A 72,089-nucleotide genomic window follows, 5' to 3' on the forward strand; every position below is an offset into this window, starting at 1 on the left:
TGTTAGCGTTGCAAAACACTGCTACAGCTTGCAATAATTAAAGTCTGTTACAGTTAAGAATTTTATGATTACCCCTATTATGGCTCAGTGAGCTTAAGTTTTGAAATTTTGTACTGAATCCAAGATTAAAATGTTTCTTAATCATAAGATGCATTTTAAAGATTAACTTGGACATTTTCCAGAGTTTTCTTGTGTGTTTTCCTGATTCTTGGTACATTGCAATGTCCTTTCATGGCAAGTTTATGGCTACTGCTGAGAGTTCAAGGCCAGTGTGAGCAAATTAGCATGTCTCTTTCATGGCGGTCACCCTGCCCACTACAGGTATTCCTAGGAAAGGGACATCTTTACAAAAGAGCCCCACACGGATCCCAACTACCAAAGCAATAGTCATACACGAAGGGATGTCCAATGCCAGAAATCCGCTCCTTGAAGACACTGAAAGAGAATTAAGCTAAGTTATACTGTACTCCAGAGAAAACAGAACAGAATTTATTCAGCCAGCCATATTGACACCTGCCTACAGTCCCAGCACTCTGCAAAGCTGAAGCAGGAGGATCACAAGTTCTAGCCCAGGCTTGGCAACTTGGAGGCTTAGCAAGACTCCAATTCAAAACAAAAATAGTAGACAGGACTAGAGAGATAGCTCAGTGCAAAGGCCCTGGGTTCAGTTCCCCATAGGGGGTGGGGAGCGGATATATTTAATCAAAGACAGTGCACAGCATAAAAAGACTTGATTTTTAAAAATTTCTTTCTCACTTATTTTAAATTAGATTTCTATAATTCTACATAAACTAAAAGCAATTTGTGGATTTATAGAAGTATGTATTCAAAAGGTGAAGTAGTTTAGCCAGGGATTTAGCTCAGTGGCATAAGTGCCTGCAAGTGTGTGGTCCTGAGTTCGATCCCCAGTACAAAAAAAAAAAAAAAAAAAGAATGAAGTAGTTTCATCACGGCTGCCTGGCCTGTGCCTGTGTTTTCCTGACACTGAAGCTAGTCTGTCACCAACTCTTCCCCATCCTTGCTCGCTCCAGGTTCATCCCCTCCAGAATCTTGGTCCTCACAGGGAGAGGTCTTTCTAAGGCTGAACTCTGAAAATCTTATTCCTCTGACTTGACACTCCTGAATTAAGAATGTAAGTGAAGCACTTGTGTTGATTCTGTAGACCTAATTAAAAGTTAATACTGAACAAATAGTACACACCAACAGAAACTAGAGAGGGGCCTTAGGCAGACATGAAATGTCCACATGATCATCATCTGAATGATGGAAACAGGTCACAGAGCAGGAACAGATAACAGCCCTGAGTATTAACAAAGTTACCTTGTCAGGCCCAGCCCAGGGGACTGAGAATTGGGTTTTATAATGAATATACACGTTTCTCATTTGTAAATAAATTCATGTAACTACAGGTGACTTTATTATCATAAAGATGAGACATGAGAGATCAACATTTTCCCTATTGTTAAAGAAAAAACCAAAATGAAAGCCACAGTTTAATATATACTCCAAAGCTAACAAACCATAACCATCAAACCATAAACTAAGTTACCCTGATTTTCCCTGAATGCTGTCATCATGAATCAAACACATAATGTAAGCTGTATTCCTTGGCAGTGATTCAGGGAAATTAAACGAATTAGCTATAGAGATATTAGCCTTCAGCTGTGTTAGCCTTAAAACCAATGTGAACATATAGCAGCCAATCACATAAAAGGTTGGACCGCTCCCTTCCTGGAGCTTTAAAAACTGCCCTATAACTACACTAAGCTGACCTGGTTTGAAGTATTCCGGATCATGACCTATGCTTTCTCAAAATTTCAAAATTGATCTTATTTCATAATTGACACTAGGATAGCCTGAAGTCTAAAGATTTCAAAATTTACCAAAGAAGAAATGCCAGTAGTTAGAGGAACAGGGGGAAATACCAAAATAGTAACAACGACTAAACACAAGCGGCACTGCAAGGTGGTAAGAGATGTTCAATTTTTATTCTAATCCTTCAATATTGCTAGATTTTAAAAACCTACACATTATTACTTTTAAAAAAATTAAAAGCTCAGAAAATAAAAAGCAAGCTCGAGTTCCTGGGTGTTAAACCAGATCCCCAAGAGAAAAGCAGGTCTCACATGAAAGCCTGTTTGTCTGGGTTTCCTCTCATTCTGGTCACTTTCACATGTGCGTTCAATATGCCAGAAACAGAAAACTAATATTCAGACACAAAATGCAAAAGCTCAACTTGCTATGAGTTTCTCTTTCTCCCTTTTGAGTTGTGGCAACATATGAGGAGATACCAGCACCCCCTAAACACCCCCACACACCCCGAAAGTAAACAAGCTACTTTGTGTGAGTGGATAGACATCCATCTACACTCATTTGTCACATTTTCCCTCCTATCACGGTGTTAACATTTCAAGTAGAGTTTGCTAGAAGAGTTATAGCTGCGGAATCTGAAGGACAGGTGGGAAGGAAGGTGGAGAATAAAAACAAAGCCAGTTGGAAAGGAAACAGCCCCAGTAATGCACCACGAGGCAGGATAAGGGGAGGGGGAGCTGAGGAGCCAGAGAGAGCTCCGGGGCCCTCAAAGAATGAACAGGACTGTACAGCTGATGAAGTGCGTCACAAGAACAGGAAGAAATGGTGACAGAGACGGACAAAGAAAAGGGGAGAAAGGAAGAGAACAGAAGCAGGGGTCGCTCTTAATGTGAGCCATTTGACATGCACCCAGTTACACAACAGCTTTGCCCAGACAGCTGCACAAAGAGGGGAGCTCCGTGCAAGAGAGAGCACTGGAGCCTTTCAAAGTCACTTGCCACCCCATAAAGAATCACAGGAGTAGGGATGTGTGCCTCTCAGGAGGAAGTGAGACAGGAAGGTAGGGCTTGGCTAAAATTAGCTGAGAAATGATACGTAACAATCCCAAAATGCATGTGCAGAGTGGTTCTCAGAACCCCCCAAGTGGACTTCTCTGGAGAATTTGAGCAGAGGTTTGAGAGGATGACCTGGATGTGATGCCCCTGTGGTAAACACAGCAAAGGGGACAGGTCACATAAGTGCTCGCTACTGTGTCTCTTTACAATAACCCGCCCTGCAGGGTGGGGTGCATTTTCAATGCTTCCTCCCATTTTACTCAGCCCAAATTTGCTCAGTAGAGCCCATTTTTTCCCCTGACATTTTATAAATGTGAAACTTTGCCATTGCTAAAAAATAATCACTTGCCAAAGTCACTTTTATTTTGAATATTTATCACTATTTATACTTCATGAAACCAATTTCTGTATGTTTTCCTTTATGCATAAATTGACTAGATACTGAAAATAGCTTTCAGCATCTAAGAGCTTACATTCATGGTCTCCTCTAAATTTTAGTAAGACAACGAACCTCCTCAAAATGTAATGGTAGCTTTAATTTTTTTTGCTTTGTTCCCAAATCCATCCCAATGGTCCATGGGTCTTCATCAGGGAAACTGCTGCTTCCCTCTGGCTTGATCTTAAATCATCTCATTTCACTGCACAATCCCCATGCCTTCCTGTCCAGCTCCAGCCTTGTGCCTGTGTGAGGCTTACACCTACACTCTGGTCAGCTCTTCCTGTCCAGCAGGGCCAATGCATGGCCCACACTCTTTAGTCAGCTGGCTTCCAGGAACTCTGAGCAAGTGGAAAACACAAGTTTGAGAGGAAGGAGAATCCAAGGTGCTTTCTTCTCCCTAGCTCTTTCCTGGGCAGATGGTGGGCTCACAACAGCAGCTGCATCTTCCTGGGCAGTTCCTTCCTTCCTCCATGGCCAGCACTCTCTGGGCAGCCCTCAAGGGCATCAACTCCATCAATGGCTGCACTCCTTGGAACCCATCATCCCACTCCCTTCCGGCCTCAGTCTCCTGGTGGTGCTCTAGTGTTTCCTGTTGCCTCCCAATCTCATGTTTACCTTGCTAGTTCTTCTTCATGGAATCATTTCCCTCCATTAGATTCCTTCTGTTTGAGATACCTCTAATGGTTTCTGTTTTCCTGTGTCCTGCCTCACATACAGAGCTACATTCTCCTTCTTGGCTGTGAACTCTGGGAGGCCAATGCCTTTACTATGTTAATTCTGTCTTCAGTGTGACCTCCAACTAATCTGTTTTCACAGAGGTATCCATATTAGCCATCTAAAATACATATAATTGATACAGAACTCCTTTTGTAAACTTCAGTGGCTCCACATTGTCCTGATGCTGTAAAACTTGCTGTCTCTCAACCAGTTTGCAATCAATTAGAAGCTAACCAAATACTGTTAATGAGAAAAAATAGGAATATAAATTGAGCATCAATTTAGAAAAAAGAAAATAAATTAATCATACCTGGAGAAAAGTTGGGAAGGAAATATATAGTTATAGTATTTGGCTTTAAACATTTGCAATCAGAAAAAAGAAACAATCAATTACATGTTCTTTCCTAGCACTAACACAGTGCTCTTGGCCCTTGGATCTGATGGAAATTGCTCACCTTATTGGGAGTATAGGAAAGTCAACCAACCAGGACTTAAGATTTCATGTAAAGAAAGGCCTCAAGGTTACTTGAAAATTGAAGTTCATGAGTGTAAAAGAACTGCCTCTTATTCAAATAATCTTTCATAGTTATTAATTGTCTCCAGAGTTCGAATAACTGTAAACAGGATTGAGTTGACTTTGTGCATGCATATTCTCTAATGCTATTTAAAGCATTTGGTGTTTAAACATCAAATAAACAGAAGATAAAGCTGACTGACATTACTGGATGAAAACTGGGACAGCTACATATGACTCTGTCTCTTAAATATAAGGTCTCTTGATTTCTTCTCCCAGTGACCAAAGGAATACCTGCGGGCAAAACCAAGATACCACCAGAGAAATGAACAAATACAGCAGAAAAGCATCTTAGCCACGCTCCAGGCAAGAACAAATAATTAACCCAGTTCTCAAAATTTTCTTCCAAAATGATTAGCCCAGAAAACTATCTGAGTAGGATTTGCATATTTTCTACCAACTCCATTGAAAATGTCTCAGCTTTTACCCAACAAATATGTACTTCAGCAAATATGTTCCATAGTAAAATTCTAGAAAAAATAGGGGAAAACTTCTAAACAACAAAACTAAATAATTCACCATATAGAAGGTTGTTAAGCTGATTAAAACTTCAGAAACTTCTGCCAAACATAATACATTCACTTTGCAGATAATATATTTAAACCATTCATCCTAAAAATTATATTAAAACCAATTGTGTTTGGTCTACTTCTGGTTTAAAATATAAATAAAAGTATAAAATAATTTTAAATGATATCAAGTATTGGTATGTGTGTAAGAAAACTCCCTTACAAAAGCCAGTAGACATAAAAGGATTATTCATCAATGAACATCAAAAGTTTTAATATATTATATAAATTTGATTAAATAAGACTAGTTTTAGGAATTTATTCTGGGTAAATACTTATAGGAACATATAAAATTTTTAGATGTGTTCCCCTCATTGCTTGTAAAACTAAAAATTGGAAATTATATGAAGAAAATTTAACAAATAAATGGTCATATATTCCCATTATAGAACATCATGCAGACTTCCAAATTATATAACAGAATAAGTTGATCATATTGAAAGAAGTTTCCTGCTATTGTATTTCTACTTCCAGTAGAAAAAAAAAATGTCTGTAGCAGAATGAAAACATACATTTAGGTCCACATTTTCCTGAATCTCTAAAGTGAAATACAAGGATCTTTTTTAAAAGAACGATCCCAAAAACAAAGTAAGAGCAAACAACACTTCGGATGCTGGGAAGGACACGGGCAAGTGGCCACCTAAAGATCCAAGGATGCTGGGCGTACGGGAGCAAAGATGAGAACCCAGAGGCCGCTTGCTTCCGTTCTGCTCTAGAGCTCACCAAGCCTCAGAAATTAGTGTCCTCGGGGGCTGCAGAGAGTGGTTGTAAAGGTGGTAATAACATAAAGATTGAAAGTTGGATTGAGAGGCAGTTAGCAAAAAATTTGTTTAATGACTGAAAAATTTTTTAAAAAAGGAAAGCAACAAAAGCAAAACATCATACTCCACAGGGTTTAAGGATTTTCCTCAAAAATTCATTTTCTGCCCTTTATTTTTCTAGGTCTTTGACCCATTTTGAATTTTGCAGTATGGTATGAGGTTACACGCCAGAGTATGTATCAAGGAAGGAAGGAACGAAGGAAGGAAGGAAGGAAGGAAGGAAGGAAGGAAGGAAGGAAGGAAGAAAGTAAGGAAGGAAAAGAAAGAAAGAAAGAAAGAAAGAAAGAAAGAAAGAAAGAAAGAAAGAAAGAAAGAAAAAAGAGGAGAAAATTAGTTCCCTGGAAATTATCTCAGATGCACGCAGACTGGATTTGATTTACTTTTCCTCTGCTCAGTGGAGGATGGGCAGTTTATCCCCTGTAACACCGCATCCTTCAGCAGAGGCTGAGGTGAGTGAATTCTATTGAAAACAGATTAACTGAACATTTATACAATGAACACAAAATTAAAGGCCTGGGAGAGTCTGCTCCCACTTTTCCTCCCTTGGTCCCTCTCTCTGCTTCCTGCCTCAATGCCCTGAGCTATTTCTCCTCTGCCATCCTGCTCTACCCTGCTGCCCCACCATGGTCCTTGCCTTGGCCTGACTGTGGAAATGAGCCTCACCAAACAGGGAGCCAAACTAAACCTTCCCTCTTTTAAGCGTGGCTGTCAAGTATTGTGTCTCAGTGACAAGAAAGGAACTAAGACGACCCTGAAAATGGACCCATTCCAGATAGTCCTGATTGAATCAATAGTTTAACCATGATATGTGCCATGAAGTTATACTAAACAATAAAATAACTGGGCTATAAATGCATATAACAACTTTGCTGGTTCTCCAAATAATGTGTATTGAGTGGTGGGGGAAAAAAGCTAAACCTGAAAGTTACACACTGCCTGATTCTATATTCATGTAACAACTTTGAAACAACACAATTTTTAGAAATGGAGAGAAGATTAGTGGTTGTCAAGGGTTGGGGTGGAGACTGTAGAGGTCACGTGGGAAGGGGTAGAAGGGAGGGGATGTGGTTACCAAGGGTACCTACACAGCCCCAATTCTAGAAACATTAAAGTGATACAATCAAAATTAAAATATCCCTAAATTGAAAAGATGGAGACATACACAGTGTGACTGTTTGGTGTGCCTAACAACATAGGCAATAAGAGCTAAGTCTTTGGGGCTGGAGATTTGGCTCAGTGGCATAAGTGCCTGCCTGGCAAGTACAAGGTCATGAGTTCGATCCCCAATACCACAAAAAAAAAAAAAAAAGAACTAAGTCTTCAGATTTATTAGGGGTTAAAGATTTCTCTGATATTTGCCCACATTTGTCAATAAATGTTGAGCAATTCTCTTTTATGCAAGGGCCCTAGAGACATCAAGATAAATTATCCATGGCCTCTGACCATAAGAGACATATAGATACCTCCCAAATAAAGACTGTGTAGGTATTTTTAATGGAAGTCTTTTAAATTTATTTTATTAGTATATATTTGTAGTATCTAATATGTGCGTTGTGGGGAGTTGGTACATGTACACAATATTTCTTAATTCATTTTTCTATTCTCTTTCTCTTTCCACCCTCCTCCCTCCATCTGTCTCTTTTCAGTAAAGTCTTGAACCAACCTTGACATCATTACAAAATTGTTCTTCCCTGTAAGAAGAGAAACTACAAATGCCTCAAGGAATAAAGGATAAGATATATCTGTGTAATCAGTATCTGTGTTTAGTTGATATTCTTATAGATGAGGAGGTATCCAAGGTAGCAGAGGCATATACATTTGGATTTTAAAAGAAGACTATCTTTCTCTTCTTAGCAGCATAGAAACAATAAAATCAGACAACGCTGAGAATACATTACTTCTTGTCCATCATGGAAGCACTAAAACAAAGTCTTTAGGATTATATGTTAAATGAAAATGTGACATTCATCAATTTCAAAGAAGGTATCATGAATGAAAGTAGCCAAGAACTCAGCTAATGATCCCCTTTCAAATCAAAATGTAATATATGATGAATTTGCACATTAATAATTACCATATTACCAAGTATAATTAACAGTGATAAAGACATTTTAAAATTCTCTTCTCATTCAGATTCATTTGCTTTTTTTTCTCACAAAGTTTAAACCAACTTCTCATGAGTCAAAATCTGCCCCACTGTCAGATCAGAAACTTTAACTTAAACATAAAATTATATTAATTGCTTTGGTTGAGATCAAATATTACATTCTCCCATTTATATGATCTCCTTTGACTTCTTTGACAGTGATGATTTCAATGAATCCTTGTGGTGTGTAATAACAGGGCTTCCTCATCAGAGGACATAGTGTCTCCCAGATCTGTCTGACTGACAGATGGAAGTCTGGCATGTGCATAAGAGGAAATAGACACTTTAATTAGCACAGAGCCTCACCAGTGCCTTGGACACTGTGCCCCAAAGTTGACGACTATAAATAAACGTTGACAGGAGATTCCTGGTCTTTGACTGAAGACACACTTTGAGTGATTGCACTCTTATTCCAAATGGAGAAATCATTTTAAAGCCCTGCATACTTCAATCCAAAAAACCTCAAATCATAGTTTTTTAAGTTTTCATATCCACTCTGGTCTTGAGAAGTGTTAAACCATCAGGTGCGATAAGGGCAGTTTAGTAGAAAAGGAACAGCTCGTTCCAGAGATGGTGCAGAAACCATTGGAAAATGTTTTTGCACAAAAAGAGAAAAAAGGAAAATCAATACCTCACAACACATAGAAATTAACTCAAAATAGACCACAGATCAAAACAGAACACCCAATCTTCCATAAGAAACTGTGCTACTAGTTTAACCAAAGACCTCTTATATATGAAACTCACAATCTAAAAGAAATTAATGAATTGGACTTAACATTAAAAACTCCTATGCTTTAAAAATTGCTATTAAGAAACTGAAAAGCAAGTAACAGATGAGAAAAGGTTTTCAGAGCATCTTTTCAAAAGATTCATGTATAAGAATCACATGTAAGATTCATATACAAACTATGTAAGGAATACTGACCATTCAATAATAGGACTGAAACACTGAAATAACTATGGATAATGGACTCCAACACATACCTCTACAAATAGTATATGAAACATATAAGAAATTCTCAACACTATTAGAAGTTGGAGAAATGTAAATTAAAACTATAACAAAACTAAAACTAAATCTTTCACTAAAGTGGCTAACATTTAAGATTCACCATAAGAAGTTTCACCAAGATTATGGAGTGATTAGCAGCCTTATACATCATTGGAAGAAACATACAATGGTACAAGCATTTTAGAAAACAGTTTGACAGTATGACCGTTAAGCTAATTAGCCAGTTGTTTAAGAGAATCTTGGGGATGTGATTGGGTAACGGAGACACTATACTGTATATAGCCTAGTGTGCTATTAGGGAGTAGAGCCAGTTAGAGGAAGGGGGTCACTGTGGCCATCTTTGGAGGGTGTATGTCTAGCCGACACTCTTCCCTGTGCTTTGCTTTCCCGCTGTCATCAAGTGAGCAGCTTAATTCCATAGTGTTCCTTTACCATGGTTTTTGCCTTGGAGTAAAGAGACCATGGACTGGACCTCTTAAATCATGAGTCACAGTAAATACCTCCTTTTTAAGTTGCAAGTTTCAGATATTTTGCCCCAGAAATTGGAAAGCTGAATAACACAAAAAGTTTTTTAAATTAAATATATATCTACCATATAATCCAGCCACTCCATTCATGTATACTTACCTAAGAGAATGGAAAATTTATACACCCTTACAGGGACTTGTACCAAAAATTATATGCCTTTAATATTGACATAGTTATTATATGCCAGTTTTACCTCGACAAAGCTGTTTAAAAGAGATCAACTTCAACTCTTGCTTACTCTGTGCCAGAGTGTGTACTTTGTCTCTCTGAAATTTTCTTTACTGGTAAATCATGATAACAGAGTCCTATTCAACCTCGGTGCTACTGTAAGAATCCTATGAAATGATTTTTTACTTTTTGTTCAAATTATAAAGCTCTGTCTCTACAAAATAAAAGATGTCTGGCTGACATTACTATTAACTCCAAAAACTCTGTATGATTGGCAACAAATCAGTGGTTTGTGTGGGCAGAGAGGTACATAGAAAAGTGTAAAAAGATACAAGAAGAGCAGGATTTAATTTGCTGCACCAGTACCTGAAGACAGCCAGGAACCACAATCACCTTTGACTCATACTAGTAATTCTCTATCCTGAACTGCACACAGGAGTCCCAGGTATCTTCACTCATTCAGATTCAAACCTATGCTGCACCGGGTTTTATCTTCTTCCCTTTTTTTTTAGTTAGAATGTGTATAGCAAGTGGTCAGGACAGTCTTATCACATAAGCAATGTGTTAACTTTTGTTCTCTGAGACAACATTGTACCTGAGAAGAATAATTTGAAGAAAAGATACATTTTGGCTCATAGTTTGAGAAGATTCAGTCTGTGGTCAAATGTCTCCCTTCCTTTGGTCACATGATAAGAGAAATATGTCCCAAAATATGGTCATCTAATGCCAGCTAAGAAGCAGAGAGAGAGAGAGAGAGAGAGAGAGGCAGACAGACAGACACACAGACAGAGAGACAAAGGACCAGTTACCAGAGATAGTCCCAAGGTCATGTGCCACGATCCACCCCTTTCCAAAATTACCATCAAATTATGATCCCATCAGTATAAGAAACCCCTTGATAATGGTAGAATCTTCAAAATACAACTTTATATCAAAAGCCAATCAGTTTACAAGCAATGTAATGAACATTTTCAAGGATATTTTAAATAATAACCATAACAAGGAGAGAACACCAAATCACAGCAAGAGAGCACAGTATAAGCCAGAAAGGAAGGGATAGGGACAAGATATGGTCACCAAATCCACATGCCTATTACTCACTTCCCCATCTAGGACTCACATCCTTGTTTTCTCTCTGATGCAAGAAGCTTTAACTCATTACGTACATTTGTTCACCAATTCTCCAGTAGACACAAATTCAGAGAACAACTTAGTACTCATGCAGACTCTCTCAGGGCATCTATGTTCATGGTTTCCCCTGGCTTCTAGGTCTAGGCATGCTGAGGTGGTGTCAATTTACACTACATCACTGCAGAATTAAAAGTCCCATGCACTAAAAGGATGCCAATGCTCTGAGTTTAGCAGATATTACTAGCGAAGTGGAGCTCCGTAAGGGTGATTACACTGCAGATCACAAACTCTGCATCCTCTACTCTAGGCCATACTTTCTCTTTGCTCTGAAGTCCCAACAGCTCCCAAAACTTTTGTGGGCTGCATGATTTGATTTTCCCTTCAGAAACCAAGAGGCTCACCTATGCTTAGGTCACTGGGTCTTCCTTTATCATAGACATCAATCAAGGACTTTTCTAATAAAGAAAACTTTCTCCTGGGTGAATTCTAATTCCAGACATTAAGATAATAATTGTTTTAATTCTAGTTACTACTGTAAAATATCAAAGCATTTCAAAAATCATAAAAACACACTCCCTAGAAACATACTAAAGAATTACTGAATTTCAGTGTTTGAAGTTCACTGAACTTCAATGCAGATCTTTTTCTTTCTCTAGGTATACTTCTTTCCACATACATACTCTGTGTGTATTTTGTGATTCTTATTATTTTTCCAGAAAAACAATGTCTGAGATTTATAAGTTGCAGTCAAGGAGGCTAACAATTAGCTAAGGCATGACAGGCCCCATACATATTCTTAAAGGAAAATTGCGTAGGCTTAACTGGAGCACATTAGGTATTTGCATTGTCCAGGCTTCCTTTGCTGGGAAAATACCTGACATTTAAACTTAAAGGAGAAGCTTAATTGGGCTCACGATTGCAGAGGTTTCAGTCCATGACCAGCTGACTTTAAGAGAGAAACATCATGCCAGAGATGTTTATTAGAGGAAAGCTGCTTAATTCATGGCATCTGGGAAGCAGAGAGTGTGGTAAGAGCCATGAAGGAAGGGCAAGAAAGCAGTTAGAGTCCTGGTTCACGGCCCTGTGAACAAATTCTGACTGGGCTCCACTTCCTAATAGTCCATGCAACTGGGAACTCAAGAGTGGGTGAACCCACTGATGAAGGTGATGCCTCACAGTCCGTTCAGCTGCCTGGGAATCTCTGAGTCCTGTCAAGGTGGTGACGAACACTAACTGGCATGGTACTTTCTGGGTTAGGTACTAATCTCTCATGGGATCTAAGTATATGAATACGGCAAGTTGGTCCATTATAAATGTAGAAAACTGTATCTGAAGCATCAATTTATCAGAATTGTGAATAACCCAGATCCACTCAGTGATGATATGGAAATAGATGGTCAGAAAAAAGAGGCATTAGCATGCATACTAATTGTATTTAGATAACTGCAGTCACCTATCCTGCATTAGACTGTTTTGCAGAGGTATAATCTATTATTTGAATCTGAGTAACTTTATAAAAAAAAGAAACTTACTCAGCTCACACTTCCGGAGGCTCAAGGGTCCCTATATGCCAATGACCTCCTTGCAGGTCAACTGTCAAGTGATTCAAGGGATCACATAGCAAGAGACAAAGAGCTCTTTGTGTATATATGTGTGTGCTCTGGTCTCTCTCATCTTATAAAGCCACCATGATTCAATCATAGGGACTCTTCTCTGGTGGTCCTATCTAGTATCATCACCTCTCAAAGACCTCACCTCTAACACCATAGTAAATTAAATTTCCAGTCTCTTAGTAAATCGCAATTGGGATTAAATGGATGCACCTTTGGGAAAGAGGCCCAAACCATAAGCAAATGATAGTATGACCCCTGGCTAAAAATGAAATTTAATTAATTAATTAAAAACCTAATTGAAAAGACCATACTTTTCCCTAGGAACTAGTAGTCGAAGAAAGCTGAATTCAAAGTGGGTGAAGTTTGCATGTATAGGTATTTATTCAGACAAATATGATTTCGCATTTAAGACCACACAATGATTTCAGAGCAGAATCGTGGTCTATACTGTGAAGGGTGGCATTGAAACTGAGTTTGATCTCATATTGTTAAGTAAAATGCATTTATAATTTATCAATGTTACTTAATTCTATAATTGTCATATAAGTTTTATTTTCCAACTGAAGAAACAAAAGGTTTTATTTTATTTTAAAGAGAAAAAACAAAAGTCATGAAGCAAACAATTTAAAAAGAACAACAAAAGCAAAATAATGATAACAACAATGAAAATGTCAACATGGGATTTCAAAACAAGGTGATAGAAATTTAACAATGGTTGTTATATTGCATATTGTTATCCTTGAGGTAATTGTTCAGGCTACCAGATATGTTTTAGATTTACTAGAATTAGCTCATATTTGGTACTAGGCCAAAGAACCAAAATTTATAGATAACTTCCTAAAGCCATTTTTCTTTGAATTGTATCTGTATCCAATTTATTATACTATACCATGTACATAACTTTAAACATCCTTTCACGCATATTTTAAGTCTGCAGACTTCAACACTGTTATGGTTCAATAACTAAGTGGTCAACTTAACGCCAGCTGGATTACATCAGCATGCATTGAGAGAAGATGCTCCACCTGAGGAGGGCTGCCAGGATAAATAGGTGGAGAAGAAGAGAGGTGTGGAGAGGGATTGAGGCGTTATGGAGGCATTGTTAGTTCTCTTACAAGTTGCTGTCTGAGCTGTTGGTTCTCCTGGAGAAGCTTTGGTCTTCACATCGAGCATTGCTTCCTGGCTCTGGAGGGGAAGACATGCACTGCTGGGTCTCCAGGGTGAACTCGTCACGCTGCTTCCTGGCACGTACCCTACTGTGCTTGTCGTCGGAGGAGCTCGGGGCCTCCGTGTTGCTGAGGACAGCTGTAGTGCCTTTCAGGATAGCCTTGGTCTTTGTTGTGAGTGTGACTTCTCAGTTCCAGTGTAGAACCCTCATCCCACCAGCACAGCTCCTTCATCCTGCTGGCATGGACTTTCTGGCTTCCACCGCTAACCCTTGGGTCTTCCCGGCACGAATCCGTAAAAGAGACTGGCGTGAGTCCTTGTGGGCCCTGGACTTCCAGTTGGACTCGTGGAGGCATTGTCCTGAGCTCTGGGTTTTTATCTGGACTCATGTGGAACATTGCCATGGTGTTTAGGCTCTTGACTAAATAATCTATGTCATTGGTGTTGCGGATAGATTTCCTGCATTCTCCTGTGTTAACTTCTGGTGACCATTATAAAAATATTATAAACTCCATGTCCTGACCTGAATTGTTCTCTGTGTACAACCCCTGACTACAACAGAATTTGGTACCAAGGAGTGGGGTCGTTTGTTGTGACTATACCTGGCCATGTTTTTCAAGAGGTTTTGGAAATGGCTTGTGGGCAGAGTTTGGAAAGTTTGGACATGTCACCTGGATGCATAGAGCTGGAGCAGTTTAGACTGTTCTGTAGAGGAGATTCTGGTCAGAGCTCAGGAGACCAGAAGGCTGATGCTAGAAAGCCTCATGGTAAAGACCAGGTTTGGGAGGTTTCTGCTGGAAAGGACTGCATTGATTGTTGGACTCCACATGATGTGTGTTATGGCTTGGCAGAAAGTTTGTCTGCATTTTGCTCCTGCCCAGAGACTTTGCCTGAGACTGAGACAAAGGGCAATGACTGATTAATCTTGAAAAAGAAATTAAAAAGCAATCAAATGTTGAGGCTGTGGCATGGCTATTGTTGGTGGCTTTTAGCTAGCTTTATGTTTCCAATCAAGAGCAAAGAGCCCAGCAGGATAATTTCCAATGCTGTGAGTTTGGCTGGAAGGAAGATTCCAGGAAGGGTGTGGATTGTTAAAGACAGAGTTGAGATTTTTTTCCTGAGGAGAAACAGAGATAAGAAAGATGGCCCCGGGGCATCCCAGGAAGCAGGTCCCCATCCTGTGCAGCCTCACAGCAAACATGAAAAATTTTGCTCAGAGGAAAAAGGTACAGAGCGCCATGCTCCAGAATGGCGACTGAGGCCAAGTGAGGTTCCAGAAGGGCGACAGAGGCCATGTGAGGTTCCAGAATGGCGGCAACACTGAGAAGCTTTTTCTCACAATCAGGTAAACAGAGCCCTGCGATCCAGGCAACTGACCCCTACAGCCAAGAGAGAGAAAAGCCTGGCTACTGCTTCAGCTAGCAGCAAACCTTGGTGGCATCCACAAGGTGCTGATTTTAGGTGCAAGGAAAACGCACAAATTCTGAGGGTAAGACGGCTTCCACCTCGATTGCAAAGGGCCTGGCAGGCCATGCAGTGTGCCCCTGAGAGGGCAATTTGTGAAGATGTAAGGGTGAAGCCGATGGTGCAGTGGAGACCCCAGAAGTTTGGAAAAGCCAGGAATGTGGATGATCCAAGGGAAGCTGCAAAAAGTGAGCAGTTTGGACTTCAGGTATTTTGTCTCAGCAATGAGCATAAAGTAACTAAGACAAACACCTTCAAAGTCTAAATACACACTTGAGTTTCAGATTGCATGAGACAAGCACATCCCTTCGAAATCAGTGGCAGTCATATTTATGATCAGCTTTGCTCTTCTTGTTCCTAAATCAGCCCTCATGAATCATCACGGAGGTTATATTCTTTGCATCCTTATCCGCTGCACTCTCGCTCTGTGGAAACTGGTCCTTCCCTCTTGTTCCATCATAAATCATTCATCCTTACTCCAGGGTGCATGCCACATCCCTTCCTGGGCAGTACCAGCCTTGTGTCTCTCTGCAGTTCAGGTGCAAACTCCGTCCTTCCCCTACTCTGGCCAACGTACAGGCCCACTATACTCTCTTGCCATCTGGCCTCTAGGTGAGCTGAGCCAGTGGGAAACACTCAGATAGTGGGGTGGGTGGATACTCCATCACACAGCCCCACCTTCCCCGTAGGAGTGGTGATCCTGCTTCTTCCTGCCCCATCTGATCATGGGTGCAGCTCATCCAAGGTACCCAGTTTCTTGGTTCTGATATCCCAGTGACTAAATGAGTGAGAAAATGGTCCTGAACCCTATATGAATAAAAATCTCAAAAAGAAATGCTTAGATGGTGATGTTATCAGTGATAGTCCTGTTAATAGTTTAAGCCATTGATGGTGAACCTTTTAGAGAAAAGTGTTCAAATTGGAACCCAAAACCCACTGATGTATCACAAAGGGTCAACACTGCAAATAAACCTGAATACTGAGATTTAAGTTTAAAAAATCAACTCATACATTAACATGCATGCCTTAGGTTTGCCACCACTGGTATATGCCCTTGAGAAGGAACAGTGAAGATAGCCCTTTACTCATGTGATATTCCTCCCCCAAACCTCCAACCTCAGTTTAATCAAGAGAGACATAGCATATAAAATCAAACTGAAAAAGATTCTGCAAAATACCTGATAAGTACTTTTTCTAATAAATAATCAAAGAGTTTTCTCTAAATACTTTAGTAAATAGTATCCACTATGTTATTTGTGAACAGTAACCATACCTAATGAAGGCTTAGTAATAACCTACATTTGAGGATGTATTAAATATACTATGCTTAATATTTGACGTCATTAGTTTAGCCTTCTTATATTCATATCCATGTAACATATATCACACATAACTGCGTTTGGTGGTAAAACTACTTTGTTTCTGGTTTTAGAAACAAAATACAATATCTTATATAATTCAATCCAGCCCAACATGAATAATAAATAATACAATATACATCTTTAAACAAAAACAATATTATGCATGATTTTATTCCATCCTGTCTTGTTTTATTCAAATGTAACCCCTCTCCAAATTATAAGAAACTATTCAAAAGATAAATTGCATATATTACTTCCTTGTCTTTACTGGCCACTCACTTTTTGACTTTTAGTATCTCAAACAGAAACTCCATCATTTTATAACTTAATATGAAAGGTGACATTGCATATCCTTTGCTGTATGCTGTGCTTACTTAGAACAACCTTGACCTCGGGGACCATCCCAGAGGTCGGCTATGCTGGAACAAGAGTCTGTTAATACCAGGCCCTTTCATCACCATAATTCAGAAGCAGCTCTCAGAATCCGCGTGCACACACTGACACAAATGATATCCATTCTCTAACTAGGAAAGAAATTGGAGGTGTTTGAAGGGGCTGGGGAGAGAAGAAGAAGCTGGAAGAAATGGTTCAGTTTCTTTGTTTGATCTAGAGTCCCTCACGGACTGTGAGGTACCTCAGGAGCAGAGGTTAAAACTGAAGAATCCATTTTTAAGAAGACTGAGAGTGAGGCCTAGAAGCTCAAAGCATTCTTACAGACTTGTGAAATTCTACAAGAGACAAAGCATGTTAAAGGCCAGCTGAGAAAACATGAAAGAAATCTGACAAAGCACTGACACTCCTCTGTGGGACAAGGACCATTCCTATTCCTAAGTTCCTAGGGTTAGAAAACTCGATTCTGTGGTTCTCTCTTTAGGTGCAGCAAAAAATCACCCTTTCAGTAATCCTCAGTGACAGTGCTGCCTGGTAGTTAAGAGCTAAGGCACTGAAGCGAGAAAGCAGATGCTCAAGTGAATGCACTTGGGGGACTGGGTAGGTGAGATCAGGTACAGTAACTACTTTGGAATTCCAACCTCTGCCTTACTAGTTGTTGTGTTTTTTAAGTTGAGGTCTACAGTTGACTTATGATTATCTCCAGTCTTATTCTGCCTTCTAAACCTCCGCACATCACATTCAGAAGCCTGCTAGACAGGTGGGTCCACTTCCTTGTGACCTCTAAAACACATAACTAGAAAATGTATCTGCTCCTCTTTCCTACATTTCTATGTTTGCAAATGACATTATCATTCTCCTAATCAACTTGACAAATTTTTCCCCTAAGTTATAATACAATTAAAACATGTATAATCATTCTTTTTTGTTCTTTTTAAAAGCAAAACAGAAAAAAAATCGATAGAAATTGAAAAAAGGAAGAGAAACATTATATGTATGTTGGTAAACATATATAAATGTATATATGTGCATGTATGCTAGATACATAACTATACTATCAATGTCTGTTAGTTCATCAGAAAGAAGTTGGTGCTGTCATTATTTGACTGATCATCTTTGTGTTTAGATTTTGTAATCTGAACAACTAGTTCTAAGATAACAACATGCAATATATTAACTAGTGTTAATTTCCAACTTCACACTTTTAATCCACTATTATTCCCTTTCTCCTCAAAGTTCTTTGGTTCAGTAAGGATAATTCTTGTTGGCAGGCAGAAATTGTCTCAAACTGACATAAACCAAAGTGAATTATTAACTCATGTAACTGTAATTTCAGAGGCAACGGAGGAAGAGAAAAGGGAAAAACAGAACCTCATCTACAGCTCCAAGTCAACAACGATTCAGGTTCTTTCAAATTCTGTGCCTTGTTTCATCTTTAGCCTAATTCTCTTTGTTATCAGAAGATGCTTAAAATGACGATAAGGACAATAGTTTTGGCTTAGCAGGAAAAACCATGCTGCCATTATATAATAAATCCTTCACTTGGACCAATTTTGCTTGCAAGACGCTATGAATTCTAAAGAGTTTCCAGAAAAAAGCTGTGCACTAGTATACTTAAATTAACAAGAATATACACCAAGAAGGAGAAAGCAGGCAAAGTCATATTCCTCCAAGCTGAAGGATTCTTGACTATTTAAACACATTTATGGTTTTATCAGGAACAAGTTGGGAATGAATAGGCTCTCAATTAGAGTGATCAATAGGATGACCGGTATCTTGGCCTGATTAGTGTAAGTGTAGTATTGTACTAGTACTAAAGTATTCAAAGTCTGATTCTTTGCAGCCTTACAACCAACTTTGTATTTCCTTACAGCCAGGTCTCAACACAGCGTTAAAGCATAAATATGCTTTCCACTCCAGCCAGCCCAGCCCACTCCCGTCCCTTAAATATTCTGCTTCCTCTTATGCTCTACTGACTGAGTTAACCCAGCTTGACTTTCTCTTATATTCTTGACTTTCTGGGTCTCAACTTTGTGGGCATTAAAAATTTCACCTGGATGTCCACTAAACCCCGTTTCTATCAGCAAAGCTCTTACTTACGCTTCTAGGACAGAGGGTCTTAATGGAAGCTAGATATTACCACCACCTGGGGAGGTTTTTCAAATCACCTCTCGTTGGAATTCCACAGCGTCTGACTCAAGTTATTTGGAGGAGTGCGCTGACAGTTTTTGTTTACTTGTTTTGGAGGGACTAGAAAGATGCACTAGTGCAGTTGTTTTCAACTTCTGTCTATGATTCTAATTTTCTGCCAGGGTTTCAGATTTCTTCTGCAGAACAATGAACCAGTCTTTCATACACACAGCTGGGGGTGAATCTCTCCTGCATTTAAGCTTCCACCCATCTTCCCTTCACATACACCTGACTGAACAACGTTCCCGGATTCTGAACTCTACAGAAAAGGTCCATGCCACATTCCCTTCCGTGGGACTTACACTTACATTAAGAAATAGTAATCAGCTCATAAAAGTACAAATAGGAAAAACAGAAAATGCTTGGAATAAAATGTTTCCCCAAAAAATAGAATAAAGATGTGTCCTTTGTATCAAGCAACAGTTTTGTCACATTGTCAGAAATTCCAAATAGTTTATCAACACCAAATTTGAAATGCCACCAAAGAATAATAGAGCATGAGAACAGTGCTATGATATATACAATTGTATATATGATATATACAATAGCTTTATAAGCCACCATTATAATTTATAGCAACTGCAGGTTTCAAACCATTAGAACAAATTCATATATATATATATATATATATATATATATATATAATGTGTTTATATATACATATAAATGTATGTATATATATATATTATATGTGTAGATATACATTATATGTGTATATATACATTATATATGTGTATATATACACACATTTACACATACATACACATATATACATATATATGTATATATCTAGACTTAAGATTTTTTAATGCAAAGAATCTTAAAGTACCATGAAAATTAAACATTTATTCTGTGCTCAGCTCTTTGTATATTCTTTTCAAATATTATCCCATTGTTTTAATTCTCCCAATAATCCTATATAGTAGTGTGTTGGCTTTCTATGACTACACCAAATGCCTGAGATAATCAACTGATAGTAAGAAAAAGTTTACTTCCGCTCACAACATTGGAAGTTCCAGTCCATGACCAGCTCACTTACTTTTGGGCCTGAGGCAATAGAGTACATTGTGAAGCAAAGTTACTTAATTCAGACCCAGAGAGCAAGGGGCAGGGGCAGGGAGGAAGAAACCAGGCTCCCAAAACCCTCTTCAAGGGTACACACCCAGTGATTGACACTTCCAGCCAAGCCCCACTTGCTAAAGTTTCTGTCACCTCCCTGCATTGCAAATCTGGAGGAATCCTCTGACATACAGATGTCTGGGGGAGTTTCAGATTAGAACTCCATGATGAAGGAGGTGCCTTCATCAATCCATTTACAATGAATAAAACTTATAAATAGCATGGTAATTGTACAAACCCAATTCTATCTGATTCCAAACCCAAAAACCTAACTTCTCAAGCAGAATATGTGCTGAATATTTAAAATTCTTCACGTAAAATACAAAGTCTTCTCAGAAAATTTAATGATTTTTTAGGATGACCTACTATGATATACCAAATGATCTCTAGTTTCAAAGTACTTCAAAAAGTTTTTGTTCAATCATTTTTGAAGCCAGAAAATAAAAAACAATGTTAGAATCCACTCTTCAATCACGTCTCTTACTTTTCCCAAAATTTAATCATGAGCAAGCAAGAACAAAGCTTGTAAGAGTGACTGAAAGATGGGGCCTCAAGAATCTTTTGCTGAAAATACAATACTCAAGGACTAACAGCTAAGAACTCTTCAATATTAACAATTCCATTTAGTATTAGGTTGGACCCTAATTCTCAAGATTGCAAACTGAGGAAGACTATTGAACGTTCATTTAATATATATTTGAAATGAAATTAACTCAGGTTCAGATGGTAACTCTATGCCACCAAAGAACAAAAAATATTTTTTACATATAAACCTTGTTATGTGAGATTCATGAACTCCATTCTCTTTGATAACCACTAGCATATTTAGATAATTGATCATGTGTGCTGCCCTTAGGTGTCAACTGACTGTCAATTAAGTTTGTTCTTAATGTCACTGCATGGAAATGGCTACAAGCAAAGACAGATGATACTGCTGCTTTTGAGTGATAGGATTTGAACAACATCATGACAAATGCTTCTGGTGACTCAAAGCAGACTATTCGGATTTAAATTCCACTTCACATCAACAGTGTGATATTTATGTTTGACAGCCATATTGGGGATCCCTACTGATTGCCTATTGGGAAGGTCCTTTTGTAGAGGGTAGGCTGAATAAAATGCTGGTGTGTCCATTAAAATACTCAGAATTAGGGACAGCAATATTTAATTGATCACTTCATTTTAGTCTTCTGGAAAGTTCTTTTTCCCCCTTAAGGAAATAAACTTACTAAAGGAAGCAGAACAATAGAGAGCGACATGTTCTGCCTATGTGGATTTAAGGATTCCTGAAAGTAGACGTCTCCTCATTTTCTGAATTGTTGCCCTATTAACAGGGTGAGTCAGTCATGCCTCTTCCTGTTTCAAGTGACTGACTCAAGTGAACTAACTCCAGGGTACAATGGGAAATTTATTTGCTCATATAACCCATCTGCTGAAAAAGCAGAAGTGGGTCTGATCTCTGCATCCAAAACAAAGGACTCATGGCCTTTGTCTGACTGTTGGAACTTTCACATGGTCCCATCGGATTCCATTCCTCAGAGCATCTTCTCCACGTGCAGAGCGAGGCAACTCTGGGTTTTTCCACACTCACCCTTCAAGAACTCATAACTAGAGAAAGAAAAAGAATTTTTCACAATTAAGATATGAAAAAAAAAAATCCCCACAAGAAATTGGATTACCCCAGCTTAGATCCCTTACCAATCACTTAGATGAGTCACATGAGACAGGGCTGAGTGAATATGAAGGACACAACCAGCCCAGGTCATTCCCTCCACAACAGATGGGGGACTGAATTCCACTGTCAGGAGGGGGGAGACACTCTGCAGAGTCATCAAAGATTTTAATCATCTTGCCATATCCGTGTGACTTCTTATGACAATAATTGTGAATAATTATTAACTCAATAATATTAACTCAACCAATTAGCTATTGGTTGTTTTTTGATTGCTGGGTTTTTTTTTTTTCTGTCTTGATTTTTTTAGTAACCATTCTCTATTGGATTTAATGATCTGGAAGTTCATTCTTGTGAGGGGTGTTATTTTCAGATAAAATATAAGGACTACAGGATTTATCTTCAGTATCACATATTTAAAGATAACATGTTTATGTGTATTCAAGATTCCCATTTGTCTAAATAGATTATTTTCTAACAAAGGATGGAAAACTACAATCTTAACCTCATAATGGTTATTTTCTTCCTATGAGGGGCCACATTAGAATTTTAAGGACATTTTTGTACAGATTGCAGCCACGTTGCATGTGTTAAACTGTTGCTTAGGTGAGTACACATGTTTGGGTAATTATACAGGTTTCCCTATTTATTTAAGAAGCATCACAGTAAAGTTGAAACTAAGATTTATTATTGACCATAGATACCCTGTGCACAGCAAAAAACAGTTGCCTCTTCTTTGTGGCTGTTGGGTGTTAAATTCAGCTTTAAAGGAAAAGTCAACCAAAATAAGCATCCAATAACTAAAAAAGGAATATGACACTCTGGCTAAGAGTCAGTTTAAGAAGTGAAACTTCACTGACTACTTAATAGAAGGATTGCATAAGTTATTCACAGCAAAAAAAAAAAATGATCTACTTTCACTATATATCTACATTCTAGAACTTCTTTTTTTTTTTTGTCTTCTTCATTTTTATCGGTACCGGGGATTGAGGCAGGTGCTTATGCCGCTGAGCTAAATCTCCAGCCCCCATTTTAGAACTTCTAAAGCTGATTTTTCTAATATGAATTTCTGGGTGGTTAGATTCTGTAGTAATTCTTTTAGTCCACTGACATATTACTTTGTGAATTTAGGTGACAATGAAAAGTTAAAAAAAAAAAAACAATGCAAAATTGAGATTCTTAAGATGCCAAAATACTCTATTTCACGCTTTGCTAAATCTGCCAAATCACCTGTTTTTCTTGTTCAGAATGTAAGCTTGTGCAAAGCTTGGCTTAGCTATTAGAAAATCCAGTGGGAGAGGAACAGCAGGTGTCTGGAGTTGGGTGGAGCTGCAGGGAAGGGAACTGAGCCTGGATTTGCCTCCAGAGCTGAGGTCAGGTGACCATGCAGACTCAGGAGGAGAAGACAGGTCTGGCTCAGGAAGACGGGATCTAAAAGTGAATCTGCACTTAGAACTGCTGCCTGTCTCCCAGGCTCCAGACTCATTTACTTGGCTGCTTGATTCTTTCAACAAGTCTATGCTGAGTCACTGTAATGTGCCAAAAGGATAAAGGTAATGGGATGCGAGAGTCTAGCAGGGGCAACAGAGATTCACCAAAAACAACACAAAAAAAAGTACTCTGGAGGAAAACACAACAAAACAAAGTGGGACAAAAACACCTGAGGAGGAAGCATCACACACCTCAAAGAAAGCTTCCTCCTGGAAGTGCCTTAAGCCAGAAGCAAAGAATGAGGAGGAATTCCCAAGACAAGAAGGAACCATGGTTTGAATGTCCCAGAAAAATTCATGTTGAAGCTCAGTTCCTGCTGTGAGCTACTGAGAACTAGGACCCTGTGGGACCTTTAAGTGAGAGTGAGGTCCTGAGAGCTTTATAAGGCAGGGGTGAGTTAATGGCTTATCTTGGGTCTGGTTCTGTTATAAAAGCCAGAGTGGCTCTTACTCTTGGGTACACCCTCTCATCATGCAATGCCCTGTATCTTCTCTTCAGTGATCCCATCAGAAAGAGGACCCCACCAGAGGCAGCCCCTCCGGCTTGGATCTTTCAGTATCCAAAACCAGGGATGGAATAAACCTTTATACTTCATAAGTTACCCATCCTGCAATATTCAATTATACCAATAGAAAACAACCTAAGACAGTGAGAGGGGCAAGTGTGATCATTTCTGCAAGAGAAAGGAAGGGAGGTCACCATAGGAGACCCAGTGCTGCCAGCATCTCTAGTTTTGCTGGGAAAAAAATGAGATATAAAGGAATTTACAAGGCCAGATGATGTCAACCGGCATGTGGTGTACAACTCTGCATTTTAATCCATTTTCTGAGAGCAACGGGAAAGTGTGGGAGCCTTTTAACACAGGATGGGAGGGGAGAGGCCATGCGGAGAATGACACAACTGGATATGTGTTTTGAAAATAAACCTATGATTGCCTCCTCAATACCTTTCATTTCTTAAAAGCTGCCCCATTTATCTGGTCACCTGAGCAAGAGCTCAAAATCACCGTAAGCTTCTGCTGCTTCTCCAAGTCCTGCAGACTTGGGATCAGCTTTAGTTCACTGCTTACCCAGACCCCAGGCCTGCATCGCTCAAGATCTCAGGACTTTTTGCCTGCAATACAAAAATATCTCCAAACTGGGTTCCTCGCCTGCGCTCAGCCTTTCCTGAGAACCCTGCTGCCTCTTTACACAAATCCAATCAAGTTTCTCTGGGATGAATCCTCGTCACTTCAGCGAAGTTCAAAATCCTTATGGCCTCCACGTCTCTGTGGTGACCCTGCTGCATTTACTGTCCTGGAATATGTCAGTGCCCTGGACACCCCACGCAGTGCCATCACTCCCTACCTCTGCTTTTCTGTTCTGTTAAGAGAGGTGCTGCCTACACAGTCCCTCCTTATAAACCCACACGCCCACTTGGTTCACTGTTGTGTGACCTTCAAGACTTCACTCTGTTCTTTACACTTGTAGAGTCAATAATTAGGTGCTTAGTGTGTGTGGGAAGGGACCAAGCCTCTCTCACATGCAACCTACAGTCCAGAGCAGAGTAGAACAAAAGAAATGCCTTTTGAGGCATAAATGTGAATCATACATGTAATTTAATTTTTTAGTAACATTAAAAGATACGGGGAAAGTATCTTGCCAATATATTTTGTTTAAGCAAGTATGTCCAAAATAGCATCATTTCAATGCATGATCAGAGATTAAAATTATTAATGAAATATTCTATACCCTACTGCACTTACAGCATATCCCAATTCAGACTAATCCATATTTCAAGGACTCAGTGACCTCAGGTGGTTTTCTTGCTGCAAGATGACCCCGGAAACATAAATGCATTGTTACAACCTGGGCTACATTCTCAGGAGATCAAGGCTAGAAAGTGCAAGGGTGAGGCAGGTTAATGTGACCTGGAGAGACAGAGCAGACCTCTAGAAGCAAGCAATGCTTCTATGAACCCTGAAGAGTAGTGAGCATCCAGCTGGCAGAGTGGGCAGAGATCGCTGGCATCCAGCTGGCAGAGTGGGCACAGCGCACTATGCTGATGAGCAGTGGGTACTGATGCCCTGAGGTGGGGAAGAGCTGGGTGTGCTAAGGTCTGAGACAGGGCCAGCCAGGCAGGGCTGATCGGGTGAGAGAGGATTGTAGGGGGCAATAGGTGTTTCCTAAGAGGTGGATTATACACTGAAATACAGTTGTAAAGCAAGGATTTGAGCAAGTTCATAATGTGTCAGAGCCCTTCTCCACCCCTCCTGCTGAGCCAGGTGTGCAGTGTGAGGCAGGGCCCTCTCTTTTGCCCTCTGTTTTAACTATGATTTTAGAGTCTGCACAGAGGACTTGGCATCTGTCATTCCTGACCTCTCCATAAGTCTGCAGAGTCACAGGACCAGACTGTAACTAAGAGCTGTTTACTCTCCACTACAAGATAGTTCTCACAGGTGTGCAAACATCAGAATATAATCGCCACCTCCCAACGACTGGGACCTGCCTCTTCCCACTTAGTACCCACTGCTAGGGCAGTGGTGATAAATCTGTTGCCCACAGGCTGAAATGGGCCATTTGCTATCATTCAAAGCTTTAAAGGGTTCTCCATCAGTAAGCAAGGGGACATCTCCACCCAGAAGTTTCCCACCAGTGTAATCATAAAGGCATGTATGAGAAAATACAGCAGCGAGGCAACACATACATGAGCCCTTGAGCACGTCAGCTTTGTTTTGTTTGTCTTTTTTGAGACAGGGTCTCGCTATGCAATTCAGGCTGGCCGTGAGCTCATTTTGTAGCCCAGGCTGGTCTCAAACTTGCAACCATCTGCCTGCCTCAAGCGCTGGGATTCCAGGAATGCACCACCACACCCAGCTTGAACACCTAAGTTTGACCAGTTTCAAGGCACACCTAGCTACCTTATCTCTCAAACCAAGAAGGAGGAAGGTTATTACAATAAAAATACTTGACTCTTGACCAGCTGCATACATGTTTAGTTATTTGTTTGTAACACATAGGTTTTGTAAATTCAAACAAAACTGGACTTGGTGTTTTAGCACTCAATTTTCTGCATATGAGCAAAATTTGATGAAAAAAATATAAATGAGCCAGTACAAAAGAACTAAAACCAGCTTACTGTTTTGAAACATGGTCTTCTTCTACTAGTAGAATTAAATTTTCATGATATACTATACTATAAAACATCATGGGATAGATAATGAATCAGTAGAGTCACCACTGGATTACCTCCAAGAGTATAGTAGGAATTATAATTAGAGATTCATTTTAATAATGAAGTTCATAGGTTAGAGAAACTGAAAGTACGGAATCATTTTGATTTTTAAATTTAAACAATGAATTATTTGAAACTCTGACAAACTCATTTATATATGGCCCCTCTACATCGTAATTTACTGGATGGCAATCTTTGCACAGAATTCTCTTGACTCTACATAATAATTTGTTTATGTCTTTTATGTGTCTAATTTTTCATTACTATGCCAGTCTCACTTTTTCAATTTAATGTGTAATTTCAAAGCAGAAAATCAACTCTAGCTCTATATTAATTATGGGAATTATCCAATTCCTTTTTAGGCATTGACAGGGGCTGCAATACACTAAAACCTTTGGATGAGTCCCCATCAACTCTGATTGTAATGAAAGACTGTGGTTCCCCCCTGGTAGCTAATTAGTGTGTTCATACACCACCTTTACTCTGTGAAACTAAGAAAGAAAAGAAATGTGTTTGAACCCGTGTAAGGGCAGCATGATAGCTTCCTGTAAACACATTATTTCCTGAGCTCCTTTAATGGAATATTAGATGAAGCATTAGAACTATATCCCTCAGAAAGTTTATTTCCTCCATCCTGCTAAAAATGTTTTGAACCTAAAGTCTGACATGAACTAGATTAGCCGAATTACATTCCATTCGTATTTGTCAGTTTCCATTTTCATGTGTAAGAACATCATTACTAAGGAAAACTAGCATGTACTACCTAAAAACAAAGAGAGGTTTCCAGGACAGTCAGCAAAGTGTTCAGCTTCTTTCGTGTGTTACTCAACACACTGGGTTTTCCTCTGCTAATGCTGTATTGTGTGCGTGTGTGTGTGTGTGTGTGTGTGTGTGTGTCTGTGTATCTGTGCATGTGTGCTTGCTGACACATCAGACTACTGGGTAATAAATATAAGTAAACACCTTCAGAAATGTGTTTCCATGCAAGAAACACAACATAATGCTTTCCATGGAGATAAATTTGAAAACCAACATTTCCTCAAGTAGCCTTAAAATGGCCAAGAATCATTCTAAACTACCAAAGGGAAACTTGAGATATAATCTGCTTAACCTTCTTGACTCATGCTTAACCACAGCAGGTAAGTTATTCCTTGACAGAAATTGGCAAAGAAATAGACTGCAGCCTCTAATTAGCAGCTTGTTGGTACGTGACAGTACAGATGCTCAAGTCCACTCAGGACCTAAGTGCAGCATGAAAACAAGCCATCGTTTTCTTCTGTAAAGCAACATTTCATGTTTTGAAGATAACATTTAAATTCAGCCTTGCCCTATGATCTGCACCCAGAATACTAGCAGATTCCATGCATTTCATTAGCTGGTAAGCATTTCTCTATGAATATTAATTGTATCTTTTTAACTTGGGAAGGGACAGTCATTGGCTCATCTTGATCAAGTACTAAAAATACAGGAAGCACTAATACAAGGTGCGTGTCTGTCAAATGATTGGCATTGGCTCATCCCAGCTCTTGGTCTGTCCTTGGTGTTAGAGCCTCCATGGCTTCCTGCTCATCTCAGTAGTGAGAGTGGCTATCTTCGTGCCCTTCCCCCAAAAGGCATTTGAGAACACAGATGGAGAACACAGCCTCTCATCCTAACTTTCCTAGCTTCTTTTCATAGACTAGAACAGAAACACAGAGAACATTTTGAGCACAGCAAACCTGCATCCTATGTAATTATATTCTTCTCAGTCAGAAGAGAAGTGCACACTTTTTCCTAAAGGAGACAGAAACTGGGCATCTTTCCCAAGTTCTGAGCTCTGACTTCGGCCTCTGTGGCTGTGATCAACACATACACTCATGTTTCCTGGACCACTGAGGGTGGCATCAGCCATATCCAGGACCTTCCTCTGTGAACCTTTCTTCTGCATCTGGTAAAGCTTGCCTCTTCTACTTGCTGTTTATCAGAAAAATATTTAAATTAAATCAAGACTATCTAGACCAGTGATGGTGAACCTGTTAAGCTTTCAATGATAGCAAAAAGCACACATGCCATAGGTTTGCCACCACTGACCCAGATTATTGATTGCCTATTCAACTACTATATACTGCCTTCTCCAGGGCAATTTATTTTCTCTTTTGATATCAATACTGTACAACTGGTGAGGATCCTGGAGGCCTAAGTATTTGGCAGATGTGTCCCCAGACACAGAGGATAAATGTCCATGATGGCAGCACCACAGCTCTTTGAATCCCTTTCCAATTACTGATCTGAGAATGGGCGTGTGACCCGTAGAGGGATATCTATGGGGATTCTGGAAAAGGTTATCATCCAGGGTTTAATGACAGATAAGGGGTAGATTCCTTTATCTTTATGTCTATCCTTCTGCATCTTGGTACAATTACATATTAGCATAAGCTAATAGGAGACATAAGTCAAATGAAACAAGATAGTTATCACAGTGTGGAAAAATGTAAAAAAAAAAAAAAGCCCTAGGAAACCTCACAGCATTGCTGAATTAACTGATCCCTCTTTCTTTCATGAGATGAAACTTGCTTATCATTTAAAATGTGTTTAGGGGCCGGGGTTCTAGCTCAGTGGTGTAAATGCCTGCCTGGCAAGTGTGAGATCGCAAGTTTGATACCTGATACCAAAATAAACTTAAAAATAAAAAAAAATGTGTTTAGTTAGGTTTTCTATACCTTGCAGTCTAAAGCTCCTTAATTTATACAAAAGACTTTTCTTTTAAAAAATTAAATTCAGATGCAGTGGAAGTCATCTCACGGCTGTCCCTCCAGCACGTGGCTGAATGGATCACATCTATACCACCCGCAGCATCCCAGAGTTTGCCACCATTTCACTTTCCCTCTTCACAAGAACTCTCTGTCATGAGTCATTTCATGTATAAGGAAAGTGAGTGGTGAGAGATATGAAACTTGATTGAAAAGCCATAGATTGCAGATGGAGGAACACAGACTCAGGGTGCCTGACTCTGAGCCCAACCTTCTCTCATTTATCGTTTTGCTCCCAAATACATCCTCTCATGGAGTGCATAAAAAAGTCGGAATATTCAGGCAAGCTTGTTCTCTACAGGCCAATATTCCAACAAAGACCACACTTGTCTGTTATATGGGCTGAGTGCGTCTCTCCCTACAAAACTCATGCATTGAAAGTCCTAAATCCAATATGATGGTATTTAGAGGTAAAGCCTTTTGGAGTCAATTAGGCTTAGATATGAGGTCATGGTGGGATTAGTGCCCTGTAAGAGGAAGACAAAAAGCATGGAAAAAGTGGCCTGTCTCTGTCTACAAGCCAGGAAGCAAGTTCGCACCAGGTAGCACATGTGCCAGCAGCTTCGTGTTGAATTTTCCAACATTCACAACGACGTGACCACTGCTTAAGTCAATCTATGTTCTTTCCTTGTAAAGCACGAGCTGATGTAGGACCCAATTGTTCACAGAAATGTAGCCACCAGGCTCTTTGGCATCAAATACAGTGTAGCCTCTCAAAATGCCCACACTGCTTCATGTTTCACGTATTATAACAGCAATCGCAATGTCTACGAAATAGCATCAGACGTGCACGGCCTATCCTGAGAGATCTTTATGGAGGAAAAGGAAAGATTAAAAAATAAGAGGTGAAAAACAGTTTCTGACAGCATATTGTTGTCAGCTGGAAGCGAGTTCTTGTTCTGTCTACGAAACTATGAAGAATTTGGGGGTCAGACCACGTAATACAATAACGTATCCCAGTTATTAAATATTTAGTGGCTGCCAAATGCTATTCTAAGTGGTTTGCACATATAGTCATTTAATCTTTACAAGAAATCTTTAAAATTTTAAGTAACGCCTAAGTGATGAATTGATTCTTACAGAATCAGTCTTACCCTTGTTTGAGAGGCGAGGAGACGGAAAGGGACAGAGCAAAGACCAGCTGGAGGAGCAGGGCTGCGGCGGAAGAGAGGCAGCTGGCTCCAGAGCTGCCCTTGACCCTCTTTCTGACAGCTGACTCCCAGCCCTTGGCCCGGGGCCTGACAGTCAGCTTTCACTACGTTTTCGATGAATAAGAACCTAATTGCTGTTTTTATTAGATGAGGCCCCAAATCAGTCAGATAAGCCTATTAAGCATTAAAATCAGAAGGTATCCAGGAAACAGGGCTGAAACCCTGTCATGTAGGAAGCGACGGAGGAACAGACGGATGAGTGAACCCTGAGCACTGCAAAGCTCGCTGGCAGTGGAGCAGCTGTAGGACCACAGGCACGCCTGGCTGCGCTCTGGTATTATTTCCCTCTAGACTGATCCACCAGTATTACCACTGGCATTTTGTTATTGTGAAGTGTCAGAATTTGTTCTTGTAAAAATTAGAGGACCCGTGTTCTCAAAATACTTCAAATATGAAATGCACAGATGCTTCCAGACATCTCGCTGGCTTTCCTGTCTGCTCTGCATTCAGGGTCCTGTTCCCAGGGGTTTTGGGGGTGTGGGCTCTGATGGAGCTGTTTCTATGGGACCTCAGTTCCTTTCTGTCCTATTTAGCTCCCCCAAGGGACCTTTCCAAGGCACAGCACACGGAAACTTCTCTGCTCAGCTGGGACTGGTGGCTTTGTGTCCTGTTTCTCCCTTATGCGGAAATTGACTTCTACTAGAGGAAGGATCAGGGACCAGGGAAGGTAAGACTCACAGGCATGGGACGAAGGGTTTGGAGCATGGATGGTAAGGATGGCAGCCAGGGAAGGGAAAGGACAAAGAATTAGAGCTAGGAGCAAATGAGATGAAATGAAGCCATTCACCTCTTTCAGGTATAAAGGAATTACAATAATACAGTAAACACTGATGATTAAAAATAACATGTATAGGAGCAGAAGGAAACTCGCTACTAAGGGAAAGAATGTGGTCTGCCCATATCAAAGTTGTCATCACGTCTTAGAAAAGGAAATATGTTATTTGGTTACTTCATTGGGTAGAAGAAATTTCTAAGAGAAAAATTTTAGACTAGTGTAAGAAAAATTTTCAGATGTTTCTACCTGAAACATCAAACAGATTCTATGTGACAATGGACTGCTTCTCAGAAAAGGTATGCTGATCAATGCCTCCTAAATTCTTTAAATGAAATGTCCAATCTTCCTTCTCCTACTGCAACAAATGTAAAGACTATGCTTGTGGATAGTTGGGTGGTGAGTAAGAGAGAAAGAGCCTCACCAATCATTGGAATCCAGACACTAGACATAGTAATGGAATGAAGAGGAGGAGGATGGAGGTGGGTCCCTTGGAAACACCAAAGATTTACATGAAGAATTAGAGCCCTCAAGGATAGGGAATAAAGGGGGTTCAATGCAGAATAGAGAGATGGCAACTGGCCCTTCTTACCTGGGCTCATGGCATGGGAGGGGCAGCTCAAGCCACACTGATAGCCATTCGCCAGTAGCCATTTTGGAAAGGGGACTGAAGTCAGAATTCAGAGCAACTGCAGGTTGGCTCATCTAGGAGATCCTAGTGTTAGGCAGAGCTGCCACTGAGTTCAAGCTGGCAGAGCCAAATTCCAGAAGGCAAAGGGTACTTGGAGTGTTCTGGGCTGAAAAACTCAGATTTCAGCTTCACAACCAGATGCGAAGCAGCCTGTACTTCAGTGGAACTAAAGACCCGGTTTTTCTGGCATTTTCTACCACTGATGTAATTATGCTGGCTCACTGCTATCAATCAACATGGATCTGGACTCTGTCTGCCCCTCTGTCAACCAGCGACAACAAAGATATACTCTGATGGGGACATTTTTTTTTCTGCTCCTCATTCTTTCTTTGCCTTTTTAAAAATTGTTCCCTTTTTTTCTGATTATTTGTTCTTGTTTTGTGGAGGTTTTGTTCTGTTTTTCTTTCTTTCTTCTTTCATTCCCTCTATCTTCTTCACTAGCTCCCAAAATTTCTGTAATCTTTTGTACTCCAGCCTTGTTTATGATGCCTTTGTCTTCTATTTCTCTATTTTTCCCCTAACCCATTTTAAACTTTCTTCCTGAGAGTGAAATTACCATGTTGAGGGGCTATTTACTACACATGATTTTCTGGTTTGTATTAGATTTTGTTAGGTAACTACAAATCTTATTCAAAGTGGCACATTTATAGTTAGCACAGTTTATCATTTTCAAGACGGTGTTAGATGCTACTGTCATCGCAGATTTTACGAGTTTGGCCAAGGTGATGTAGTTGCTCTAATCAGTTGTTCTTACTTGTACACCAAGACTGAGACTGCCTAAGGGTCATAAACAATACTGTAGGCCATTGCAAAGAACTAGGAGCTAAACCAAATTGGCAGCAATTCCTCATCCCCAGTAAATTGAAGAAGTAAGATCTTACAAAAAGACTCAAAATTCAAAACCCAGCCACACCTGGCAGACATCTCTGAGAAGTAGTTATTTCCCAAGGATTCTTGATAGTAGCAATAATGTTACTTACTATAAATAATTAACAAGTATCAGTGCAGGAATTAAATACAAAACAATGAGAAGACAGAAAAGCAAGATGCAAACCCTGACTTCCAGCTCACCAAAGGCAAACCCCAGGAGCAGTAAGGTGGAACAATTCAAAAGCCATCCACCTGGACTCCCTGAAGTGTTAACAGCAGTAGAAGTAATAAAGAAAATCAATGAGCCTCAAAAATAATTGAAACAGAAATAATGTCTCAAATAGCTTTAGAGGTGATAACCATAATGAAGGATGTGATCAGTGAATCTAGAGAAGATATTGATTTAAAAAAATAGATGAGCTTAGGGAAAAGATGGAAACAATGAATAGAAGAAAATGGAATCCATCAAACAGAGTCAATCAGATATCAAGGAGATTAAAAGTTCTACTAGAAGTATATGCAGTAGAATGAAACAATGTGAAGGCAAAATATCAGATCAAGAAGACAATCATAAAAAGAAGGCTTTCTTGAAAATAGCTAGAGAAGGGGTACCGGGGGAACATGGCAGATAGATAGCAGCAGCTATGGAGGCTCTCTAAGATACCCCACTTAAAATCCAGGAATGGTGCAGGGCAAGAAGTCCTAAGCAAGGGGAGATATACCCTGTTGGCCCAGGAATGAACTAAACTAAGAGAAACCAACTGGAAACGCAGTCCTGGTGCTATAACAGGAACAGATAAGGCCTCAGCATGGAAGCTGGAGGCCACGCCACTGGAATCCGAGATTTGAATTTCCTGAAACTGCTGCTGCATCACAATTGGCACGGCAAGGAGAGAGGTGCAAAAGCTCTGAGAGTGGAAAGCAGCGAATGGAGTTGAGAGTGGGACTGGCCTGGAGCCCTGCATTGACCGGCAGTGAGTGAGTGGATCGGGCACCCTTCCATAGAGTAGGAGGCTTCAGCAAAGGACATACTGGGACCAGGCAGACTAGCCAGAACAGGACACTGCAGTGTCTGTAGTCACATATTCCCCTCTCAAGCGGGATTGGTGGGGAGTGTGTGGCCTGAGTATCACCACTGACTTAAGACCCAGTAGGCTAGCCCAAACCAGGTCCCGGCACCTGGAGGTGCACCCTACCAGTGAAGCCTTCAGTAGGTTGACCTGGAGGGGCAGGCAAAGCATAGGCTGCCTAGGTCTGTTCTCCCTAGTACACTGCAGTGGGCAGGAACACCTACGTGGTGAAATTCAAACGAACTGTAACCAACAAAGAAAGAAACTGGGCCTCCTATATACATTTGTATAAAAAGGAACAAAAAAATATGGGAAGAGGGAGCAACAAGAAAGGGTCCTTGGCCCCCAATCCTGAGAAACATGCAATATCAGACACAACAACAATAGACATAAAGCGATATCTCTGGAGCCTCATAGACGAGTTCAAAAATGAAGTTATTAATGACCTAAAGCAAGATATAAGTAGAATAGTTAGAGAAGTGCTAAGCACTGACCAAGAAAAAAGAGATGGTGGAATGGAAGAACAGAAAAAAAGGGGAGAATTGTTTGATGGAGAAAATAGAGAAAACATAGAATACGTGAAGCACTTTCAAAGATATTACCAGGAAACTAAAAACTCTATCGAAAGCTGGCATAACAGCTTGAAAGAAACTAAGGATAGATTAAATGAACTGGAGGGCAGATTTGTAATGTGGGAGCATGAAATGAAAAACTTCTTAAAAATAACAAGAAAACAAACAGCAATAATACAAAGGCTAGAAGATGATAAGAGGATCTATAACTTAAGAATTAAGAACATAAAAGAAGAAGTAGGGACACAAACAAATGGACTACAAAAGCTATTCATAGAAATAATCCAAGAGAATTTCCCTAATTTAGCAAAAGGTAAAGATACTCAGATGAATGAGGCATACAGGACCCCAGCTACCTACAACCCAAACAGAGCTACACCCAGGCATATAATAATCAAAATTCCAGAAATCCAATATAAGAACAGAATATTAAAAGCCATCAGAGACAAGAAACAGATCACTTACAAGGGAACACCTATCACAATTACAGCAGACTTCTCGGTACAAACCATCACATCACGAAGAGCATGGGGGGAAATAATTCAAGCTTTGAAAGATAATAACCTCCAACCAAGATTGATATATCCTGCACAACTGTCCCTGGAAATTGATAGAAAAACAAAGTGCTTCCTGGATAAAGAGGAACTAGGGGAATTTGCAACCACCAATTCAACTCTACAGAGAATACTGCAAGATATTCTAAAAAAGGAAAATACCAAGATTCCAGAAATAGTGGCAGAGAGGCCACAATGAATGGAGCAGAAAGAGAAATAAAGAAGACAAACTGACAACAAACGACAGAAAAAGAGCTCAACAGAAATAAGGCAGAGAAGATTGGATAATAGGAACAGCTATTTTGGAGAAAACAAGACATCATAATAGCTAGTGCTGATTTAGTATCATCTTGTTTTGAAGTCCCATCAAGCTTTTATTCTTCTGTCTCCATCGGTCTTAACAGGTTGTATCTTATTGGATTTTATTATATGTGATAACATAAGCAAAAACTTTTATAGACAAGGAGATTATACAGAAACCATTGTTCATCTTCTGTTAGTTGGTTCTAAATACCCTGCAATAATGTCATTCTCTTGAATGGTTTTACATTGTCTGGATATGTTTGGTGCAACAGTATACGAAGTTATACTCAAAGATTTCAAGGAAAGAGACACTATGGTAACTAGTTTTATGTCAGGATATCTTGTGGTGAAACACTATTTTGCTTAAATGGTTATGTTTTGAACTCCGCTGTTTTGTTGTTATGCCTTCTTTTGTCTCAATCTCCTTTTTTAATTATTTACTTTTTTATTTTTATCTTTTTAATTAAGGGAAAAATAAATAAAAATAGCAGGATACATTATAGTAACCTACTTTGAATTCCTATTATTGATTTGAAACCCTGTATTGCCCTCACCATCTTGTTTTGACTGATTTTCCCCTATTCTGTTTACCTTGATAGTTCCAAGTTCGAAAGTATAGGCAACAACTGTGAAGACAATAAGATTCATTATGACGCCCATTCTGGTTGACTATTATCTTCTTTTAAAGTCCTGTAATGTCTCCAATGTTTTATTGTTTTGTTCAATTTTATTATAACTGATGATATAGGCAATTATTTTAAGATAGCAAGAGGCATTATGGTACCCACTGTTGATCACCTTGTATTTTATTTTTACATTATCTATTATGTCCATCCTTTTGATTTGACTGACTCTGTTCTGATATGTTGCACTTGGTTTTACTCTCTTCAAAAAAAGTAATAAGAACTGTGGGAGTAATAAAACCCAAAATGTGTAATTGTCATTGTACAAAAGAAAAGAAAAGAAAGTTCTCTAAAGGTTATAACTGCATATATGTTTAAGTGTATAAGATAGATAACCATTTTACTGAGTTTTGTTGGATCATTGAACAAAACTATTTGCAATCTCACTGTTTGAAAGTCCACTTTATATGCTTTAATTTTGGAACTTGAACAACTATTTCTAAGATGAGAATATGTAATCTATTAACTAGTGATTTCTTACTGTTTATTTTTTAAATTTTGTATTACTTGTACCCTTTTTCTGTTTTTTTCTCCTTAAATAAAATTTAAAAAAAAAGAAAATAGCCAGAGACCAGAGATTTATCAATTCTGTTTATTCTCTCAAAAAAAAAAAAAAACCCCAGCTCTTTGATTCGTTAATTCTTTGTATTGTTTTTAGTATCAATTGCAATAATTTCTGCTCTAATCTTTACAATTTCCTCTCTTGTATGAGCTTTGGGATTGACTTGCTCTTCCTTTTCTAGAAGCTTGAGATGTAGCATTAGGTTATTTATTTGTGCTCATTCCATTTTCTTGATGTGAATATTTATTGCTATGTATTTCCCTCTTAGGACTGCTTTCATTGTGTCCCATAGGTTATGGTATATTGTATCTGCAGTTTCATTGTATTGTAGGTATTGTTTATTTCTTCTTTAATTTCATCTGTACCCCACTGGTTGTTCAGAAGGTTGTTATTTAGCCAACCTTATCAAGAAAAAAAAGAAAAGAAAAACTCAAATCCACACAATAAGGACTGAAAAGAGAGAAATTATTATAGATCCCATGGAAATTCAAAAGATTATGAACACCTACTTTGAAAATCTCTACTCACATAGGCTGGAAAACATAAAGGAAATGGACAGATTTCTAGAAACATATGAACTACCAAAGCTCAATCAAGAAGATATAACAATTCTGAATAACCCAATATCAGTTACTGAAATTGAAAATGTGATTAAGAAATTACCAACAAAGAAAAGCCCAGGTCCTGATGGATTCATGGCTGAATTCTATAAAAAATGTAGAGAAGATTTAATACTCCTTAATGAATTTAATACTCTCTTTAATGATTTAATACTCTTCAATGAATTTGAAAGAGAAGCATTCCTCCCTATCTCATTCTTGGAGGCAAGTATCACTCTGATACCAAAACCAGAGAAAGACCCAACCAAAAAGGAAAACTATAGGCCAATCTCACTGATGAACATTGATGTGAATATTCTCAATAAAATACTGGCAAATAGAATGCAGTAAGTCATCAAGAAGATTATACACCACAACCAAGTTGTGGTGTTCCTGGATTAATTCCAGGAATGCAGGGATGGTTCAACATATACAAATCAATGTCAATAGAGCCAAAAATAAAAAATCACATGATCATCTCAATAGATGCAGAAAAAGCTTTTGATAAAGCCCAACACCTGTTCATGATAAAAACCCTACAGGCACCTGGAATAGATGGTATGTACTTTAATCTCATAAAGGCCACTTATGACAAACCGACAGCCAACATTATACTAAGTGGACAAAAACTGAAAGCCTTCACTCTAAAATCAGGAACAAGACAAGGATGTCCACTATCACCACTCCTATTCAATGTATTTCTAGAAATATTAGCCAGAGGAATCAGACAAGAGTGAGAAATAAAAAGAATAAAGATAGGAAAGATGAAGTTAAATTATCATTATTTGCAGATGACATGATACTCTATATAGAAGACCCCAAAAACTCCATTAAATCACTACTGGAGGTAATAAACAAATGCAGCAATGTAGCTGGATACAAAGTAAAAAATCAATAGCATTCCTGTACACAAACAACTCCCTAAGAGAGAAATTGTGGATATATCACCTTTTATAATAGCATCTAAAAAAATGAATTACTTAGGAATCAACCTGACCAAGAATGTAAAAGACTTAAAATAAAAAAAGAATGTAAAAGACCTATATCCTGAAAATTATACTACTCTTAAAAAGGTGATTGAAGAGGATATTAAAAAATTGAAGGATATGTCTTGCTCTTGATTAGGAAGAACCAACATGTGAAAATGGCCATACCCCCAAAATTGTTATACATATTCATTGCAATCCCAATCAAAATACCATTAACATACCGTACATATCTAGAGAAAATATTCCTAAAATTCATTTGGAAACAGAAGAAACCTAGAATAGCAAAGGCCATTCTAGGCAGCAAAGGCAAGAAAGAGGCATCTCAATTCCTGACTTGAAATTTTACTACAAAACCACAGTAATAAAATCTGCATGGTACTGGCAAAGAAATAGATCTGAGGATCAATGGAACAAATTAGAAGATGCAAACACTATTACAAGGACACTCAGCCACCTTATATTTGACAAAAGGGCTAAACATTTTCACTGGGAAAAAAGACAGCCTCTTTAATAAATGGTATTGGAAAAATTGGCTTTCCACATGCTGAAGACAGAAACTATACCCATGCATATCGCCATACACCAAACTAAAGTCAAAATGAATCAAGGATCTAAATATTCAAACAGAAACACTAAATCTACTGGGGAACAAGGTAGGTAGAAATCTTGGAGACACAGGGGTAGGCAGAGAACTCATGAATAAAACACAAACCACACATGGGAAATACTTCAAAGAATCAACAACTGGGATCTCATATTACTAAAAAGTTTTTGCACTTCAAAAGAAATCACCATCAAAGTGAAAAGAAAGCCCACAGAATGGGAAAGAATTTTAGCCAAAATCCCTCAGACAGAGGACTTATATCCTGAACATATTAAGAATTGAAAACATCAAGCCCCCCAAATTCAAAGACCCTTGCCAAAAATGGGCTTTGGAAATGAACATACAGTTCTCAAATTAAGATATATAAATGGCAAATAAATATATGAAGAAATGTTCACCATCGCTGGTCATTCAAGAAATGAAAATTAAAACAGCATGGAGATTTCACCTCACCCCAGAATGAGAGGTCGCCATCAATAAATCAACTGATAACAAATGTTGATGAGGCTGCAGGAAAAAGGAACAATTCTCCACTGTTGATGGGAGTGTAGACTGGTGCAACCACTATGGAAATCAGTATGGACAGTCCTCAGAAAACTAGGATTGGAAGTTTCATACAATCCAGCTATTTCACTCCTAGGTATTCTCTCAGAAAAACTGAAAAGGTCATGTCACTGTAGTATATGTGCACCCATGTTCATAGCACCACAATTTGTGATAGCTAAACCTTGGAAAAAGCCAAAATGCCATCAACCACAGAGTGGATTTAAAAGATGTGGGTTTTTCATTCAAATGAATATTACTTAGCTATAAAAAAGAATGATCTTGAGGCTTTTACAGGTAAATGGAGGCAACTTGAGAATATCCTCAAAAGTGAAATAAACAAGACTCATATTAGTAAATATCACATTGTCTCTCTAGTGTAAAAAAATAATAAAAACTGGCAGAGTAATAAGATCCAAAAAGTATAATAGATTTTGTAAAAGTGAAAGGGAAGGAAAGTGCTCTAAAGAATGTAACAGTATGTATAAGTGTGTAAGACTGATGACCATATTATTAAATCTCTGTTAGATCATTGAACAGAATGATCTGCAATGTCAATGTTTGAGTGTTAGCCACTTTTTAGACTTTGCCTTTGTAACTTTAACAACAATATTTAAGATGACAATATGTACTGTATCAACTAGTGATTTTTATGATGTTAATTTTTTTGGAATTCTGTATTATTTTACCTTTTTTCTATTTTGTTTTTCTTTCTTTCTTTAAATAAAAAAGGCAAAAAATAAATAGCCAGAGACCACAAAATAATCAATCTAACGGCCACTAGATTATGCAAAGAAGAATAACATAAGATTGATCAGAGTCAATTAAAAAGAGGAGACAGAGCAAAGGACATAAAAAAAATCTGTTCACAGAAGTAATGGTAGCAAACATCCTAAGCATGAAAGAATAATTTAACATACAAACAAGTGAGACATATAGAACTTCAATTAGCTGTGATAAAAAAAAACTATCCCAAAACATTTATAATAGTCAGGATTTCAGAAATTCGAAACAAGAATGTTTAAAAGCTGCTAGAGAAAAAAAAAAAAAACAACTTACTTATGAAGAAAATTCCATCATAATCACAGCAGACTTCTCAACACAAACTCTTCAGTCAGGGAGACCTTGTAGTGAAGAATTCCAAGTCCCAAGATAAAACAAACTCCAACCCAGATTGCTCCAATCCAGATTTCTGGACCTCACAAACTGTCTTTCAAAATTTATGGAAAAACAAAATGTCACCATTACAAAGAATACCTGGAAAAATTGATGCCTACCAAACAAACACTCTAAACTGTTCTGAAGGACACTCTGGAAAGAGATAATGAAGACTACAACTCCCTGACTTTCAGCAGAATGAATCCACAAGACAAGGCAAGTAATTAAACAGAGGGGAAAGAAAGGGAGCCAACAACAGAAAAGCAACAGACAGGGATACGGCAATACATACCAGTTATAATCATCATTGTAAACGGTCTCATTCACCAATCAAAAGAAACACATTGCCATAATCGACCAAGAAACAAAAGTCAATAAAATGCTGCATATAAGAAACACATTTAAGTCAAAAATAAACTTATAGACTGAAAGTCAAAGGATGGAACACAATATTCCATGTGACAGAAGCTCAGAAAGAGTCAAAGGTAGCTAGTTATGCGATTTCCAAACAAAGTGGCTTTCAAGACAATATTTATTGAAAGACAAAGGTCACTACATCTTTATTAAGGGAACAATTCAAGAGGAAGAGGAAACAAATATAGTAATACAATTATACACTAATACAATTATAATGAGAGACCTTCATACCCCACTGTCACAAATAGAAGGTCAAATAGACCAAAAAAATCAATAAGGAAATATGAGAACTGAACCAAATTTGAAGAAATGGACTTAGATATCTCCACTGTGTTCCACCCTATAGCATTAGAATACATATTCTCCTCATTTGCACATGAGATTTTCTCTAAAACAGACCACATATTAGCTCATAGAACATGCTTACATAAATGCAAAGAAACCGAAATTTTCCATGCATAGTATCTGATCATAGTGCAATGAAACTGGAAATCAATGGCAAAAGAATCACAGAAACTTCATGAACACATGGAAATTAAATAACACCCTCCTGAACAATCAATGAGTCATAGAAGAAATTAAAGAAGAAATTAGACAATTTGTACAATTAAATGATAATGACAAAACAACAAATGGGATAAAATGAAATGCAACACGGGATGCAGTGAAAGCCGTTCTATAACTGAAATTTACAGCAGTAAATTTCCACACCAGAAAAATAGAACTAGAGAGTTGGAGACCATCTTACTTACTTTTTACTCGTCACTGAGACAAAATGCCTGATGCCCAAAGTTGGGAAAGGAAAGGTTTATTTCTTACAGTTTTTGGAGGTTTCAGTCCATACTTGGTTGGCTCCAAGGCAGGGTGGCATGGCAGGGCCGCAGTTCATGGTGGTTGCAAACAGCAAAGCGGAAACCAGCAAGAGAGACAGACACACCTTCTTCCTGCCATTACATCACCTCCTAGCTCCACCCCTATGAGGGTGTAGTACTGACACCATCAATCCAAGCACTAGACAATGAACCAATCACAGATGCACAATGTGAGCACATGAGGCCAGGGGCCACCGACATAAACCATGACAGAGACTTAGCTAAGTGATAGAACAGTTATCTAGCAAGTGGGAGGCTCTGGATTTGTCCTCATCATCAACATTTAAAAAGATAAGAAAAAGTAAAAGGACAAAAAAAAAGTACACTTAAAAAAACAAAGCAAGCTCAAATAAATAACCTATCATATTTAACTTCAAAGCTATAAAAAAGGAAAAACAAGTCCAAAACTAGTATGAGGGGGGAAATTACAAATTAGAGCAGAAATGGATGCAATTGTGATTAAGAAAACAATAAAGAATCAATGAATGAAAATATTAGTTTTGATTAAATAAAATCAACAAAATCTTAGCCAATCTTATAAAAAAAGTAAAGACTCAAAGTCATGCATTTAGGAATGAAAAGGATGAAATCACATTGAATCTTGAAAAAATCCAGATCATTAAGACTTGCTTCAAGAACCTGTAGTCTCATGAGATGGAAAACACAGAAAAAATGGACAGATTCCTAGACACACATTAGTTACCAAAGTTGAATCAAGAAGACTTTATAAAGAGTCAAAGTAATCCAATACCAGTCCAGGGAATTGAAGATGTAGTTAAAAACCTATCAACAAATAAAAATCCAGGTCCTGACAAATTCACCACTGAATTCTACAAGAAATTTAGAGGTCTTTTTTGCTGCTACTCCTCAAACTCTTTAATGAAATTGAAAGAAAAGCAATACTTCCTAAATCACTCCTGGGAGCAAGCATTATCCTAATACCAAAACCAGATTAGGCTCTAACTAAGAAAGAGAACTACACACCAATCCTCCTAATGAACAAAGATGCAAAAATCCTCAATAACATACTAGCAAACAGAATGCAGCAAATCAGCAAGGAAATTAAACACTATGATCAATTAGGATTCATCCCAGGAATGCAGGGATGGCTCAACATATGCAAGTCAATGAATGTATTAAACCATATTAATAGAGCCAAGAACAAAACTGACATGAGCATTTTAATAGATGCAGAAACCGCATTTTTCAAACTCCATCATTCACTGATGAAAAATCTCTACAGAAAACTGGGACACACAGCTTTTCCTCAATCTGATAAAAGCTATCTATTACAAATTAACATCCAGCATCATACTAAATAGTCAAAAACTGACAATTTACTCTAAAGTCAATAAAAAGACAAATATGTCCACTATTACATTCTTATTTAGTTTTTTTATTTATTTTATTTGTAATTTTTATTTTTGGTACCATGCTTGCCAGGTAGGGCTTACACCACTGAGCTAAATCCCTGGGCCTCCCTGCTCTTGGACAGGAAGAACAAGTATAGTGAAAATGGCCATACTCTCCAAATTATTATGCAGATATAATGCAGGCCTGATCAAAAAACCAAGAGTATACATCACAGAATTAGAGAAAAAAAATCCTGAAATTCATTTGGAATTAGAGAAGAGAATAGCCAAAGTGATTCTGGGCAACAAAGGCAAGGCAGGGGACAACACAATCCTGACTTGAAAAGCTACTGTGATTAAACTAAACTAAATTAACTAAACTAAACTAAACACCAGCATAATTCGGTCAATAAACCTGAGGATCAATGGGGTAGGTTAGAACATGCACAAACAACTCCAAACATACTCAGTCTCCTTACCTTTGACAAAGGGACCAGAGTTTTGTTTCTTCACTAGAAGAAAGACAGCCTCTTTAATAATAAGTGGTGCTGGAAAAACTGGTTTTCCACATGCCCAAGACTAAATCTAGACCCATGCCTCTCATAATGCAATAAACTAAAATTAAAAAGGATTAAAGACCTGAATATTAAAAAGAGAAACACTAAATTTGCTAGAGTATAGAATAGGTAGAATTCTTGACGACATAGGTGTACCCAGTCACACAGAAAATATCACAAAGCATTAACTGCGATTTCATGTTATTTAAGCTTTTGCACAGCAAAAGAGGCTACCAACAGAGTGACAAAACAACTCATAGTGTGTGAAAAAAAAATTTACCATCTGTACCTCATACAAAGGAATAATATCTAGATATATAAAAACTAAAAAAAAAAAACATACTCCCCAAATTTAAAGACCCCATCAAAAAATTAGCACCTGAAACAGACACTTCTCTGATGAAGTAAAAACAGTACATAAATATATGAAGAAATGCTCAACATTAATGGTCATTTGAGAGGTGAAAATTAAAATCACACTGAGACTATAATTTACTCCAGAAAGAGCAGAATAAGCAAGAGATGAACCAATAACAAATGCTGGGGTTAGAGACAGTGTAGAAAAAATAACTCCTCTCCACTGTGGGTGGGAGTGTAGACTGGTGCAACCATGTGGGTATCAGGAAGGAGATTCCTCAAACAACTAAATATGCACACCCACATTTGTAGCAGCACAGTTAGTAATAACTAAATCTTGGAAACAGTCCAAAGGCCATCAATGGTTAATGAATAAAGATGCCATTTTTGATATAATGGAGCACTACTCTGCTATAAAAAAGGATAAGCTTGAAACATTTCTAGCTAAAGGGATGCACCTTGAGACCATAACTCTCAAGGGAAATAAATTGGACATATGTGTTCAAATATCACCTGGTTTTTCTGGTATATGAAATTGAAAGTGTGATAAGGACTCAAATGTATAATAGATAGTGTGAGATAGAAAGAAAATATTCAAATGGGAAGGGACACTAGGGAGGTGGAAGGAGAAGGGAAGGACGTGAAAGCAAAGAGAATAGAAGGACAAAATGGAAACAAAGATTTCAGAAACAAGGAAGAGAAGGAGGGAGGGGGATGGAAACTAAAGAGGATGAAAGATATATAATACACAGCTGCAGATTGCCTGTGAGGAATATGACACCTAAATGTACCAATAAAATTTTGGTTTGTACCCCTAAAATATACCAATAAAATTATTTTTTTTAAAAAAGCAGCTGCTCCTTAAGGCAACTGCAACAAACTCCTGAAGTCCTCCTTCCTTCCGAGTGGCCTCCTCTAGATGAATCGAGGGCTGGCGCCTTCTTGCCTGTCTGCTCCCAGCCTCTCAGGCTTTCCCTGGGTCCAGGGCAGCATAGAAGGCTGCCTGTCTTTAAGGTGGGAGCCCAGGGCTCTTTGTCTTGCTACTGACTGGATTAAGTGGCCTGAGTGTTCACTTTCTTTTCTCCGAAAAGAACAAATCGGACTGTCAGTGCTTCTGAACTTCTTGAGTTTAGTTTCCAAAGTAAAATGGCCTACCCCTTGAAGCAGGTAAAACATTTGTATCTCTCTTAAGAAAATAACTAATATCCAAAGGCAGGGAGAGGGGAAGAGAGAGAGAGAGAGAGAGAGAGAGAGAGAGAGAGAGAGAGAGAGAACATTTATGAAATCCGCCACAGCAAGAGAATTTAATCAGAAAAATGTAAAACCCTTATAAGAGAAATAATCTTAAGTCTTGAAAGGAAATCTTAAAATGGTTTAAATATTTGCTAGAATTAAGACAATAAAGATGCATACAAACAGTAAATAAACACGAATGCTTGCACAAGTTAAATGGTAATAATTGATTCTCACATGAAATTTTCAGACGCTTTTTCTCAGGATTGTACCTTTTATTCCGTGTCAAACAATTGCTTGGAATAAGTTGTGCTCTGCGATGGGAAAACCCTGTGTTCTGAGAGGCATTTTCTCCCATCCCATGGCTCTTGCAGTCTCTCTCCCTTCCAAGAGGTCAATGGCCTACTTATTTTAGGAATCTAAGTTATTAACTTCATCTCCCAAGTCGAATCCTGCTGCAGGAACCACAGAATAACTTGGGCACTTCAGAAAACAACATGCTGTGTTTCTTTAGTTAGCACATCTGTCAGGGGAGAAAATGGGGTATTTTTCAAAATCTTGAACACAGAGTTTTTCACCAGGAACTCCCAGAAGAGCAGAATTCTCAGATATGCCCCCCCACACACCCCTTTTTGAAGGTCTCCTGACCTTTGCTCCTCTCATCACGCAGGAAGCTCAGCTCATCCTGAGATTTCTGTTGCCCTCCTCAGACTCCTCTATTCCTTTGAAAATCAATGCATGAAGCTTCACTCCTCCTTAGCCACAGGTTCAGTTCCCACTCTTTTCTTCCAAATCCCAATTCTTCCCCCTTTTCTAATTACTTCCCATTGTAGGCAATCAATATTTGCTCATTTTGAAATGAAACTACCAAGCAGGTAGGGGAATGTAAATCTGAGAATGCTAGAACACTGCCTTGTGGAAACTATGGCCAGAGAGAATTCACATACTACAGATCCTTTTCCAAAGAGGCACATTCCAATTTTGTTCTTCATTTGTTTAAAAAAATAGATCCGTCACTGCAAAACATAATACATCTTTTAGAACAGTATAGTTGTTGCCTTTCTTTAAAAAGGCTTTAGTGTATTTAAGTGTGAAATAACATCAAACAGACATTTCTGTAAATTAATAAGCGACCAATCAAAAAATCAGATCCTCAAAGCCATGTCCAAGTTCAAAAGTTCTAACTAGTGTAGGTAAGAAATGGAAAAGGACATTCATGAAAAACAAATCTTTCTATTCAGTTTCATGCTATACACTGTAAAATATTATTTTTAGATAGGTAAACTTTGAAAGAGTGTTTACTATTGCCAGTGTAGGAATGCACAAATCTCTAGGGGAACAGAGGGAGACATGGTGAACAAACAAGGTTATGAACAAGAGGGCAGAAATCTATGGGAATGGAGAGAAAAAGAGGATGAGAAGGGGTATTGAGAAAGAGGAAGAGATGTGCAGCGTTTCCTGGGTTTCCATGGAAACTGGGTCCAGGACCCTGCATTGATAGCAAAGTCTGTCCTGTTCAGTGACAAACTATTTGCATATGACCCAAAAATCTTTCTGTGTGCTTCCAATCATTTCTAGATTACTCATCCTACCCCATTGAATGTAAAACTATAAAAATAATTGGTTTACTGTATTGTTTAGGAAAAATCTTAAGAAAAATAGCTTGTGCTCAGTGCAGTTTTTCCCAATATTTTTGATCCATAGTTGGTTGACATGATGGGCCAACAGCATGTGTAAGGAAAGCAAGACAACTGAGTCAGAGGAAGGAAGGACCGTAGAGAGGACATGAAGACTGACGTCTTCCACCAGCCATGATGGCTGGAAAGTGGAAGAACGATCACCAGCTGTCACCAGTGACCCTAAGCAGCTCACCGAGGGGTGGCTCATGGACTACCTGGCATCATAAGGGCACTATTGTTTTTTTAAACTTAGATTGGAATGCTTCTAGATGTGACATTTCCTCCCCAGCTTACCACCTCAATGGCAGAGTTTCAAATAAGGGATTGCAGTTCTAGCATGGAGCCCTGAAGTTATAATAGAGCTCATCATTTCTAGAAGGGCACACACTGCACTGCTTCCTCCACCTCCTCCTGGCTTCTGCTTGTGTGGATAACCCTCAAATCCCCACTCTGTGTGGTTTGCCAAATCCCCTTCCTCTCTCAAATTCCTGTTGTATGAAATCTCAGTTGCCAAGGAGCATGCTTTCCTTTAGCCCGCGGAGCCTTCCTGCTGCTGCATAAATACGTGATGAAAACATAAGACCTCATCTCCCCCTGTATTTTCAATGCTCTAACAACACTCATCTTCCTTCTGGATCCCTTTATCTTCTTGCCTTGAACCGAGCCTCCTTGAATCTCTGCAAGTACAAATAATCATCACCAAACTCACCAGGCCCTAAATTTGCACCAAAGTCCACATCATCTTAGGGAACTTCTCCCCCACGTGTCCCGTCCCTTCCAGAAGTGCTGAATTTTCCTACCTCCCAATGGAGAGATGCCTTTCTCAAGGACAGAGAACTTGGCCCTACGTTCAGAACGCTCCTTAAATGAGTAAAAAATTGAATTTGTTAAGTGTAACGTAGGAAGTGAGAGCCCTAACAGCTTTTCAGACTCGGATGAGCAGGCAGAAAACAGCCCAGAGATACTGAGCTTCTTGGAAGGGGCTGACTAAAGAAGCACAGCTGTGGAGTCCTGCTCTGAATCCCTGGGACCAGGCACACTCAGGAAATCAAAACATCCCTTCGATTTTGGAATATGAATACTGAGAATCCCTCTCCCATCTCCCTAGGCACAGTGGCATGCTCTAGAAGTACGTGCACCAGCTTCTGCCAGGAAGCCAGTAGTACTCATGCTGAGTTGGAGGAGGAAGCCCCCAAATAGATTCTTGTCACTTTAGGCCAAGTGGTCAAGTCTGGAGGATTTTGCTTATAAATAAACAAAAATCAATAAATCAAACAATGAACTTCTGGTTTGGTTTGGTTTGGTTTGGACTGGGGGTCAAACCCAGGACCCAGTCTACCACGTGGCTACATCTCTATCTCCTTTTAGTATTCTTTTTAATTTTGACACAAGGTAAGTTTGCCCACATGGGACTCAACCCCGCAATCCTTCTGCCTTCCAAAGTGCTGAGATTACAGGAATTTACCACACGCTCCAGCTAAATCTGTTAGTTTTTAGGACTTGTTTAAATTTCAGGACTGTGGATAAAGCCTTAAGGACCTGGAGAGAGAAATAGGCAGAATGGCAGGAGAAGGCTCTTGAAAATAAAAGAAGTGAATCAGCAAAACCAAAGTAGCAAGGCAAGCGCTTCATGCAGAGCGAGCGATGGCAGGATCCTCCGTGAGGAGGAAGGAAGTGGGCCCCTGCGGGTGGAGAGGCCCGGCACAGGGCTGCTTCCCCACGATGGAGGACGGAGGACAGCTGTGCGAGAGACGGGGCATGCCGAGGGCTGCACTCAAGGCCAGGGCAGGGCCAGCGGTGGGGCACTGTGGGAGAAGGAGAAGGGCTGGAATGAGGATTGGGAGATGTAAGTACTGGGCAAAGGCAGGCATCCAGAGCCCACAGGAAGCTGGTCCAGCAGCCTCCCACCAGGTCACCCACCAGGGCTGAGCAAAAGGACACTTCCACACTTTCAGTCTCAGGGACAGTAGTGATGTCACTTTCCATGCGTGACTCATTGTGCAGTTGGAATTCCTAATAAGCTAGCAAGTTTCTACCTTATCATAGGAAAAAAGCATTTTACTCCATGGCGGGGTTTTTTTTTTTCTTGGATCCTGCTTAATTGTATCTCATGCACTTGAGGTCCTCCGGGTCAGGTACTGAGTTCTAATTACCTCACAGCACTCATCAGTGCTCACCCTCTTTTGCTCCAGCCCTTACCCATAGGGCCTGATGCGAGGTCAACTGACCCTTCCTGGCCAGTGAATTTGCAAGGGACTGCACAGGAGAGAGACAAGTCATTTTTCTCTTCTTAGGACAAGTCATTTTTCTCTTCTCTTCTCTTCTTAAGAAAGGAAAGCAGGCACAGAAAGCTTTTCACAAGGCCACCAAGAAACCCAGGAAAATTTTAAATCCCCATACTCTAACATAGTTTTAATGAGCATGAAGTGAAAATTATGTAAGGTAATTAACACAAAGTCTGCTGCATTGTATTCTGCATAATATCCTAGATAATCTCAAAGCAAGAAGAAGTTAATATTTTCTGTCTTTTCTAATGGGTATTCCCAGGAATTCCAGAACAATGATGTGATATTCCTGAGACTACCTTAACACTTAGAAGCTGGTAGCCTGGTACAGACGCTCTACTATATTTCTTTGAGGAATTATAAGCACCATAATGAAATATACTGGATTGGAAGTGCCTTATCTCTGACTTGTATTACTTGTACTACTGAATTTTGTTTGCTGCATGAGCTACGTCTCAGGGGGCTTCTGGTAACCTGAATGTAGTTAATGAAATTGAAAAGTAAGAAGTTGTGTCTTTTTAATTAAGATCAGTCTCAACATTTCATCTCAGTATAGGTTGTTTTATTTTCCATACTTATATTGAAGAAAAATATGCAATTGGAAGATAAATAGCATTTAAGGAAAAAAAGTTATAGAATGGCAGAAAAACAAAGCACTTTTACACTAATGTTCTTGCTAATTAGTATACACTTATCACAGAGTAGAATATTTAATTGCGTCTAGTAAAACTATTGGAAGTACTAATTACCTTGCCACTGCATCTGCATTGTGTTACCCATTCCTAGTACTTTCTGATGAAATTATAATGCTATATTGAACAAACGTTATTATCTTTTTTTTTGTACTCATGACCTCACATTTGCCAGGCAGATGCTTATTCCCCTGAGCTATATCCACCGCCCTATTATCATTTTATATTAGGCTCACATAATTTTAAAATAAATCCTCCTGTGCACAGAACATGCTATAAAAATCCTTGTGCAAGTGGGTTGACGTTGGTTCACTGTTTCCCTTGAGCATCCAAAAGCTTGCAGGTTTGCCGTAGTGCTGGGAACTACAGGGAACTGAATTGGGTTCATGAGGTCTCAGGCTGGTTCTGCTCCAGTCATCCCGGGACCTTGGGTCTCAGCTTTTCTAATACTAAACTGTAGCACCTGCCTCTGACTGGGAAGATCAAACTTTACCCAGAGGAAAATCAGGGAGAATCCTATTTTTTTTAATCTCTGTAATCTTGATTGCTGATTCAAAGTTGGTTTCTAATATATATATTTGCTTAATGAATGAGAAAAGAAAAAAGATTGAGTGAGGGAGGGAAAGGGAAGGAAGGAAAGGAAAAGAAATAGATAAAGAAGGAGGAGGAAGGAGGAAGGCTGGGAAGAAAGGAAAGGGAAAATCTGTATGCAGCTTCCTGCGGGAATAATCTTAGTGTGGGTCTAATTTCTATGTCTCTCATGCTAGGATCTACCTAGATCAGTTGTCCTCCCACTGGATTTTATAAATAAAATTCTGTTGGATAAGAACCATTCCCATTCATTTACATATTGTCCAATGCTCTTTTCATGCTACAACCAGAGTTCCCAGAGTTGTGTAGCTGCAAAAGAGACCCCATGGTTAGCAAACATATTTACTATCTGGAGGTCTACAAAATGTTTTTGCCAACCTCACCTCTAAATGTTCCACAAAGCTCTGACCTTCCCTACGGATGTGTAAAGTATGAGACATAGAAGCAGAAGACCTTACCCCTAATTTGGATGGAGATGAAGGGCACTCCTCAAAGACAGCTGCATGGAAAGACACCTGAGATCATTACTGACTTTAATAGCGCAGTTCTGGGTAACCTGAAACTGCCGAGTCTTTGAAAGGAGCTGGGACATGTGGTACAGAACAGTATTGTCATAACCATCACTATCAATTTATGCTGACCTGGAACACTTTCTTCCAAAAAGTTAAGGTGATCATACATCTGTGTTTGCTCAGCACAGTTGTAATTTCAGGCAATATTCCCAAGTAATTACTAAAAATTCCCCTTGTGTTCAAAATGTCCTGATTTGGAGAATCTTTTATATCATCACACTTTATACATTTGATCCTGAAGTTATTGTGTTTGCTCTTGTCAAACTAAATTCTTTCATTTTTGGAGATGTTTCCTGGACCTACAGGTATTTGATCCATTTTTGTTTGCTTGTAGTTTTTAATCATGGCTTTTGGTTTAGGTCTTGAAGCAGCCTCAAATAAAAGACCACAGCTTTTGTCTCTGTTTTTGAGAAAATTACTTCACAAAGGCCTATGTCACTGTGTGACTTTCCCCCAAGAATGATGACAAAATAGAATTCTCTTTAAAATACTGTTTGACTACCAGCCTCAAATATTTCTTTCTCAGTGCTATAAGAACACTGACCTCCATGGCATCAAAATCATTTAACTTCTCCGATCCTTGCATCTAAGAAATCATCTCAAAGTATCCCTGGAAACCATGTATGAGAATCATTTAATATGCACACAATGTGCCCCAAACATGGGAACTTGAGCCATAGATGGATGACCCATTTTTGGGACATTGTCTTTGCTAACCTCTGATGGGAAATCAGCTAGCACCAGTAAGCAGATATGTAAGTACTGTGTAGACTATTTTAAAAGGCAATGAACAGAATATATATAGTGTTTAATCTAAAGCAAATTCCACAGTTTATATTGCCTGGCAGATTCTCCGCCTAACTATTTCAAGTGGCCATGAAAACTTTGTCTTCTCTTTGACAACTGTTCAGTGACTCAGGCATAGATCTGCTTAATGCAAAAATGACTACCCATGTAGCTACTGAAAATTCAATTAGTTGAATAAATGTTAACATTCAGTTCCTCTGTTCTGCCAGCCCAAAGTTAGATATGAAGTGACCGCACAAGGCTAGAGATTACAGTTTTGGGACCTCAGCTATAGGCCATTCCCATCCCTGCAGAAAGTTCTGTGAATCAGAAAGACAAGACGGTTGGTATAGTTCAGTTCCTAGATCTACAGCAATGCACCACCTTCCTTCTAATAAAAACATGCCATATTATAAAGCAGAAGTACTAACTTATTGATGTACATAAATTCAATTTATTTATCAAGCACTATGACATGACTGACCATACACTGAATGCTGTGAAAAATTAAGGAAAGAAATATCACGGTGTGATGGCCTGAAAAACTCCCCCGGGAAAAGCCAGATTTGGGTCAGTGCCAGAGTATGAGCAATTGGGTATCAAGAGAATAGTTCAACCACAGGCAAAACACCAAGGAGAATGAACTGCATCCACTCAGTCAGTTCCTGGAAATGTCTCAAAACAGCAAAATATTCATGTATTCATTCAGACTTTGCAAGCCCATGAGAGGGACAGAGCACATCTCCCCTTAATTTTGTAGGATGCAGTCAGTCTCGTTAAAGGACCCCAGCTGGGTGCCATTTCTAATGTGTATACTGCAGTCTGATAGAAGTGTTAGACTTAGTGAATTTGGGAAAACAGTGTAAGTGATAATGGGGAAAGATGCATTTATGGACTACTTTAAAGAGAAAATTTTAGTAAGGATACAACATGAAGTTCGTTTTCTTCCATTCTAAAATTTATATGAATTTTAATATTTAAGGAATATCAATTCCAAAAGCATATACAATGCTTCCACAGGTAATGCAGTCAGAAAATGAGCGACATCCATGAGTCAGTGCTGTGAATGCCACAAAAATAAGACACTGCCAGGCTCATGGTGTGCTGCTGCTGGTCATCATCTGGAGAGGGGACATATTCAGAGACATCATCATTTGCAGACTGCCTGTTCAGCATATGGCTCCACTACCTTCCTGATCATAAAGGGTGTCACTGTGTACATAAGGCTTTTGATGGTGTCACCTCTTAAAGACTTAATTTAATCTTATAGAGAGCATGAGAACAGAGCAGAGTTTGTAAATGCATATTTGTGGAAATATCATTTCTTTTGAAGAACATTAGGCTATTTGTGCCTTAAAGGCGAATATAATCTTAGAACAGAGCTGTTCCAGTGTCAAGTACAGAAGCAGAGCACAGGTTCATTATCCAAATACCTGGCAATGTAGCGCCAACCCAGAATGACTCTCTTCACTGTTGACTTTAAAGACTCTTTGGCTCACTTTCCGGTGAACACTCTGCAACATTAGTTCTGTGCTTCTAGTTTATAGCTTCAGGGTGTCTTGTTTAGTGTTTTATCTTTTCACTTCAGGCAGAGACATTTCCACTCACAGGTACAAAGCAGAAAACATTGGTTTTGGAATTAACTTCACAAAGAGACCATAGATCTCTCTACAAAGAAGAGAAAGAAAAAACTAAAAGAGTCAATAGAAGAGAAGCAGGCAATTAATATGCACCTATGGGGATGCTAGCATCTTTCATTTTGGGAGCAAGGATTTTCTAGTATGTGCAGTTGTGTTCTGCTCTCAGGATACAAATGCTAAACTGGAAATCGGGCCAACCATATTGGTCACTCATGCTGCATCTGTGTCAGGGAGTCAAGCAACTATGGTTAAGATTCATTTCAAAAGGCTTCTCTGAGAATGTTTTTTAAGATGAGTAAGATGGAGACTGGAAATGCAACTCAGTGGTACAGCACCTGCCTGGCAAGTGCAAGGACTTGAGTTCGATTCCCAGTTTCAAAAATCAATAGGATGGGCAAAAACAAAACCAAGCACATTTTGTTTGAATGTGGACATGAGAGACACAGACATAATACTGCAGAACTAAATTTCAGTTCTCTGTGGTAAAGCAGTCCCAGCCAAGACAGAACTCCGTGTATTGCTATGTGAGAAATACTGATACAGAAATAAGATACTCCGAGCTGTGGCCCTGAGGACAGCCTTCAGGGTGTTTATCAGCATGGATGTCTAAGTTATCATGTCCAAGGGAACAGATTGTATTTTTCCAAATAGCTTCAAGAACATTTCCCATTCAAGAACATTTTCCATTCAAGAACATTTCCCATTTAAGAACATTTCCCGTCATACATGTTCTTGTCACAATAGGAGTTTCACTTTCTTCTCTTTAAAGGGTTCTATCTATGCCCCAACTCATTAAACATATGCATATTTTATGAATGTTTTATTAAAAATAAAAGTTCGATGACATTTGTTAAAGGTCAGTAAGGTAGAATGTATTTAAGATAACTGAGATAGTGCGATGGTTAATATTGTCAACTGAACTAGATTAAGACACCCTTAGAGGGGCCATTAGATTGTGAGAGCACTAACTTCATAAATAGATGAGTTGGTAGCTAAATGGGCTCTTAGGTGGTAGGGGTTAGCAAGAGGAAGTGGACCGTAGGAATGTGACCTTCGGGACTGATCTGGTCCCTGTCCCCTCTTCTCTGGCTCTTACCCTTCTCTCCGTTTCTTGGATGCTGTGAGTTGAGGAGCTTTCTTCTGCCACACCGTTCTTCCATGATGTTTCTGTCTTACAGTGAACTGAGCATGGATTGAAACCTCTAAAACCATAATCCAAAATGTACCTTTCCTCTGTTAGTTTGTAGATGTCAGGTACTTTTTCCCAGTAATAAGAAATTTGCCCAGCTGGGCAAAGGGATTTCAGCAGTGGTTTTTGCAGGAGAGGAGATAGATTTTGCTCAACACTGAATATTGGTGAGCAAGTGGGAATTTATAGCTAAGAATCAGGATGAGGATCAGTAGATAGAAAATTACTAATCCTGGATAAGGCAGATTCTGACTAATCTAATGACATTTTTTTCTGAAAACAGGTCAGGATGATCAGATATAACTGGGGAACAGTGGCAGATGAGGCAACTGATTAGATTTTGAAGATAATCAGACACTGACTGAGGAAAGGTTGGGAAGTCTTGCTAAACTGACTTAATGACAGTATAAGAGTTATCCTAAGAAATGAGCAGGCAGGGCATCAGTGATGCTGGGAGGAGGCTGGGGTGACTTGCAGGGTAGAGGGTTAACGAGGGTAGCAAACAATGCTCCTGAGCAACATGTAACCTTGACACCCCTCCCCCACTCCTAGACACACACACACACACACACACACACACACACACACACACACACACCTGCCCCATAGGAAGAGGTTCTTAGTTATTTTTCTCGTTGCTACAACAAAATATCTGACACGCAAAGTTAAAGGTACAAAGGTTTACTTAGCACATAGTTTGTAGAGATTTCAATCCATACTCGGCTGGCTCCACAGCAGGGCAACACATGGCTCAGGGGCAACAATTCATAGTGATGGAAGACAACAGTGAAAACAAGGGTGAGGTGACGAGCCTCCTTATGTCCCTTACATTGTGTCCATTCTACTGGGACTAGGGCAGTCCCAATCCAATCTGTGGAATGATCCAGAAATCACCCAGCCTTATCCAGCACCCTTATTCCCAGCATTGCACAAACTTGAGGTTTAATCTTTGAAAAAGTCTGATGACGACATGAGGCTTTGGGGGAACATCTGGACACAAACTCTAACAAAGCCTAAGGAAAAAGCACACCAGAGAAGCTCAAAGTAAAAAGGGAAAGGCACATTCTCCTAAGGGAAGAGTAAGAAAGACAAAGAAGGCTTTTGGAAGAGAGACACAGAGTAATCAAGGTTCATCAGGGCTGAGCCCAAGGGAGATGAGTAGGAAGTGCCAGGGCCAGCAGCATAGGCACCGTTGTACAGTGCCGAGGAGGAGCAGGGCCAGGAAATGCCGCAAAGAAATGTCAGGGACCGGATCACACGGCCTTGTGCGGGCAGAGCACTGCTTCGAAGGTTATGGGTACTTCGTTGATAGGTGAGAAAGTTAAAGTCCCACCCATGAAGCAAATGCAGGAAGACTGGCTGAGTGTGATCGGGACTCAGCAGATAAGGAGGCGTAGGCTAGATTTAAAGATCAATTTAAAGGGCTTGACACTGTACTATGGCAGTCTCAACAGTGAGTCCTCAAAATTTATACAGCGAAGCTCTAAATCCCAGTACCTCAGAATGGGACTCTATTTGGACATTGGGCCTTTAAAGAGCTATTTAAATCAAAGGGGGCCTGTAGAATACACTCTAATCCAGTATGACTGATATTCTGACAAGAAGAGTAAGACCCGGATGAAGGACAACCGTGTGGAGACACAGTTAGAAACCATTTGCAAGATCAGAACATAACAGCCCTACTAACATCCGTACTTTGGTCTCCAAAAAAGTATATTTCTGTTTATACGGAAAACCTTGTGAGCCCATGAATTTATTGTTTTCTCTAATTATTTTTCTGCATACCCATTAGTCTTGTGTTTCTAAGCAGTCTATAAACTCACTAAAGGTACCAAGCATAACTGTCATCAATGCCCTTCTCAGGTTCTGTTACAAGGAAAAGTCATATGCTTACTTAATAAATACTAGCAGCCTGACAGGAAACATGAGCAGGACCTCAAAAGACACAAACAGATGAAAAGCAGTAGCATAAAATGCTTAAATTAAGGGTTCATTTTGGCACATACCTAAGGACCTACTTCCAAACCACTTATCCCAGGTAAGAGGAGCCAAGGGTAAGGCTGAGCAGCTGCAAGAGCAGGGCGGTTCCAGTTTTGTGGGCCTGAAGCTTATAAATTTGGGATGGGCATCTCCCTTTAAGAAATGTACACAAAAATGCAAATAGAATTTAAGTACAAATAGTACTTATTAGGAAAGTGAAAGTAAATCACAAAATCAGTAAACACTGCAAAAGTCTACAAACAACACAAAGGACACCCAGGTAGGATTGACAAAAAGCTGATGCATTGTACATGTCTGATGACCGGAAATATTTTCCACAAATCAACCTGTGGATCCATGTGTATCCGACTTTGTATCTCCTCTGTCACACGCGTATGTCCTATGCTGAGCACAGCAGAGAGTGACAGCTCACACCTCTGGCACTGCTCAGGGACACAGTGGATAAGACTTTCAAGCACTGTTTGTACCCCAAGATGGCAAGCAATGATGTAATTAGATGCTACAGCTAAATTAAAAGCATCCACAGCTCCAACTTCAGCCAATACGGAATGTACAACAGAAGAGTCCTGAGTGGGAAAAGCAGTGGCCTCCAGTGATTACTCCTGAAGTATCCTACTTTTGCATTACCCTGGAAATACCTGGGTAAAGCCGTAGCTGGGGCCTTCAAGGACTCAGGCCAGTAAGGGGTCCGTGCTTAAACCACAATAGCATTAAGGTAAATCCGTCTCTGTAATAGTGAGGAAAAGGTAATACCGGTAAATACTGTGAAGTAAAGATGACAGCCAGGTTATAGTTCAGATATTTCAAACTCTGAAAGACTGTAACACTGGAGAATTGGCCACATTTCTTTTTTAGAATATGCCTTAAAAAGTGGATCCAAATACAGAAGTGGAAGAACAGAAAAGTAGATGGTCGATGTTTTTCCACATTCAAGGACTCAGTTTAAAGACGTCAGCCCAGGGAATTCAGGGACTGGGGCTCTTTCTGGGCAAGCTGTGTGTTTCCTGTGTATGGCTCTATTACTACCAAAGTTTGTGGTTCAGTATGGATTGTGAAGCTGCAGTGATTCCACAAGCATTCTACCCAGAAGGATGAAGGGAGCTTCCTTGGAGCTCCTGGGAACTACACATAACTCTCCTGCCTGCATACCACTGGTAGCTGTCAGCGCTTTACACGGGTACATCTCACTGGTAGGAAGGCCAGGAAACAGTTTATTTCAGTGGCCGTGTGTGCAACTGAAAGGCAGTTTCCTTATTAAGAAATGAGAATATAACAACGATTGGGAAATTAGCTACCTCTGCTCCAGTAAACCACTGAAACAGAATGTCAGAGAACCCTGATAGCTCCTACTTTGGCTTACAGGTAACAGAAGTGACAAAAATGCACAGCAGCCAGTCTGAAAACTTCACAGTTTTACAGTGAGGTACATTTCTTAAACTGAGCTTCCCACTCTAAGTTACATAAGTTAGAAGAATCTCGAAGTTCCCATCTCTGCCACCGTAAGCCGATTGGCCCTGTTCTAAAGAAAGGCCACTCTACACAGTCACCAATCTGTGCTTGAGCTGGATCCTTGGTATGAGTTATTTGCAAGTGAAAGAGAAGATGCCTTTGTAGTCAGAAAGTAAAAACGTTGCCTCCACTACTGCCAATGAGTAAAGACTTCTCAGTCCATCCAGTTTCCTGGAACAGGCCATGTCGTGTCCCAGCGACTCAGTCAGTTATCAGGTCAGCTCTACTTAGGGAACTCAATAGGGACCATACATCCCATCACCAAAGGCTGAACTACTAGTGTCATGGTCTCAGATATCTAATCTTCAACCCAGTGTTAAGAGCCATGAATAGAGCTGATATGAAACACCCAGAAAAGCATCTTATCTCTGCAAACAGTAGACTTCAGTCTTCCAGACCTACCTTAGCTCCAGAGCCAGTTCAATGAACGATCTGCTTGAAGTTAAATGGCATGAAGTAAAATGCCATGGATAAATATCTCTGCCTATAAAGGCTTGAATGCAGCAAATATGCAGCAAAACTTATTTAACTCCATATGACTGTGGGGGCTCAGACACAAGTCTGCTCCTGCCCTTGACACTTGAAATTTTGGGGCTTTAGGTCCATATTGGAAAGTGCACCTTTAGGTCTCTAGCTCTCTGGCCTTCACACCACATCACATTTTCTGAGCCTCCACTCTTCTGTAATATCCCATGTGAGCCTTGTAATAAATCCCTTCATATATGGAGACATATATATATATATATATATAATTAGTTCTATTTCTCTAGACAACCTGGTCTAACAAAGGATTTATCTTTTCAGCCCAGTCTTCTGGTTCCCTTTTGATCTGACACACTGTATTCTCCTCTGAGTAACCAGACTAAAATCCAAAGCTCTTGAAAGCTTCAAGGCCCTACACCAATGATGATAAAACTTTTAGAGCTTTCAATGATATACACAGCCCGCTGCGGCATGCTGTAGGTTCACCTCTGCTCTGTTCCATCTAAGTCTTCCTACCCTTTTGATCATCTCCTGCCCCCCTTCGCTCCCCACTGGGGCTCCCTCACACACTCACCTCACTCACCTTGCTGCTTATTGAACATGCCAACCTCATTCACTTGAGTGTCCCTGGTTGTCTGCCCCACTTCCTGAGTGCTTTTCCTGCTGATTAAGGCTCATGTCTTCTGGCAGACCTTCTTCTCACCACTGCTTCCTTGTCTTCCCCTGCACTATTCTACTTTAAAGCCCAGGCATAGCAGAATTTAATCCCCACCACCCCCAGAGCTGCAGGAAGGCAGGGAATTGGACTGCTTCAGAGCTCTCTGACAAGCAAAAACAGCAATGTTCAGCTCAGGAGAAGCACATACCCCATATTTGTGTCATAAAATGAAGGAATGAATAATTTTATTAGGGTAATTTTCCTACTTAGGTTTTAAGGTTAACATTTTATCTTTTCTATCTTGCATTATAAAATGACAACTCAGAAATGCAAGCATAAAGGGAGAATTGGTAAAGGGGAAGGGAAATATGTAGTTCTGCCTTTGATCTATTTAATTTGGGTGATGAGAGCACCCAGCTGACCTTATAGTATAGGAGCATGTAGAAATGGATTGAAGGAGAAATTCCCAGGCAGAGACAGAAGATTATTTGTGCATAATGATTTATTTGACAACAGAAGTTAGTCTGTCTTTAATTGGGAGGTTTAGCTACAGTTTCTGCTTTTCCTAAAAGGTGAAGGAAGTATTTGAGAGGATTAACTTTTTTATCTCTTTAGGGTATCTTTTTCTGAGACTGGCTCTAAGAAACAAGAGTCACATATTCAATTGATATCAGGACACAATGACATGATTCCCTGCAGGTATGGGTTCTAGAGCCCCAGATTATTAAGACTTCTGGTTATCTTTTCCATTTTCCCTCAGACTATGAAGGAAAAGAAAATCTCATTATCTTTTGAAATAGTGCCTTGTCTTTAAACATATCCAAAGTCCTTAGTATTGCCTATTCCTGATTTATTCTGCAGGAGTACTTTTATTTTTAGCTTTGCTTCTTGCAACTAAAAAGTTTAGTTCATTCCCTAAGGAAATGTAACAGCTTTCTCCCTGGGAAAGAAACCTAGAAACATTTGTCCTGAGTGATATACCCCTCATCTGGTGTTTGCACACAGATTCTTCTGGACATTTCCAGGGCATTGTTTGACATTTAAAGGTAGCATGTAAAATTGAGTATAAGGTACCTTTGTCACACATTAAAGTGATGTGAGCCATGCTTGAGCTAAGAGACACAAGTTTTGATTTCTCCCATAGCAAGCAATTATATCTGTAACATGTGTTGGGTAATTATACACCTTTACATGGGTATCAATGCCATATGCATAATACACCCTGTGGCACCATTTCAAGGTTTCAGAGTCACATTTTGTGGATGAATCATTTATAATTGTGTTATCATTTGTGTCTGCATATCCCCTAAAGCCTCATACAGCCACGGGGGCAGGTTTCTACAATTTGTCCTGTGCTAGGATTAGGGGTGTGAGTGCTGCACCCAATCTAGGGTGAGTGTGGCCTGTATACAAGGGACAGAAAGAGTCTTCTCTCCATGCTCTTCCTTTTATCACTCTTGTTTCTCTGTTTTTTGCCACCACAAAGAATTGCTCCTATGCCACACGACCCTGCCTTCGAGACAGCTGAATATGGACTGAAACTTCCACAAACTATGAGATAAATGAACCTTCCCCTCCTTAATTTTGAGTGTTGGGTATTTTGTCCCAGCAATAAGATAAAAGTAACTAACACAAAATTTGGTATCAAAGAAGTAGGGTTGTTGGTGTGACTATACCTGACCATCTGGTTCAAGAGCCTTTCGGAATAGCTTGTGAGGAGAGTTTTAAAGGTTTAGAGATATCACCTGAAATAGTGGTGCTGGACTGCCTCAGGATGTTCTGTATGGGAGATTATGATCAGAGTTCAGAAACCAGAAGACAGATACAAATCTTGCCTGTAAATATTGGGCTCAGGAAGTTTCTTCTGGGAAGAAGGACTGCATTGGATGCTGGAGTCCAGATGATGTGTGTTATAGAGTGACAAAATGTTAGTCTGCATTTGATCAGAGACTTTTTTGAGACTAAGATTAAAGGTAGTAGACTTTATAAACTGGTAGAAAAAGTTTCAAGGCAGTCAAATTTTGAGGCAGTGGCATGGCTATTGTTGGGGAAATTTAGCCAGATTTATGTTGAGAATCAAGAACAAAGAGCCCAGTAGGATGATTTAAAATGTGAGTTTAGCCAGAAAGGAAGCTCCAGGAAAGCTGTGGACTGCAAAAATGGAGCTGAGAAGACCTCAATTGCTGAGAAGCAAAAGGAAAATAAAAAGATGGCTTGAGGGCACAAAAGAAGTAGCAAGTGTTCACTCCTTAAATCCTCAAACTGCAAAAGAGAAATTCCAGAGCCACAGAGTCCCGGAACAGCAGCAGCTAAGATAATTTTTTCCTTGGAACTGGATTCAGAATGCCCAGTGATTCAGGTACTCAACCCATATGGCAAAGAGAGAAGAAAGCCTGGCTGCTACTCCAGCTGGCAGCAGATCGTGCCATCACCTACATAGCAATGATTTTAGACACATTCAGAGTGCAAGAGTTCTGAAGTTAAAAAGCCTTCCACCCAGATTTCAGAAGGCCTGAGAGGTCAGGCAGTGTGCTGCTGAGTGGGTAATGGTGAAGCTATGAGTGTGAAGTCAAAGGTGCAGTGGAGACCCCAGATGTTTGAGAAAGCCAAGAATGTGAATCACATCAGGAAATCTGCAAAGAGGGAATAAAGTCAGTCCAAAAGAGAAGCCATGGGAGTTGCAACCACACGTGCTATAGGAGTGGAAATACACAAGCTTTTTGGAGCTCACAATTTGCCACACATTACCTTGAATGTTCCACGTGGAAGTACAGGATTTAATGTTTGCCCTGCTGAATGCTGGACTTGCTTTGGTGCCTTTTCTTTGTATCCCCTGTTTGTATCCTTTGGGGAGGTAACGTTTACCTTGTACCTTTGAATATTGGAAGTGTTTAACTTTTCATCTGCACTGGGACTCACATCTTGGAACACACTTAGGATTTGGACTTTTAAGCAATTCTGAAAACTATTAGGACTTTGGCAACTCTTGGAGATGGATTAAATGTCTTTTGTATAAAGGCCGTGTCAGATTCTCTGAGGGTCTAGGTACAGAATGTTATAGTTTATGTCTAGATGTCTCCCAAAAGCCTCATAAACTCATAGGGAGAGGCTTCTAGAATTTGTGATTTGCTCACGGTTCAATGCTGAAATTGTGGATGTGAGTACTATACTCACCCTACGGTGGATGTGGCCTACCAACAATATAAGGAACAGCAAGAGTCTTTCCTTCACACTGTTGCCTTTTGTTCTTGTTGCTTTAGATGTTTTCTGCCACCATGAACTGTTATGTTCTTCCATGTGCCACTCTGCTTTGAACTCAGTAGATTATGGACTGAAACCTCCACAAACTGTGAGCTAAATAAACCTTTCCTTCCATAATGTTGGGCATTGGGTATTTTGTCTCGGTAAGGAGAGAAAAGTAATCAAGACAAGATCACCATGGTTACTGCAACATTTTTTGTTATGCTTTGCTCTACATGTGTGTTTCTGTAACAAATTTTAAACTTGCTAAGTGGTTTCTTTAAAATGCAAGTTAATGCCAGTATGTTTGAGATATTTCTCAAGGAGGAGCAAAAAAAAAAAAATACCAATATGTAACTCGGTAAAGAATTATAATAAGAGACAAGCAAGAATATTAACAAAACCTTTTTATTGCTCACTTATGGCCTTTTCATCGGTGTAAAAACATGGGGATATTTTGAAACATTTCTACCAGGTCATTTTACCTTTTTGAATTAGGAAGAATCTAATGAAATGCTACAGCTTTATTAGCTTAGTTCTACTTGCTCACATTATAAGACATATGAGGATTTCTTCCTTCATCCACAGTTTTCTTTATATAAAAAAATTGATCTTTACTTCAACCTTGCAAAATATGTAATAGCCAAATGGTTAAAAGCATGATCTTTAGAGCTGAATTTTATGAATCCAAGTTATAATCTGGGTTCTACTATTCCTTATCTATTCACCCCTCAACATCACTTACATTTTCCATTTCCTCTTCCATAAAGATAAGCCAACAACAGAAGTGCCTTATTGAGTTCTTGTTGGAATTAGTACAAGTAGGTTATACATAATATTATAAGTTAGATCTAAAATTTTTCCCCAAAGAATCATGTGTTCAGAAGAGGAGCTGGGAAGATGTAGAGCACAGACCGGGAAGTGTGTTTTCTTGTTGCTGATTCTTACCTAACCCCTTTGCTTCTTGGCTGCCACTGGACGAGCATATTTATTCTGTCATGACTTCCCACCATGCTGCTTCTGCCTTGGAGCAAAATAACTACTAACAAAATCCTCTGAAAACTGAGCCAAAATCAATCTTGCCTCCTGTAAACTGTAGGTTTAGAACTTTTTCTTAATGAAGGGAAATTAACTAACACAGACAATTGGTACAAAGAGTGAGGTCATTGCTGCCACTGTTCCTGACCGTGAAGCTTAGAAACATTTGAAAATGGTTTGCCAGAGGAGTTTCAAAAGGTTTAAAATGCTGCCTAGAGAAGTCCTAGAATTCTATAAGTCAAGCTTGATGAGTGCTTTTTGGGAGACTTAGAAGATCAGGATGTTCATATGAATGTGGACAGTGAAGGTGAGGTTTCAGATACTGGCAACTGGACAAGACGTCATGCATATTTCATTCTGGTAAAGATTTTGCTCTGGGTGTGGGGGCTCATACCTGTAATTCTAGTCCTTAGTAGGCTGAGACAAGAGGATCACTGAGTTTGAGCCCAGCCTATGTTACAAAGTAAGTTTAAGGCAGTCTTGAACACTTAAAACTCTCAAAAAGACAGAACAAAACATTTACCTATTAATCACATCCTAACACTTTATGTCCAGCTGAATTTTAAGGAAGCAGACTAATTGATTTGGAAGAAAAAAATTATAGCCACTCAAGTTTCACACAGTGACATGTGTGCTTCTGGCTGCTGTTAACTAGAGTGAGTGTGATGATAAAATGCAGAGCAAAAGATGTGAACAGTTTTGAGTTTCATCAGAAACAGTCCAGTGAGAAGATAGTTGCTGAGAAGATTAGCATTAAAAAGAAGCCCAGTACTTTGAATAAGGATCATATGAATGATGCTTTGAAGGCATGTTAGGAAACAAACCCTACACAGACAGGCCTAAAGGGTTAAACAGTCCAGTTAAAAGACTTTGCTTTGAAAGGAGAATCCCAGGACACCATGCTTATGCAGGAATACCTAGAAAAGATCTTCCCTGAATTCAATTATTCAAGCACTCAAATGCCACTGTTTCTGTGGCCCAAGAGAGCAAACTATTCAAACCAGTAACAAACATTGCCATCATCCACATGGTGATGATTTTTCAGGCATGCAGGATGCAAAAGAAGTGGGGTCACAAAGACTCCCACTCAGATTTCAGGAAAAGGCTGGGCGGCCAGGCAAAAGGGTGTATCCATCCCTGCCATAAGTTTGTAAGTGCATGAAACTAAGAGAGTTAAACCAAAAGGGCAGTAGTACCTCCTGAAGTTGGAGATGCCAGGAGTGTGTGATGTCTGCTGAAGAAAACTCCCAGGAAGTGAGCAAAACCTGCAGAAGAAAACATGCGGAGTGTAATAGTTAAGGCTACAAGAGCAGGGCTGCTCTGGAGCTTTGGATCTCACATCACATCAACATGCTGCAGTTGCTGTCAATGGACCCATGGGACCTAATGTTTGCCACACTGGTTTTCAGCCTTGCTTTCTTCTCTGTGGCTCTAGTCTCCCTTTTTGGATTGGACATGTTTACTGGGTACCACTGCATGTGCCACTGTCTGTTATAGGTATTGAACTTTTTTTTTTTAGTTTCAGAGTAGCTTAAATTTAGACTTTACCTTGATTTCCAGAGAAGACTTTGGACTTAAAATTTTCAGCAGTTCTAGGACTGTTCTTTCTGCAATGCTAGCCAGTTGTTAGAATTAAACTAAACAGCCTGTGCAATGAGATGGATCCGAGCTTTTGAGGGTCAGTGATGTAATGGTATGACTCATCTCTAACATGTGCCCCAGATGTCATGTGTTCAGAGCTGGGCCCCGTAGAAAGAAGTTGATCATTGGGACGCTACATGAAAAAGTATATTCTTATCACTGGGTCCCTGCTTCTAATTCTGATTTCCGGTTGCCCTGAAGAGAGTAGCTTTCCTCTCCTAGGACCGTACATCATTCTGTTTCTACCTTGGAACCAACCAAAGATGAAGTGAATTCACTGAAAACTGTTAGTCAAAATAAACTTCCCCTCCTTTAAGTTGTGGACATCAGGTATTTTGTCCCAGCAACAGGAAAGTGACTAACACACATAATAATTACTAAATATTAGCTATTATTTCTATAATAATTTTCAGATGAGATAATAGTTTTAGAAAGGTACTGTAACTTCCCAAGATTATACTGCTAGCAAGTGATTGACCTCAAATTTAAATAAAGATAGCTCCAACTCTGGAAGCCAACTTTTAGATATGCATCATACTTTAGAAAAGAGGACTAGAAGAAGATGGGTTCTCCTGCAGGATGAATAAGGGTATCAACATCAATACTGAATGATAATCATTCAGTTTCATGTTTATAAATATTTATAATTTTATGGAAAAGAGAACTATCTTGATTGTCTAAATTTTAATAGGTTAGGAGTCTAGGCTATCACTAAAATAAACCTGAGCATTTCCAAGTCCAAATCTGAGTAGTTTTTCACTAAATTTCTTCCTCTGAAGCCCACAGCCAGACTGCCATTGCTATGCTCTTTCGCTCTTAGAAGTGCTATATTACTGAGTTTTGGCCAGTGGATGGTGGGCAATCCACCTGCTTGTTACTGGGTGGCAATATTTAATTGGTTGTAACTACTTTTTCTAATGAAAAAAGCAATTGATTTTTATATACAAAATCTCCCAGTTTTTTATTAGTATGTTTGCCCTACATAATGTTTACATTCATTCTGTATAACACATACATAACACATTTAATTCATTTTTTCATTTCCTTTCCTTCTGTTCTGTCCTTCCTCTCTACATCTCATGATCTCTTTCCTATTATGTTTTACTTTGTTCTTTATTTTTAATTTGCATTTATCATGTAAGAGAAACTAAACGGTATTTAAGTTTGTGTGTCTGATTGATTTTACTTAACATTATGCTCTGAAGGTGCATTCACTTCCCGATAAATGACTCATATTCTTCTTTGTGGCAGAGTAGTACTTTGTTGTGTGTAAATAAGACATTTTCTTTATCTATTCAACCATTGATGGATACATAGGCTGCTTCCAATTTTTAAATGTAGAAAATTAATTCTTTTTAACATTGATCTGGAGTTTATATCAAACTATGACATAAATTCTTAGACTATCATATATATTTTGCAGCCTTTGTGCAGAAATCAATCCCAACTCATACAGTCCAAATCAGAAAAATGATATAAAAACTGCTAATATGATAAAAGTTTGCTGAACAATAAATACTAGTAATTAAAATCTCTATTTGACAGATGTAATGTCTTGTATATAGCTGTCCACTCCACCAAAGCCTCATGTGCTTATAGTGGGACTTTTAGGAGTAACTGGATCAACTGGACTAGCGTGTGATGACTAAATCAATCTACTGATTGGTTTATTCTCATTCTTAGTACAGCAGAATGGATTTACTGAAAACAGAAACCCAACCCGGATGTGAGTGGCATCAACCAATTGGCTTGTAAGCCCAAATGCAATATAAAGGGAACGTTGGAAGGCAAAGTCACTGTTTGCTCTTTCTGTCTGAAACACCATGGACTGTTTTTCCCTCTCCCATGTTCTCTCTTCCATGTCACCTTGCCTTGGAGCCAATCAACTATGCACTGAAACTTCTACAAACTGTAAACTAAAGTAAAACTTTTCTCTTTTAACTTTGAGTGTCAGGTATTTTGACAGCAATAAGAAAGTAACTACAATGACTGATATGAGACAATTTTTACAAAAGAATAAAAATGAAAAAGTATATATTACATGTTAATTACCAGATAATTATCTTAGGTATTTACTTAATAAAACAAATCACAACAACTTACAGTCACAGAACAGCCTTATCACAGACAAAAGTTTCAATGCATCAATAATAGAAGGAGGTGCATTGAAAGAGATGGGGAATTTCAGACTGAGGCTCCCATACCTGTGTTGTAAGGATGCAAATTATCTCCAAGTCTGGAACTACCACCTGCAATGACAGTATGTGTAGCACCTCTCTATTGGGAAGTATGAATCTGTTCATGGACATCTCTTACATTGAGCTGGTCACCTAGACATATTACTGCTCATGACCAGCCTTAACAAGTAAAAAATTTCAGGTGCCACTAGAACCAGGTGCAAACTACCTAGTTACTCTGCCCTAAACAACTGAACTAAAATCTCCTACAGCATTAGGGTTGCAGCCATACGCCAGATTACATAGGGATAAGAACATACTCTCACTCCAGTTGAGATTAGCATATGCTGCTATGCCTTTAATGTAATTTCAAATTTGTATAAATTCCCTAAGATGGAACAGTGGTTGGTTTGATGGGATTATACAGGAATTATATACTATTTTTGGAAAAATAACTTGATATAATGTGAAATTTTCAAGTAGTAAAGTCTCTATGTTTTTCCATAATTGTATGACTGGCAATGACCAGAAGAATTTAGGAGTTTCTGATTTGAAGGATGTTTTTTCTACAAACCAAATGGAGATTAGCTTACAGACAGGAAAAAGAACATGTTATTCTTACCAAGTAGCTTTTTCCTGGCATGCATATCAAAGCGATGGTCTTGACCTATCGTCAGTGACTGGGATTATAGCAAATATGGAGTAAAAATGATAAATACATAGCTCTGCCAAAAAGGTGACTAAATTATTCATAATATCTTCTCTGAGTTTCTGGAATGTGTTTGAGTTTCCTTCTAAAGAAGTCCATAAGCAGTTAGACCTTGAAAGCCTTGTCATTATATTTTAGCAAATATACCTAAAAATGAGCTATTAACATGAATATATATGTATATTTATTTATATGTACCTATTTCCCATAGCCATAGACAGGATAGTAACAATCTTTCTAGAGTAACTAACACATTTACTATTAATGATATTTGAAACACACAATGTTTTTACAACTTTTCATTAATAATCATTAAATTTAAAAAGTAAAATTTTACTGTAAGTGTATATTTTTAATGAGCCATATAAAGTTTTATTTGTATGTATCTATGGACAAATAAATATTGGCAAACTGGGACAAGTTTAGCCACCAATTTTATTTTTCATTTTCATGTGTGTAAAGATTCTCTCACATAAAAAATAGATGAGACTGAAAATTTCTTATATAAAGTAAAGCCATTCTTTGAATATCCACATTAAAGGTAAAATATCACAGTATGACCTACCATTAAAAAAATTGACAACTCAATTATGTCTATCTTCAATTTTTTGAAACCAAAGAATTATAAATGACTAATGTTTCAAAAAAATTGAAAACTAGTTATTAGAGTCATTCACTGTCTGAACACCTAACAATTTCCATTTAAAAAATTTACCTGGTCCATAGGTTTTACAACGTGTGAGAATTGGACTTTGGTAAAGTATTCATTCCTTATATATGAAAGAATAAAGTAAGTAGATTGATTTTAGAAGCTCCAGAATGGAAAAATATTCCTCAAAAAGCACATAGGCCCCATACCTGCTGGAAAATCATCATGTACTTCCAGAATTATCCATTCCCACGAATGAAGAAAGCAGCTGCTAAAATACTGGCACCAAAATTCTTTGCCCTACCTCAAGAGTGTCTCTATTAACGCTCAGTTTAAAAATCCATAATTTGCTCTATTTTAAGAAAAATGATCCCCCAGGACAGTGTGACAGTGATTCAAGATGGAATATCACTAAAACAAAGAAAGACGGTGAGTTTTTACAACTGGCTCACCACGCGCTCTTACCTTGGCCCCCACACTTGTGTGGCTCTGGGCAAATGTTTTAACTTCTCAGAGCCGGAGCCTTCTCAGCTCTGTAGGAGGGACAGCAACCTACTTTTAAGTACTGTGAAAAGATTAAAGTGCTGTATGGAGGTTACTGAGCATAGTACGGATACATGGAAAATATTCGGGAAATAACGGTAGCGCTCATTACTGTTATCATCGTGATCACCGTCATAACCTTACAGGCCAGGACTATTCCTCAGTAGTTGCCACTACATAGCACCGTAGTGTCATGGTGAATAAGCAGGTGTTAGGGGCCCAACTTCTTCACTGCACCCCACATTGGAAATAACTGTGGGAGAAAACACTGATTGGATGAACTTAAGAGAATTCAATATGGGAGAAAACAACACTAAGCTCACTTTAATACTTTTTTCTCAGAGAAAATTAGAAATAATAAAAAACCAAAAATCTAGATTAAAAAGTTCAAACCACTTAAATGATCTCATTCATTAGACATATGTCGGACCATCGTGTAATTCTAGTAATTTGATCTCATTTACAAGATTTAATAACCTTAATTTAAAATCACATGAAAATTAAATTCAATAAAAATTAATGTATACTTATGTCTACCTTACTTAATGACAAAAATTAGGTTTAGCTTTAAGGTCTCCAAATTTGATTTAAAGTATAAGAAAATGAAGAAGATGTAAAATACGTCATAATCTTAGGTACAGGAAAGCACTTAAATTTAAAGTCTAAATGAGAGCTAGGGGAAATCCATTTCTTTAATTATAACCTCATCAAAAGTGTGTTAATCAAATGATCACAGTACATGAAGGATTTAGATCTTTAAATGCCAAAATGCAGGATTAATGCATAGAATCACAGGATTATTCAGTAACAATTTGTGTGAAAATGATAACCACTAATGATCAAACAAAAGCTCTGAAGACTTTCTGGAAGGAAAAATAAAATTCATCCGTCATTTGTTTCATTTATTATTAATAAAAGGATACTGCATATCCATGTGATAATGCAAAGTAATCCCTAAAATGTGAATTTCATTTAGATTAGAAATGCTTAACTGTCAAAAATTAGCAACTAAACAGCCAGAGGTATAAAACAAAACCGCATACTGACATGCTAGCAAAGACTGGAGAGGAGAACATGCCCATGATGATCTATTCAGGGTTTAAACCTGAAATTCGGAATGGGTCTTCCCAAAGCATCCACGTTTTACAACTTGCTAATCAGAGAAAACACGCCTTATTCACCAAAGTTTGACTTTTCTAAACAAGAAATGAGTGTATTCTATCATTATTAAACCAGCATAAGTTTAAATGTCCCGTTAGCTCCTATACTTACATCATTTTTCTAATGTAGTTTCAAAAGACTAACATCAAAAGAGACCTTAGTAAGTCCCCTAAAGTTTTCTCCAACTTCTGTGTTAAAGTAGTTTCTGTTACAAACTTTTTCTTTGGGCCAGGGAGTTAGCTCATGGCACAAGCCCCTGCCTGGCAAGCAGAAGGTTGTGAGTTCAATCCCCAGTATCAAAAAAAAAAAAAAAAAAAAAAAAATTAAAAACTCTTTCTTTAAGGAGACTTAGTTGAAACAGTATTTTCATAAATATAAAGATCACATACGGTGGCATATATCTTAGACTAGAATGAAGTGTGAGTAGCCCCTGACATAATTTTTCAAAAGCATTTTATTGTTATTAAAGATCTTACGAAAAAAGGCTCATTTCACTGATTTATAGAAATTTAGAATTGGTTTTAAAAAGAAAAAGACTATACATTTCCATGAAGCCTGCTTTTCTCATGGTGAGACTGGAGTGGATAACTTGGTCACCTCTGAAAAGGGAGAGACTCTGACTAGGAGAATAACCATGAGGAATGAGAGAGTGGGCAAGGCAGGCGAGGGGAGGAATCACAGAGGCTCGCTGTACAATACAAACAGGGCAACAAGGCAGCTTATTGCTTTAAATTCTCATGAACGCATGCGCACTGAGGTAAATTACATCTGCAAGCACTTCCGGGAAAATGCGGAGTGAATGTGCCCGGAATACTTTCCAACTACTGCTGTATTCCGCATTACTTTTTCTATAAATCAACAGATTCCAGAATGTGTCCCATTTATACTAATAGATTTCCTGGGATTTCTCTCAATTTATCTTAGATTCACTTATCTAATTTAAGAAATGTCATGTCATACTCAGTGTAAAAAATTTTTAATTTTTTGTTATTTCAAAAGAAAGTAAAATTTAAAAATAGCATTTGATATCTGTCAATGACTGTCCAAAATCTATAAACTATTGTTTAATACTTATAGGTTCCTTTTAGGACAAAATATAAAGACACCAACTTTTCTCTTTCCCTCCACAAAAAGAAAGGAAGGAGAGGAGGGAGGGAGAGAAGGAGAGAAGGGGAAAGAGGAAACCGGAAAACTAGGCTCTAAAATGTTCTTGTGGTAAACAGGATCGGTCCATTTGCTATAGTTATAAGTGACTGCTTAAAAAATGCTAATACATAAATAGAGCTTTATTTAGCTCAGAGTTCTGGGGGGCTGAGAGGTCCAAGATCATGGCACCTGCACGCAGGGAAGACCTGCTTACAGTGTTAGATAGAATGTCAGAGGGCGTCACGGCGAGACAGAGTAAGCTTGGCAGAGCGAGCTCACTTCTATAA

Source organism: Cavia porcellus, unplaced genomic scaffold (assembly GCF_034190915.1).
Source record: "Cavia porcellus strain 051 isolate PalLab524CR breed Dunkin Hartley unplaced genomic scaffold, mCavPor4.1 scaffold_2, whole genome shotgun sequence".
NCBI lineage: Eukaryota > Metazoa > Chordata > Mammalia > Rodentia > Caviidae > Cavia > Cavia porcellus.